At 34.4% G+C, this 72,089-nt stretch overlaps 6 protein-coding genes, 1 non-coding gene and 1 pseudogene across 11 annotated transcripts; 6 read left to right on the top strand and 2 right to left on the bottom strand.

The window, feature by feature from the left end:
• Nucleotides 1-281: 281 nt before the first annotated feature.
• Nucleotides 282-4,050, bottom strand: LOC107425872 (fructokinase-1). The gene is made up of 5 exons (XM_016035914.4): nt 3,519-4,050; nt 2,761-3,011; nt 2,280-2,571; nt 1,086-1,238; nt 282-929 (listed from the first exon to the last, which is right to left on the bottom strand). The coding sequence occupies exons 1-5, from the start codon at nt 3,903-3,905 to the stop codon at nt 543-545; spliced, it is 1,470 nt and encodes a 489-aa protein (XP_015891400.3). The 5' UTR covers nt 3,906-4,050; the 3' UTR covers nt 282-542.
• A 1,070-nt stretch (nt 4,051-5,120) lies between these two features.
• LOC107425897 (iron-sulfur protein required for NADH dehydrogenase, mitochondrial) lies at nt 5,121-8,565 on the bottom strand. The gene is made up of 8 exons (XM_016035950.4): nt 8,385-8,565; nt 8,156-8,276; nt 7,565-7,687; nt 6,801-6,898; nt 6,371-6,497; nt 5,972-6,057; nt 5,575-5,700; nt 5,121-5,468 (listed from the first exon to the last, which is right to left on the bottom strand). The coding sequence occupies exons 1-8, from the start codon at nt 8,409-8,411 to the stop codon at nt 5,298-5,300; spliced, it is 879 nt and encodes a 292-aa protein (XP_015891436.3). The 5' UTR covers nt 8,412-8,565; the 3' UTR covers nt 5,121-5,297.
• A 92-nt stretch (nt 8,566-8,657) lies between these two features.
• On the top strand, nt 8,658-8,818 carry LOC112493004 (U1 spliceosomal RNA). The gene has a single exon (XR_003057420.3). It is a non-coding gene; the product is annotated as a U1 spliceosomal RNA (small nuclear RNA).
• On the top strand, nt 8,716-13,562 carry LOC107425823 (probable myosin-binding protein 4). Of its 5 annotated transcripts, none has more exons than XM_060820421.1 (5): nt 8,716-9,107; nt 10,117-10,274; nt 10,393-11,403; nt 11,583-13,052; nt 13,213-13,562. In XM_060820421.1, the coding sequence occupies exons 2-4, from the start codon at nt 10,232-10,234 to the stop codon at nt 13,031-13,033; spliced, it is 2,505 nt and encodes an 834-aa protein (XP_060676404.1). In that variant the 5' UTR covers nt 8,716-9,107; nt 10,117-10,231; the 3' UTR covers nt 13,034-13,052; nt 13,213-13,562. The 5 variants fall into 5 exon arrangements, with proteins under 5 accessions (XP_060676404.1, XP_060676403.1, XP_060676402.1 ...); XM_060820420.1 differs by lacking the exon at nt 8,716-9,107 and adding an exon at nt 9,115-9,295; XM_060820419.1 differs by lacking the exon at nt 8,716-9,107 and adding an exon at nt 9,115-9,291.
• A 13,184-nt stretch (nt 13,563-26,746) lies between these two features.
• LOC125424037 (cytochrome P450 94A2) lies at nt 26,747-28,584 on the top strand. The gene has a single exon (XM_016035923.4). The coding sequence runs from the start codon at nt 26,862-26,864 to the stop codon at nt 28,389-28,391; it is 1,530 nt and encodes a 509-aa protein (XP_015891409.3). The 5' UTR covers nt 26,747-26,861; the 3' UTR covers nt 28,392-28,584.
• A 5,762-nt stretch (nt 28,585-34,346) lies between these two features.
• On the top strand, nt 34,347-36,558 carry LOC107425844 (cytochrome P450 94A1-like; annotated as a pseudogene).
• Nucleotides 36,559-55,670: 19,112 nt separating this feature from the next.
• On the top strand, nt 55,671-57,672 carry LOC107425885 (cytochrome P450 94A1). The gene has a single exon (XM_048480187.2). The coding sequence runs from the start codon at nt 55,975-55,977 to the stop codon at nt 57,502-57,504; it is 1,530 nt and encodes a 509-aa protein (XP_048336144.2). The 5' UTR covers nt 55,671-55,974; the 3' UTR covers nt 57,505-57,672.
• A 4,318-nt stretch (nt 57,673-61,990) lies between these two features.
• Nucleotides 61,991-62,523, top strand: LOC107425842 (probable myosin-binding protein 4). The gene is made up of 2 exons (XM_016035888.3): nt 61,991-62,282; nt 62,402-62,523. The coding sequence occupies exons 1-2, from the start codon at nt 61,991-61,993 to the stop codon at nt 62,521-62,523; spliced, it is 414 nt and encodes a 137-aa protein (XP_015891374.2).
• The last annotated feature ends 9,566 nt before the right edge of the window (nt 62,524-72,089 follow it).

The following is a 72,089-nucleotide window of genomic DNA, read 5'->3' on the forward strand; positions in this document are numbered from 1 at the left end:
ACCTAGGGCTACTCACTCCTCCTGTTATTCAAAATTCCCATATTGCCCTTCTCTTTTTAGGTTTTCTTTTGGTTTTTGAATTTGCAACTTGCACTTGAAATAAAAGATCTATTTATTTGTGTTTCGCACATCAATTTTTAGAGCAAATTTCAATTCAGCATTTAATTAATTTTTAAATAATGTCAAAAGCAACTCGTAATTTTCTCTTTTTTTTTGGGGCCATTATGGATACAAATAAAAGGTAATAAAGGGAAAGAAATAATATTATGAGGGTACACCTGTTTAATGGAAAAATGAGGGCCAAAAACCTGCAAGGGTAATATCATTATCAAAAAAATAACAGGGGTACTTCCGTAAATCCGTTCTCGTCTAATGTACTTCCTCTTTTCTTTCGGCTTTCCCGATAAAAACTAATTGATATTGCAGACTCACAGTAACTAGCTATTTGATAGTGTGTGTGTGTGTGTGTGTGTGTGTGTGTGTGAGCGAAAAGTGAAATTAAAAATCACAATGAAAATCAATTAACTCAAAGTTACAGTATGTCAGAAAGGCACTGTTCCCTCAATCTGTACTGATTCGAGTTTAGGAAGCAATTCTGAGACCACACTTTGCAAAGAAACATATTTTGGCCTATTTTTGCTTCCCTTTATGACCATCTTTGACAGCATGGTAAATTCTTGAGTGCCCAAGTCTTCACCAAGTAATTCATTCCAAAATACACCATCATCGTTAAGATTTGATGCCTTCATAAGTTTTATAACCTGGTCAAGTGTTGCCACATTCCTACCAGCACCGCAACCCATGGCAGTTGCGGCACCAACAGCGTTTGCAAATGCTAGTGTGCTAACCATTGGCATGCCATGTATAAATCCAAATGCTATAGCAGCTACAAAACTATCTCCACAACCAACTGTGTCTATCACATTAACCTGTTACATTATCAAAATTCCAAATAAAGTAACATATAATTATTGAAGAGTTGAAATAGAAAGGGCTCCAACAATGGTACAACAGCAAGAAACATGCCTAAATTTTTTTCGAAGGAGATTTGTGTATTAGTATAAGACATGTCTAGAAGTGCATACCTTGAATGCAGGTGCACAAGAAACACTTGACTTTGTTACTAGAATTGAACCCTTCACACCCATTTTGACAATGACCCATTTTGCACGCATCCCTTGCCTAAGCAGCTGCTGCCCAGCTAAGATTGGGTTTCTTATGCCAGTCAGTGACTCGGCCTGGAAAAAAAAAAAACATTGATATCAATATGCGCGATTAGAGATAAGAAACTAATTTCAGCGGTGCTATGTTTTGTAATATTTGTTATATCACAGAGAGGATATTGGCAATTAGTCCTCATGCAGGGTAATCATTAATATAAAATTGGGACCCCACCTACAGATGTAAAAATATTTAAAGACGAATAACTTTACAGCATGTCGGTATAGGCTGCCAGTCACAGAAAATTTCATAAAAATTGCAAATAACATGCAACCTATTAAAACCTCACAGCATGTAGGTATAGGCCGCCAGTCACAGAAAATTTCATACAATTTGCAAATAATATGCAAGCTATTGAAACCCTTTTTTGACATGCATGTTGAAACTAGCTTATTGACTTTCTAAAGACCAAAATGAGCCAATCTTTGGTTGAATCCACACCTAAATAGATGCATATGGTATTTCACTTTTTATTGAATTTACAAGAGACTACAGTTCATATTAGTATGACATGTTCCCTGTGCTCTTTTATTCTCCTGACTACCACAGTCAGAAGATATATGCAGCAACATCTAATGAAACTAACCTCTCTAATGCAGGCACAATTAAAGAACATATGGCTAATTGAAGTGAAACTAGTCACCCAATACTGGTTCAACTTTATGATTTCCACTTCCAATGAATATCAGTTTCCCATATGACTCTGAGGCTCTATCACAGAAAGACTTATTTTAAATATATAGAATTTGAGTAGAAAGAATGAAGCAAATAGATAAATATACTCTCTGCCCCAATATAATTAAATCAAAAATGCTAAAAAGAAACCACTGATCACAAGAAGTACTACATCTAAAAGAGAAAGTAACCTGGAAACATGAGAATAACCAAACAGAAACAGGGTGCACTTCAAGGACATGAAGAGACAAAAAATTTAATTAAGTCAGACTGCGAACATGATATGAAATAGAAATTAAAAACCAAACAAGATAAATACAAATAGATACTTTTCCTCACATCAGAAAGAAAATTTCATAACTAGAAACTGTTATAAGCGATACCTCATCAGATGTTAAAAGAAGGACATCACTCATCTTTAAAAAATGATTTAAAGCTCTTTGTTCTTCAGGCGTGCCCGAAGAAAGACTTTTTCCACGTGGCCCAGGATCAAAGAATACTGCTGTTCCAACTTCAACAGCATACTCTACTGCCGATACTATTAAACCAGGGTAGAGCTCATCAAAGCCATAACCATTACAGAATAGGACCTTTGACCGCTTTATACCCATTTTTGCTTCTCCGGACAGTTTCGTCATCCAATTAAAAGCGGGTTCATTACTGAAATCAGCTCGACTGCCAAAGATAGATTCACTCAGATCTTCAAGTTTTTCAAAGGAGATGATGATGAAATGCAATAAATACATATTTATGAAGCATAAGAACAACCACTTGATTAAGGCCAAAGTCATGAGATTTTTAATGAAAGACCAGAAATTTAAAAACACATTGATTTTAACAATAATAAAGGTTGAATTAGTTTACCTACAGAAACCATGTCTATGCAATGGATCCACAAGAACCCAGCACAACAATGTTTCATATGATGCATTAGAATTGTTACCGAGATCAGTATCTTCACTCATCCCAACCACTCCAATTCCTTCATCAAGAAGCACGTCCAAGAGAAACCGTCCATAGATTTCATTACCAACATGACCAATAGTGACGCAGTTAAGTCCCAGTCTTGCCGCTGCTATTGCCATATTACAGTTACCACCAGCTTCCCAGTATTGCTACGCGTAAAGCCGTACAATCAAGTATATCAAACATATACGTTATATATATATATATATATATATATAAATATATATTACTCACAAATAAAAAACAGCATTAACAAATTATGTACAAATATGAAGCAACATAACAACTAGAAAATGCAATTGCTTAAATTAAGAGATCATTTTGTTTTTGTTTTTGTTTTGTTTTGCTTTATTTTATTTTATGTATGACATAGATTTTAAGGTGGTTACCAAGAAGCTGGCGGACCATCATTCTCATATGGACTTAACAATAGAAAGTACCTAAACCCAATACCTATTATTGATAATTTAAATATTTCGAAATGGTATCCTCAGAGAAATCACTTTATCCATATCAATTCTGATATAACAACAAAAACCCAGAAGGGCCAGGACAAAGGCACACATCTATCTCCCCACAAAAAATGAAAAATAATTGAAGAATTGAAATAAGAGGCATAGCCGGAAATGTAAGAGCAATGAGGAAGAACCAAAAACCTTATCGGGTGGAGAAGCAGCTAACCGGTCCATGTAAGCTTTGCGGTCCTCCAACTTGGCAGGAGGCAATTTGGGAACTTTGAGCACGATATCCACACAGAGATTGCCCAGAGTGGCAACGTCAACGTTTTTAAGTACGGGGCTCCTCGACGTCCAGTCTTGGACGGAACCCTTGAAGGAGCTGGAGTTGGAGTTGGAGTTAGGACCGTGTTTGGGGACAGAGATTTCGACACCATTGGCACGGTTGAAGATGGAATGTGCGCGACAAACTGGCGGGAAAAAGGAGAGCTTGAGGCTAGGGTTTTGGTGGGAGATCAGGTGTGGGGATAAGGGTCCATGGTTGGGAATTGGAGATTTGAGATTGAGGGTTATGGTGGCCTGATGCATTCAGGGGAGTGAAAGAGATAGACAAGCGAGGCGGAGAGCTTAGAGCTCAGGACTGAGAGCCAACAATGAAAGGAAAGAGTGACAGACAGAGAGAGGGAAATGTTGGAAGCACAGTCCAATAGAATATCAATTTTTGTTGGGAATAATAGACTACAATGAAACGATTGATTCACCCCAAAAAAAATAAAAATAAAAAAATTTAATCATAATATAAAATCATTCAACATTTAAAGTGACTTGTTATGAAAAGCAATAAAATTGGTAAACTTATATATAAAAAAAAAAAAAAAAAAAAAAAAAAAAAAAAGATTATTCCACTCAACTTGACTTTGCAACTTTCAATTGGATTCCATGTATCTTGCATTCAACTTTGTTGTTGTTGCTTTTTCATTTAAATATATATATATATATATATTTTTTGGATGGTGTATCATTTTAAAATTTGCATCAAAGTTTGATTAAATTAGTGATATTCATTCTATCTGTTTGATTTTTTTTTTTTTTAAGTAAGGAAATTACATATATATATACATGAACAAATAAACTTCTTTTCTTTTTCTTTTTTTTTTCTTTTTTTTTTTTTCATATAGAGTATTTGAGCGAACGTCATCAATTTTCGTTAAATCTTAACAACAGAAATTTTAATAAATAATTTGTTTTACATTATATCATAATTTAAGATAACATTGTTTTAAGAAAAAAAAATAAAAGTTCTGAACAACTAAATATATTATTAAACTACTTTTTTGTGTCCCCTTGGGAATTATATAATTATTTCTAATGATGTTTTAGGGAGGGAAAGGTTTAAATATTTATTTGCTGTTTTTAGAATTTCATGGACAGAGAAAAATGTTAAAATAGTGGTTCACACTGGAGGCTCATGGTTCCCATATAAGATGCTCTTTCTTTTTCAATGGTCATACTCTACCTTTCCTTGCACCATGCTCATCCTGTTTTTTGGTAATTTGAAACTTTGAATCAAGGCCATTAATATTAGTTGGATTTCTATATAGCTTCATCTTCTCCATTCAAATTGAGAATACGTACTTTATTCCATGATGCTACTTTGTTGAATAACCCATTTTACTAAATTGACTAGAGAAGATCTTTTTTTTTTTTTTTTTTTTAATGGTCTGCAATGAGCTCAGCATCCCAAATCCATTTCTCTTGCTATTCATCCAAAAATTATTCCAAAAGCATGATCAAACACTAGTGTCCAACAAAAGGGGTGCTTCATTCCATCAAACGCTAAAAACGTCATGAGAAATTACAAAAGCATGATGAAACACTAGCGTCTAACAAAAAGGGTGCCTCATTCCATCAAAAAAGATTAAGAAGTGATAAGGGTGGTCTGCTCTTCATTGTTCAATCTCAGAAGTAAACCGCACATAATTACAGATGAATTTCTGGTCCAGTTTGCTCTTCTTTAGACAGTTCCTCAAGCTTTTTGACAACTTTTTGTGCCACATCAATGTACGCTTTAGAGACTACAGAATCAGGTGTTGATATTACTATAGGAACACCTTCATCGCTACCTTCTCTAATTGCTGGCTCTATTGGTATCTGAAACATTCAAGATATTTAAACACAGAGTAAAGTATCGAACATAATGGAAAGTTCTTATATCATTTCGAGAAGCCATGACAATAGATGGAAATAATATACATACCTCACCAAGAAACTCTAAATTCATCTCATCAGCTGTTTTACGGGTTCCTTCTTTCCCAAAAATGAATGCAGGCTCACCACAATGTGGACACTTGAACCAGCTCATGTTCTCTATTACTCCCAATATCTGTAAGGCAATCATAGTTAAATATAAAAGATTATTCATAGCAGCTAGTAAATCCATTCAATTCAAGCGTGAAATTTTCAGACTGATGGGAAGCATATGCAGATGAGACATTTAGGCATTTTCGTGCTGTCAATTCCAGCATTTCTGTCATAGACATAGAGCTGCACCATGAATAGGGGCATGATAAAGAACTAGATCAAGCTCATTTTCATTGCAGAAGTACACTGAAGAGAAGGCATTTGTAAAATGATGTGAACAGGAATAAACATACAGGAACTTCAACTTTAGAGAACATATTAATTCCTCTACGAGCATCCATTAAAGCAACATCTTGAGGCGTTGAAACAATCACTGCACCTGCCAGTGAGGCACCAATGGTTGTTAGCAACTGTAGAAAATAGTATAGTTATACTGTAAATTAAATAAAGGATAGAGATTAGGGAAGGGGGCCTTAATATTTGAATGAAACAATTAACTAAGAAAAATGAAAAAAACAACCATTAACAATCTCTAACTTTACCCTTGTAAATTAGAAATGAATGTGCTACAACAAAGAGCAATTTTCCATCTCTATCTAAACTTCGAACATGCCTATTATAGTTTGCAACTTTCATGGACATGGCATAGGCTGTGACACAGAGCATTATTGCCAAAGAAATAGCAGAAAAACCTGATAATTGCAGCCTCTGTGAAACAGTTATCTGAGTATCACCAGTGCCGGGGGGCATATCCACAACAAGAATATCAAGAGTTCCCCACTCAACTCCCCTTGTCATTTTCTCAAGTGCACTCGACACCTGATAAATTAAGATGAAAACAAGTTATTTTACAGAAAGTGAAGAAAACACACTAATCTTGCTACAAGAAATCACGAAGACACAGACAATGTACTGACACTGAGAGACCTACTGATAAATTCCTGTATTGTTTAACATCTAAACAACAAGAGGAGAAGTTTTGGATTATTTGATATCAAACAATGCTTGTATGGGCATATAAGCTAATTCACAAGCATTGTTTGATAGCATAAACATCTGGATCATAAAACTTCAACCAACAAAGAAAATAGATAAGTTAAAATTCAAATGATGAGGATATACCATAGGACCTCTCCAGACAAGTGGTGCATCCTTATCCACTAGAAGTCCTATCGACATACACTTGACTCCGTAGCTCTCAATTGGAACCATTTTCTTATCTGCAAGAGAAAAATATTAGAACACATTATATCCAAACTACCATGAATTTATGTATAATATAGCGCAGAATGATACCCACTTAAGCTAGAGGGATAAAACGAAGTAAGTTAACCGAAAAGTGAATGATCAAAAAAAAATAATAGCCCAACAGATAAATTTTCTCTTATTTGCAGTGGAAATTTGCTTAATGGACGTTAAAGCGTTGGAAATACAATCAGAAGTGCAATAGAAAATACAGAACATCTATCTTCCTATGGTTTGGGGAGGGAAGAGAAATTGTAACTGTAATATTATAGTTCCGTGTGTGTGTAGACAGAGAGAGAGAGTAAACAAGCAATAAAGAAAAATGAAAAAAAAAAAAAATGCTAATTTTAGGCCTCTATCACTTGTGAGTGCAGGATTATGTTTTCCATCTTCCACAAATTGAAGAATACTGACTGGCTAGAAAAAGTGGTAAAAAATGCTTGAAATTTCAAAGTGAAAAGTATTCAGACACTCCGGTAGAAAATTATTCGGAAGTAACTCGATCAACCACTTAGTAGATTTCAAATCAGTTCTATTACACTAATGTCTTTGTTAGGCAGCATACATTTAGAACGAAACTGAAAATTGATCTGATTATTTCTTGAGCACATACGGATGAACTTAAGAGAAAAAAGAAATACCTCCAGTCACTTCTGGCTTTCTATCAAGCTTCATCATGATAGGAACATTTGGCCCATATACATCAGCATCAAGCAAGCCAACCTTCAGTCGGCACTTGCTAGCAAGTGCAGCAGCCAAATTAACTGCACTACCACTATTACGCATAAGTCAAATCGAAATGGTAGAATCACGAAGCAAATGTTAATAGGAGCGTCAACACGTAAGAGTGATAAGGGCTAGGATTTTAGATGATAAACACAATACCACTTTGACAATATGAAATTGGTCTATCCCTTAGATTAACGAAAAATCATATAGATTCCAATTTCAACTTCAGCACAAGACAATAAACCAGAGATATCAAAATCATGAACCAAATATTGCTTCGGGAACTAAATAGTCACCAACTCACCAAAAATGCCAAAGACTACTCACATATAAAGACCCAAATACATATGAATTTAGCACGACCCACAGAGCCAAAAGCCTAAAAGAACACGAAAATAAAGTCCTATATCATTATCAAAGCCAAAAAACAAGAACCATATCGTTCAAATTGACTGAAATTCAGAAGAGGTTTGGGAAGCCATGCAGAAATTAGAAATACATACCAGCGGTGGTGGTTTTGCCGACACCACCTTTAGCAGAAGCAACAGCAATAGCATGCTTAATTCCGGCAATCTTAAGCTCTTTGGTTCTCGTCCCATCATATCCCCTGACACCTCCGAGCCTCTAAATATGCATTGAAACCACACGCAAAATCATTTCTTTCCAGAGAATAAAGGGCAATGGAATGGGGGTTGGAGGGATGGAGCTAAGGCAAACGAGCAGAGAACTTACAGTGAATGACCTCAACAGCCCCTTCATCAATCCGAAGAACACACAAAAAGAACAAAACCCACTAAGAAGTAGAATTGTTTTCAGCGTTTATGTGAACTTTGAGGGAACCAAAAAAAAAAAAAAAAAAGAAAAATAAAAAACAGAGAATTTTACGAAGTTGGAAGTTGTATAGTGTGGTAGTGTTGGGTGTTAGTCGGAGTCCCACATCGAAAGTGGAGTAAGTGACAAGATGCAGGTTGTGTAGAAATACCAGAGCACTAGCACGGTGGCAACATACTTACCTGGACGGGGTCGATGGGCGATCCATAAGGCCCATGGCCTGGGTTGGTGACCTCCATTGCACTCTGGAGGGGTGCCCGCCTATGGTCTCCCCAAAGTGGGAGAGCCAACGTCATAATTTGTGCCAGTGGGGGCCTGCGTTCGCGCGGCTCCTGCCCAAATTACTAAATCCAAGATTTTATTGAATCTAGCCCAATTGCGGGCCGGAGAGTAATAAAGTACGACACTAAAGCGAATCGAGCCCAACAACAATAAAAAAATAATATGCATAAGAAAAGGAAGACTTTGACTTAAAAGTTTTAAGAGGATCTCCTCATTGGTGCTCTGGCTTTTATGTTAAATAAGAAAAGGAAGACTTTGACTTAAAAGTTTTAAGGGGATCTCCTCATTGGTGCTCTGGCTTTTTAATTGAGAACCAAACAAATCAGACGGTTGGTTTCAACGGTCAGTCATTTTCCCATATAGGCGCTTTCTCGTAATTTTGCTTTCTTTTTTTCTTTCTTCTTTTTACATTTTTGTTTTTTATCCTCAACTGGTTTCTTCAATTTTTTCTTTTTGATCTTTTTTTCTATTCCGAATTGCCTTTGCCTCTTTGCTTCTTCTGATTCTCCTTCAGGCTTCGGACCAGGTAGGTACATTTCCCCATATTTTTATATAATCAAATAAGAATTTATCAAAGTTGTTACAATTCATCGGAAATATACAGAAGTGATCGAACTTGTTGGCTGGATTTGATATTGAAATTGCAACATGCATTGCGCTTAAGATTTTTCCATATTCAGTCCTACTCGTTCAGTTTCAGTTTATTATTCTTCTGTAAAAGAATTTTGGAGAAATTTGATGGGAAATTTTTTTTTTCCCCCCATATATTTGCGAATTACAATTTCCTAACGGATGGGTTTCCTTCTTTTGTATATGAATCGCTCAGAATATGCATTTATTTTAATTGAATTTGAGGTTTGGTTTTCGCACATTAATAAGTTAGGTACTTATAGGTTGGTTTTATTTAAAATTATTCGTTGTTAGTTGATTGAGGCATTATATCGCGCAGTTGGATGGTTAGAATTTATTGTGTGGTATTGTTTTAGGGTTGTTCTGTTACCTGTTTCTATCGTGATAATGCACAATTAATTTGGGTCTGCTTTAAATTTAATACATTCCGAAAACTGGGTTTTATCCCATGACCTCATATTTTGTGGATCTTTAAAAATTTTATTCAAATGCTCATCAAGTACTTAGTTTATTATTATTTGTTATGTACCTTTTGTTGCAGGAAGTGTTTCACGTTATTTTAGTTTGTCTTTGCAATTTCTGTTGAATCTAGCAGCAAGCCTGTACTTTTTTCGTTAACGAATTTTCGGTTAATAATATGCTTATAGCTTGCTTAATGGTGCTACTCTAGATTCTTTTAGCCAATTGTGTGTTCCTAAAATGCTTAATCTGTGTCTTTTAGTTTCTTGAAAATGGTACTCTCCACTTTGCGTCGGGAAGACTGGAACTTGTACTGCTTTGTTCAATCAAAGCTTTCCTGGAATTGTGCAACTTGGATCCTCATGATCTGCTAGTCAATGTTTTCTGGAGATGGAAGCAAATGGGAATTCATCTATAGAAGTATACAGGAATTTACAGGGGTTTATAGCCATTTTAACATCTGCAGCATGTGAATGGGTTTTGATATTTCTGCTGCTTATTGATGCTGTGTTATCATACCTGTTGAAAAAATTTGCAGATTATTGCAATTTGCAGAGACCCTGTATTTTGTGCTCCAGGCTTGATCATGTTATCGGCAATGAAAATAACACTGAGCTTTATCAGAATCTGCTTTGCAGCAAGCACATATCAGATCTCTCATCTTTGATTTCTTGTCGTAACCATGGGAAGCTTGCTGATGGCCGTGGAATGTGTGAAGATTGCCTATTTTCATTCACCACAAAGAACAAAGCCAACGCAGAAATGCACAGGGTTTTGGAGGCTAAGTTGGAAGCGGATATTGGTGGTTCTGGTTTCCAAAGCTCATTTCTAAACATGGACTCCCTTCCTGGTTTCATAGTCACAAAACGGTGTTCTTGTTGTAATAAACCTTGGAACACAAGACAAAGTGCCAACAAATTGCTCCAACTAAAATCATCTGAGAGTAAGGCTCCTAAACCTAATATTCCCTTGCCACAATTACCAGGTCATAGTCGTTTACAACGTCGGGATAACTTGAAGAAGATAAGGAATAAATTTCGTGGCTCAGTAACCACTCGTAGACTTGGAAAAAGTGGTTTTGATCCAATGTCTTATGTTGGATACAGAGAGTTGAAGATCAATTCTGATTCTGAAACTGAGATTCCATGGTCTGATGACGACATTGGTAGATGCAATAATCAGGAAGGTAGTGAGCCTGTGGAAGATTTTATAGATCAGTGCACGTCAGATAATATAGCCAAAGAACCCTCCAGTAATTTCAATACAGTAAAACCTACAAATTGTTCATATATTCTCAGGCCTTTCCTTTCTGATCCAACTGTGCAGCATGATATTAGCAAGGCTTATGATGTGAAATCATTGGCTTCTCATGTTTCTCATCATGATTATGATGGTAAACTTGATTGGCAACAAGTCAATCAGAAACCCAACACTACTGCATTTCCTGAAATTATTTCTCTGGATGAGATCTCCCCACCCTCTGAACTGGATGAGCTTTATTCTCAAGATAACAAACCCTCTTTTGTTGTAGCGCCATCTTCAGAGAAGTGTAATCTCTTTCACTTTCTGAGATTGTGTGCTTTTTTTGGATTTGCCCAAAATCTTTGGAATTCATTTATTTCTTTCAGGGCTGGCTTGCTTTGGTTTTGGCGCACGCATTGCATGTGAATTTTTATTTTGTTTTAATTTTTTATGTTGCTAACTCTGTTTTGAAATTATTTCTAGCAGATGTTAGCAGAGTAAGTGATCTTGAACATGCATCTATTGACAAGCACAAGGAAGTCTTGAAATCCACGAGTATATCAGCGGGACCTTCTACTAAAATTGATTGGGTTGTCAACGATACCACTGTTATAAATGCAAAAAATAGTGACATATTTGATGTCTGCGAAAACGAATCATCTTGTGTTATTGAACCTATCATGAAAGAACCTCATGCAGTTGACAAGAAATCAAAACCTTTGTCACTTCGAAACTCCTTAGGACAAGAGTGTAGTTTTTCATCAAAAAATACAAGTCCAGGAAGAGATGCCCAGGATGATGAAGTTCAGATAACAGATGCTTCCAACTCTAATGAAATTCAGATGCTTCGGAAGTCAGTGTCAGTGGAATCTGGTCTTGAATCTCTAGACAGAAGCAATGTCACTGAAATTGAAGGTGAAAATATAGTCGATCGGTTACAACGACAGGTTGAGCATGACAAAAGACGCATGGCTGTTTTGTTTAAGGAACTAGAGGCAGAAAGGAATGCTTCCGAAATTGCCACAAATCAGGCAATGGCCATGATTACAAGGTTGCAAGAAGAAAAAGCAGCACTGCATATGGAGGCTCTTCAATATTTACGTATGATGGAAGAGCAAGCAGAGTATGATGTTGAGGCACTGGAGAAAGCTAATGACCTCCTGGCTGAGAAGGAGAAAGAGATACAAGATATGGAAGCAGAGCTAGAATTTTATAGGTTGAATTTCCCAGATGAAATAAAATCGGAAAATTTTCATGGTGGTTATGATATGAAGAGCAAGAATGATGCAGAGACTCCTACTGTGGTCTGCAGAGATAATATCAGCATTCCTTGTAACTCAATAACTACTGATATAAAAGCTTGTGGCAAAACTTTTGCAGCTAAGACTCCATGTTTAGAGTTCGAAGATGAAAGGTTGTATATCTCACAACATTTGCAGTGCTTGGAGAAGAAGCTCTGTCAAATTTTTCGCAATGGCACTTTCTCCAACATGGCTAATGGTGATCATTCTAAGAAACTTGCAGATGATGGACATAAGGGAATAGGGTCTCGTCAAAAGGAGGAGATTCTGTTAAATAATCATATTGAAGAATATTTACATGATTGTAACGGAAGCACTACCTCTCCAGAAGATGGAAGTGCTTCAGATGATGATGATTGTTATTGTTTATCAAGCAACGGAAATAATCATTTTGATTCCCATAGCCAAACAAATTGTGTGCATCAAAGCAGAATTGATTTAGTTGCTCTTGGAAATGAAATCTCTGACCTTAATGACAGGTTAGAAGCACTTGAGACTGATAATGATTTTCTTGAACATATGCTTAACTCTATCCAGCATGGAAATGAGGGACTACAATTTGTTCAAGAAGTAGCTCATCAACTGCAAGAATTGCGAAAAACTTGGATAGGATTAAGAAGTCAATCTGTTCCTTAATTTCACATCCACTGACATGGTAAGGCATTTTATGTTTAACTGGTAATTTCTTTTGAGCCATGTTGACAAGTCATTGAAGTAACCTACAAATTAGCATCTTGATTAGCAAAAACAGTTTATGCTAGTATTTGTCTGTTTGGTGTATTAAGCCTGCACTTTCATTTATTTTTGTTTCTCAGATGTATAGGGGAATCAGAAGGCAGAAGCTAGACATACCAATTCAAGTTTATAATCAGTCGACGTTTGGACCCAGCATTTGAAGAACACATGAACTTGCATTCCTCAAGTTCCCCTACCAATCATGAAACTTCAGGCATACAATTCCATGTATGGGTCACTTAAAATTCTGGATCTAAGAAGATGATATACATACTAGGAGATAGAGTCATAAACTTAGAAATAAGATGTTCAATTTTTCTTTCATCTACGGGTTTTCAATTTTCACTTTGTTTTGTTAGATTAAAGAGATAGTGAGGTTAAGTTTCAATTTCATGGATGGGAATGTGAATCGGGTATCTTTTTTGGTTCATATTTCTTGCTCTCAAAATTTGGCTCAAAAAAGCCAAACCTCTTCGATGTGAAAAGAAAATTCTGATTTTGATATTTGTAGCGATTGCCAATATTCCATAATATTTCCCAATACAGTGAAGCAAATTGATTTGTAACAAAATGTTTCTTGCATCCCTTGTAACACATGTTCTAACATGTTTTAGTTTCTTTGATTGAAAATGGCTATTGTTTGTTTGCTTTTGCAGTAATGTGTGCATTGCATAGAATATTTTTATTCCGTTTTACGATTCGTGTGAATTTTTAAAGTCTTCTAGTTTTCAGACAGCATGGATGAACATATTAACCTGGTCTTTTATCCCTAAGAAATTACACCTCTATTTGACAAGTAATTATACGTCATGATTTAATATATATATATATATATATACATATATGTATACATATGTATGTATATATTCCATAACCCTTCGCCGCATCTTCTCACATTATATATAACTACGCATGAGCCAAATGCTTTGCACGTGATCATGATATAATAGGGTTAATGTTTAAAGTCGCATTTTTTCCCCACGAGGTGTATGATAAAGAATAATGGATATAGGTGAAAATATTTTGTCATACAAAATTTTGTGTTTACATAGCCAAATTTTTTATTTCCACCTGAGATGATAAATTTTTAAGTAAAATATCAATTTTAAAAAATAAATAAAATCAATTCCATAACTTTTGATTTTTTTAAAATAAAAGGATAAATTTGTTTTATCGACAATATAAAAATAGATTTCTCAAGTTCAAATATTTGTTTTTCACATATTTCAATTTAGAAAATAAACTTATTTTAAAATTTTACAGTAAATATTGGGGAAAAAAAACAGTTTTATTAAAAAATCTTAATATCATAACATCCTTCAATTTTATAAAAAGAATTAATTTATTACAACAACAGATTTTTCGATGTAAATTTATTTTATTTTCTGTACGCTATAAAATATAAGCAAAATACACATGAACTTATATTATGAAAAAAAAAATACATATTAATTTAAACATCCAATACACAATTCCATAATCAACTTTACTATTTTCTTTCACAAATAAATTAATTATTAAACTTGAGATTTTCTAATAATTTGAGAAAATTCATCGTATGGAGACAGATGAAACTTATATCTATAGAATGAAGTGTTTTGGGATGACCTATACTAGTAGATGAGTTAGCAACTTCACATAATTTAATTTCTAAATGAAGTTTTAGACCACTAAAACAACATTATACTGCTTTTGTTTTTCGGTCAAGAACATTTTACTTTCCTACCAAACCAAAAAACAAACAAGGCACCTCCTCATGATTTGCAAAGCTATACAGATTTTTGAAATCTAATTAACACTTGTAGTATTAACAATAATAATTTATTTAACTTAAAAAAATGCAAGGATCTTTCATATAAGGGTCAAAAAAAATCAAGAGCATATTTTACAATACCAAGCAGATCTTTTTTTTTTTCTTTTTTTTTGGTTATTAATACCAAACAACATTTATGCTTACTTAATACACAGCACTAAGAGGGAAAAAATAATAATAATAATAAAATAACAATAAAACAGAAAAAGAGGAAGAAGAAATTATATGGGGAAAAAAAAAGATATATAATAACAAACGGTGAATGAACTTCTCACAACAGTAGTAACACAATTTCAAACGTGTTTCATACTTAAATAAAAATATAAACACAAAGCATAACCAATGGAGTACTTGCCTAGACTTCAGCCAAAAAAAAAAAAAAAAAAAAGCAAATGGAGTACTTGCCTAGCTGTCTTGTCTAGCTTAATTCTCCAATCAGCAACCGAAAAAAAAATAAAAAATGGAGTACTTGCCTAGCTGTCTTGTCTAGCTTAATTCTCCAATAGCGTCTGGGCAAATTTAGCAGGCATCCCCTTTGCTCTGTAATAAAAAATACAACATACGACTAACCATTTTTTTTTTTTTTTTTGTTTCTAAAGGAAAAAAATGTCTAATAGTATTATAAATATGATATCATAATTTTATATGATGCGGTATTGGATCATTCGAAATAATAACAAAATTTATTAAAATTTAAATTTAAATTTTTAAATTTATAGATATTAAAATTGAATAATTTTTTTTTTCCTGTTATGTTATCATTTTCGATAGTCAATAGAAAACTAACAATGATTTACATAAATGATTAGAAGTTTATATTATTATTTTTTTATAAAAAAAATTGTTATTCCTAAAATCTAAATTAAAAGATTTTCGAAATTAGATTTATACGATAGTTTTCAAAAATAGTTAAACTCTTTCTTTTAGATCTAATAAAAATGGTTTGTCACAAAAAATCAGGATCATACAAATTAATATTAAAAATAGGTTTCAAACAAGAACAAAAAAAAAAAAAAATGGAGGGAAAATCAAAAACTTCAACAGAAAAATATACCTGTTTGGTACCTTTAATTGAAGAAGTTGTAGAGATTCATCTTGCTTGATTTTTAAAGCTCCATGATTGATGCAAAAACCAATGGTCATCATCTTTTTCATAGCATTTGGAAGTGACTTTTGGTTGTCCTATTTCGGCAACTCAAACCCCATTTCAACAACTACGATTATCACAAAATCAAAATGCTTAAAAAAAATGCACCAGTCTATCAAACAAATAAATAAATAAAATTACACTTCTCAATACCATTTAGGAATGCGACTATCATCGCCATGCTCCTTACACGGAAGTTCACAAAATCAATCCAAGTTCTCATATTCGCATCCTTGCTGTTTCTGAATGTTTTAATTGCTCTGGGTCACTGCAAAATCAACCTCCGAATGATTTAAACCTCATAATAATTCTATTTGCATTCAATGTACATTTTTTATTTTATTTTGAAACAAAAAAAAAAAGAAAAAGAAAGAAAAAAAAAAAAAGCACCAACCTCGGAATAACAACAATTCCTAGTGTCTCTTGTCTCTTCCCCAACAGAAAAAAAAAAAAAAAAAAAAAAAAAAAAAGAAGAAGAAGAAAAAGAAAAGGGAAAAAAAAAAAAAGTATTCCCTGACCTTATCAATAAATTCAGAGCCCATCATCTTTTCCAAGCCAATATCAATGTGGTAATCCCATGCCCATTACACACATTTTTATTATTACACTTAAGCACAACAATCAATTTCAATATATGTGGGCGCGCGGGTAGAAGTTAAAACAGAGAGTAATTTCCAGAAACTAAGAAGGACTTTAAAATATATATATATATATATATATACATATATCAGACTAAACCATTGAAAGGACAGAAAAATCCCCGAAAATCAGCGCAAGTATGGTCTTCTATGACATGTCTGCTTGTCAGGAAGCCATACCCAAAAAGCAGAAGCTCAAACCATACTGCAGGAACTAAGTCCAATTCTGAGAACTCATGGTAGCAGGTACACCAATCTTAATAGAAGCCAAACCTTGTTCGGCCATCCGTTTCTAACCCGGTCCTTTCTCTTTGCCTTGTGGCTAAAATTACCAATTTCATCCATTCGCAAAATGAAATAAACATTTAAAATGTAATTTCGTTACCCATTCTACATTTTTTTAAACAAGAAGCATTATGTGGAACGCAAAGAAGAAACAAAGCACAAGGGAGAGAACAATATAAAGGTATTTTCCTGGGGACCAAAAGTTGGGCAAGTTTTTTAACATTCTGCCTTTTATATTATATTGTAGTTATAGATATCATCACCCAATTCCAATTGTCCCACCGAGAGGCAAAACAAATTGGAGCTGGTCAATTCAGATAACTAGATTGGTTGATAAAAGGTCAAAATCTTTTATCAACCACATAATGTTAGAAATTTTATGAATCTAAATATACATAATAAATTCTATTAATCATAAATTATTAACCTCCAAACGTAACCATTGATAAATTAAATTTTTAATCCTGCAAAATAGAAAACAATATAAAGTAGTGTCTATAGACACATTACTCTCAAACCACTCTCAGATCTCTGAAAACCCTAATATCAAAATACCGTATGGCATTCTTTGTTTGCTTGCCCTAAACCTTTTATAGTTTCTGCAAGTCACACTTACCCATTAGTTTTTAACACACACAAAATACTAATAATTTAATAATATAATAATACTAAAAAAAATATGGATAAGTCATTAGGCTTTTAAAGAGAGTTGGTCCTCCAGTCTAATGGGCCAACTGGAGTTTTATAGAGAGTGTATGACCAAAGGCCCTACTACAAAATAATAAAATAAGCCAGTTCCATTAATGGCATAAATAGGCCCTGTAAGTGAGTAATTGATTATACCAAGTCCACAAATATTAATTTATTCAACATTCTCCCACTTAGACTGCATAATCATCATCATATAAAATCCAAACTCACTTACTATAGAATCTCCCGAACCATAATGCCATTTCATCCAACTATATAGTATACCGACAGGGCACAACAATATACTAGACTAGGAAGTAGAGATTTTCTCAGTAAATTTCCCAAAACATTATACCATTTCAACTGAGTACTTTGCATGCCACAAACTCAGTCTAGGTAGTAGAGATTTACCTAACCATGTGCAATCCCTCAACACACAAAACCATTTCATTCAAGCACATTGCGTATCGATAGGATACAACAATATACCCAAACTAGGTAGTAGGAATTCACCATGGCACCTGTGGATCAACATACACATATACATAGATTAATAGTCTCAACAGGCCTGTAAATATAAGGAGCAATGATATATGTAATAAATCATCTCATAAATAAATAATGATCCACATACATCAAAGTATTAAAATATTCAAAAAAATAAATAATACTCAATATGGATATTACTACAGAAAACATAACAAACTCCCACTGACCCACAGCAGTCTCAACTGCCTAACAATCCCATACAGGACACATGCTCCTCAAATATGCCTATTGGTAAAGTCTTGGTCAGTGGATCTGCCACCATGCTATAAGTCGGCGTGTGAACAACAGTAATGAGGCCCTCTTCAACTTTCTCCTTTACCACAAAATATTTCACATCAATGTACTTCACACCAGGAGTACCTTTTAAATTATTGGAGAAAGATACCACTGCAGTATTATCACAATACATCATAATAGGCCTTTCAATGGAGTCAACTACTCCTAAATCACGAATAAAATTCTGTAGCCAAACTGCATGACGGGTAGCCTCATAACACGCCACATATTCTGCCTCCATAGTCGAGAATGCTGTCACTGACTGCTTGGCACTCCGCCAAGACACAGCATCTTCTGCCATGATAAATATATAACCAGTGGTAGATTTCTTATTATCCACACAACCTTTATAATCTGCATCACTATAACCCACTACTTCAAGAGAGTTGGTGCGACGATATGTCAACATATGATCTTTAGTACCTTGAAGATACCTAAAGACCTTTTTAACTGCTTGGTAATGAATAGGACCGGGATTGCTCATAAATCTACCAAGGACACCCACAGCAAAAGCTATATCAGGCAGTGTACAAACTTGAGCATACATCAAACTACCCACTGCTGAAGAATAGCGAACATTCTTCATTGCCATCCTTTCTCTATTATTCTTGGGACACTGATCTTTAGAAAACTTTTCACCTGTCGTAACCGGTACATTTCCAGAAGAACAATTATGCATATCAAATCTCTTAAGGATTCTATCAATATAAGCTCTCTGAGACAATTGCAACACATAATTAGTCTATCTTGAACAATCTTGATGCCCAAAACAAAAAAAGCCTCACCAAGATCTTTCATATCGAAATGGTTGCACAACATCTGCTTTGTCTCAGCTAATAGGTCAGTGTCATTAGTAGCTAAAAGTATGTCATCAACATACAATACTAGAAATATAAAACTACTCCCACTGACCTTCATATATATGCATCTATCAACAACATTCTCCTTAAAGCCATTTTCGGTGACAACCTCATTAAACTTAAGATACCATTATCTTGAAGCTTGCTTATGACCATAAATAGATTTTTTAAGCTTACAAATCAAATTACCATTCCCTATTTGTTGGAAACCAACTGGTTGAACCATATATACATCCTCATATAAATCACCATTCAGAAAATCAGTCTTGACATCCATCTGATGCAACTCCAGGTCATAATACGCCACAATCGCCATAATAATTCTAAAAAAATCTTTTGTGGATACAAGAGAGAAAGTCTCTGTATAATCAATTCCTTCCTTCTGGTTAAACCTTTTAGCTACAAGTCTAGCCTTATACCTCTCCACTTGACCATTGGAGTCCTTTTTAGTTTTAAAGACCCATTTGCACCCAATAGGCTTGCCACCCTCTGGTAACTCAACTAAATCCCAAACTCCATTTGATGCCATGGATTTCATTTCATCTTCCATTGCATCCAACCAAAAATTTGAGTTTGAGCTGCTTATGGCCTCCTCATAAGTGACTGGATCTGAATCATCACTTATGTCAAACTCATGCTCCTGCAAGTAAACCTCATAATCATCAGGAATAGCTGATCTCCTAGTCCTTTGTGACCTCCTCAAAGGTACATCAGCATCTGCAATAGCTGGAATATCCTGCTCTTCAACAATGAGTTCGTTCTGACCAACTACTGGTTCATCAACTACTGGATCAACAATATCTCTATCAGGAACAACTATATTGGGAATGAAAACACCTTCTTCTCTAAATTGAGGCACCCTTGTTCCATTATTATCATCAAATCCAAAATCATCTTCAAAATAAATGACCCTGTCTGATTCCACGATCCTGGTGGTGTGAGAAGGACAAAAGAATCTTGAACCTCTAGATCTTATACAATAGCCAACAAAATATCCACTAATGGTTTTAGGATCCAACTTCTTAATTTGGGGATTATAAATCCTTACTTCAGCTTTGCAACCCCATATTCGAAAAATGGTGCAAATTAGGTTTTCTTCCTGACCACAACTCAAAAGGTGTCTTAGGAACGGATTTACTTGAAACTTGATTCAAAATATAAGCCGCCATCCTTAAAGCCTCTCCCCACAAATAATCTGGCAACCTAGAATTTGCCAACATAGACCGCACCATATCCAACAAAGTCTTATTCCTTCTCTCAGCTATGCCATTTTGCTGAGGTGTACCAAGCATCGTATATTGCGCATCAATGCCACACTCACTCAAATAAATAGCAAAAGGCCCTGGGTTCCTTCCAATCTCATCATATCTACCATAAAACTCACCACCTCTATCAGATCTTACAGCTTTTATTTTCTTATTCTTTTAAAGCTCCATCTTTACCTTAAACTCTTTAAAAGCAACTAAAGAATCTGACTTCTCACGAATAAGTTCAACATGTCCATAACGAGAGTAATCATCAATGAAGGTAATAAAATATCTATAACCACCCAAAACAGTTGGTGTAAAAGGTCCACATATGTCAGTGTGGATTAACTCCAAAACATCTCCACACCTAGCTAACTTATCCTTTCTTACCTTGGCAATTAACTTCCCTTTCACACATTCAACACAAGTCAACAGATCAGAGAAATCAATATTAGGAAGTATCCTATCCTTTACTAACCTTTCCATTCTGTGCTTAGAAATATGTCCCAAACGTTTATGCCATAACATTGAGGAATTGTCATTAACTCTTGGGCGTTTGGAAGCAACAATAGGAGCAACAATAGAATTAACAGAGAAATTGAGACCATTATTAAATAAATCAAGCTTATATAAATTGTCACATAAAGTTCCAAAACCAACAACTTTACCATTTTTAAATAATTCAACTTTGTTATTTCCAAACAAAAAACTATAACCTTGACTATCCAAAAGTGAAATAGATAACAAATTTCTTCTTATTGAAGGTACATAAGAAACTTCTTGCAACTCCAAAGCATATCCAGTGGCAAGCTTCAACTTGATTATTCCCACAATATTCACCTTCACTCTTGAGCTATCTTCCATATAAACATGCTGCTCAAGATTGGTTGGGCCCCTTCGGCTTATCATCCCCTGCAACGAATTAGTAACATGAATTGTTGCTCCAGTATCTAACCACCAAGAATTCATGGGCACATCAATAATATTGGTCTCAATCATTAAAATATTACCTCTCTTCTCTTGCTTTCCCCTTAAGGTCCAACAGTGTATCTTCTTGTGTCCAACTTTATTGCAGTATCCACACCTTCCATTGAAGTACTCTTTCCTTTTGCTAATCTGAAAAACACCATCCCTCGGCCCTTTAGGCTTCATACCAGAAAATTTCTTCCTATTGGGGTTAAAACCTTGCCCAGGCTTGAAACCTTGTCCTGGCTTGAATCCTTGTCCCTTCTTTTGGAAAAACTTCTTGGACTTATCTACCTGATGTGAAACCATAGCAACAGACCTAGACTTACTTAATCTAATATCATCCTCTTCCTTGACAAGGATAGCAGTCAATTCCTCCAAGCTACAACCTTCTTTCTTAGTATTCAAAATCGACCTTATTATCAAACTGTGATGGAAGACTCCTCATTATAGAATAGGTCAAGAACTCCTCTCCAATGTCCATCGTAAGATCCTTCAGCTTATTATAATAGGAGGAAAGTAGCATAATATGGTCCCTTACTCCTTTAATACCATCATACTTGGTATTATTCAATAGGTCCAAATAATGATGCTTCTCATTCATATCAAACTTGATAAACTTCTTTCCTATCTTCTCAAGAAGTTCCTTTGCAGTATCCACTTTAGGAATACTAGCATATATGGCCTCATCCATGTAATTCTCCATCATCATCATACAGCACTTGTTAGAGTGCTTCCAATCCTCATAAAGTTTCTTAGCTGCTACAGTACTCTCATCAGTCGGTATCTCTGGTGGATCTATCTCCACAGCCAAATTCAATTTCATGAAGGTCAAATTCATAACTAAGGTTTTCTTCCATTTCTGATAATTTATCCCATCCAATTTCATCATGGCAGTCATGGGCGGAAGGTTTGGGGTGCTACTAGCTGTAAAAAATAATAAACAACAAGACATTCAAAAATTTAAGATAATTCAATTACTATTTTCCAGCCCCTCAACACAAAAACACAAATATAAATATCGCTTAGGGTTTTTGTAGCATTAAAGATACCCTTACACAGGCCAGGGACAGTCAACCAAATAACCACAATCAAATGCATTAAACTGAATCACCGACATGGCAACTCAGAACCTGCAATACATGGCATTTAATTAATTTCCACTGCCATTCCAGGCGTCATACAAAGCAACTAAAACTACCGACAGGGTAGCCTAGTTACCCGTATAGACCCTGGTTAATAAGTGGGAGAAAAATAACATATTGGCAATTTCATGAAATAGGCAAATATAAAACATCCCATCCATTATGTCAACATATATTACATTGGTACACATAATGCAGATAAAATAAGTCTCACGACAGGTGAGTACTTAGAATTCCACACTACTATACCAACTAGGCACAAAGCCTCTTTAGGGAAAGCTAACACAATCAAAATTTTCATGCATAGATATTTAAATTTAATTCAATAAAATTGGAATGAAATAAATAAACAAATAAATAAATGAATAACATCCTTTTTTTTTTTTTTGGTTAATAAGAGTGAACAATAGATAAATAAACAACTAACCAAATAAATAAATAAACAAAATAAAAATAAAAAGGAAAAAAAAAGTTTTTTTTTTTTTTGGGCTGCTGACGTCAACAAACGACACGTCGTGCTGACATCAGCACCAAGGCTCCAAACGGCATGCCGTTTCTCTCATCTTCTTCACCCAACCGGGTCACGGGTGATCCAGTTCCAGTCCAAACGGGTCACGCGACCTGCTAATTCAACCCGTCTGGAAAATACAATTCCGGCCACCGTTTTCAACAATACCGGTGCCATTCTTCTCCTTTCGGTATGGGCAACAATTTTAAAGTATCAATTTGACTAAAGGAGAGCTTAAAACAAACACCCAAACTTAAGATTATAATCGGCCAAAACTCAAAAATAAACAACCGTGTAATCATAAGAAATTCCAGAAAATTTTGAGCAAAATAGATACCTTTTGATTCCTCTACTCTTGAGAAAGTTTTTCCCCATATCAATTTGGTTCAAAAACGCAGAAAAATAAACACCCAAGTAATTCCAAAAAAATTGCAGAAATTTTATTTTATTTTATTTTATTTTTTATTATTATTTTTTTTATTAAAGCTTTTCAGGTCCAATTCGAGATTTTAAACAATACAAAACACATCGAAAAACAATTTTCTACCATGCCCAGGTCTTAATTCGAACTAAAACAAGGTTTATATACTTTGCACAAATTTGATTCAAAACCTGATTACCACTAGTTTCGCATCACAATTTCTTTTTTTTTTTTTTTAATTTACAAATAACAATCGGGCATGTATTATGTTTCTTCACACATCAAGATCATAGCTTCACAGATCCATGCACGCAGAAAGAAAAATAAAATAAAGAACATATATTTGAATCCCACATATCATTCAATGGCCACATACAGTTCAATTCGATTATCATAGATACAACGAAGACTAATCACAAAGAAATTTATTATGCATATTGACCATGTGCTCTGATACCAATTGTTAGAAATTTTATGGATCTAAATATACATAATAAATTCTATTAATCATAAATTACTAACCTCCAAACGCAGCCATTGATAAATTAAATCTTTAATTCTGCAAAATAGAAAACAATATAAAGTAGTGCCTATGGACACACTACTCTCAAACTACTCTCAGATCTCTGAAAACCCTAATATCAAAATACCGTATGACATTCTTTGTTTGCTTGCCCTAAACCTTTTATAGTCTCTGCAAGTCATACTTACCCATTAATTTTTAACACACACAAAATACTAATAATTTAATAATATAATAATACTAGAAAAAATATGGATAAGTCATTGGCTTTTAAAGAGAGTTGATCCTCCAGTCTAATGGGCTAACTGGAGTCTTATAGAGAGTGTGTGACCAAGAGCCCTACTACAAAATAATAAAATAAGTCATTCCCATTAATGGCATAAATAGACCCTGTAAGTGAGTAATTGATTATGTTAAGTACACAAATATTAATTTATTCAACACATAAAAGTTTGTATTTTCAACATGGTCTGAATTGAAAATCCAATAATATATGTGAAACTTGCTTAAAATATATAAAGGTTTTACGAATCGACGCAGATAAATCCACCGGAATACACTCACCTTTAAGTTTCCGATCTTTTTTTTATTATCAAAAATAAAAAAAAAGCAAAATAAAATTGGTGCTGGCCACGAAAAGGGAGCATACGATTTAATTATAATTAATTACCACTTTACCATTCACCATGATTATTCGACTCTTTCTAATACAAAACAATTTTCTTTTACTTATTTATTTTTTTATCATTAAGATAATATATACTTTAGACAACTAAAAATGAAAATTCAATATCAAATTAAACAAGGAACAACCAAACCATAGGAATTTATAAATTAGGTGGGGTTTAGTATTTCACCCAAAAAAAAAAAAAAATGTATCCAATCACAAAAGCCAAAACAAGGATTGCAATATTTAATTTAGTTAGTCACTTTTCATTTTAAAATTTAGACCTTAAGCAATTAGCAAGCAACGAATTTGAAATCTGTTTTAGTAACATCCTACAAATTACAAGCTAGCTTCCTAGAAACTGGCACACAATACCATGTCACGGGTGACGATGGAGTGACTTTTTGGCTAGCTTTTGTGACGACTTTTTTTTTTTTTTTTTTTTGGGGGTGAAACTGAGATTCGATTAGAACCCAAAAACAAGGGGCTGGCAAAAAAACCAAGACCCCGATTCAGGGAGCTATACCAACATCACTATCCTGAATCAAAAACAAAGCAATAGAAGATGGCAAGGAGCTGAGGTTGACCTCTCCATAGAACCTCTGTTGCTTTGCCCATTGACCTACTGCATGAGCGGCTCTATTAGCCACTCTATCTGACCAAACAAAAATCACGTTAACAAACAAAGAAATCAAAAGAAAAATAGAGTTTGCAATATGTTCAGCTTTCTAGTGGATGTGTTTTGTATCTTTGATATTCAAACCCTCAATGTGACGACTTTGCTTCCGCAGAAATATATATATATATATATATATAAATAAGGAAATTTCTTTTTTTCCTTTCTTTTTTTTGGCTGAAAATATTTAAATAAACTTCGCAATTGGCAATACAAACACATATTTCCCTTAAAATAATAAAAAACAAAATAAAAAAAATGTAGGCCTGCTTCGCAAAACGTTTCTTGCGGTACATCCGTACACATGAATATTTTTTATGTTTTACTTGATTCACTTTATTCAATTGAAAACAAAAGGCAATAAATTAGTCGATTATTTATAAACTACACAGTTATTGGTAATTTTATAGTGATGATTTTAATTCAGAAAAAGCAAACATTATTCTTCGAGGTTCTTATTGAAAATTTTTCCGCGCAAGTTAAAGGAAATAAAAAGAAAAACCTAAAGAAAGGAAAAAAACAACTTTTCCCTAACTTGGACAATTTAAGCCTTCGAAATCTTATGGATGATGCAAATATATATTTATAAAGTTAAGCAATAACTAATGCAAAAAGTAAAATGAAATGTTCACTAGCCACCAAAAATAAACTTTGTAATTTATTTAAAAACATACTAGAAAACGCAGACCATTCTTCGAGTTATATATACCTCTCCTTGACCAAGCCTCTTACGTACCCAATTCTAATTTCCAACCAAGACGTACACACCAAAAAATTAAGGCAATCCCCCCTACCAGTATTCATTGCCACGCAAGTTATAAAATAAAAAAATAAAATAAATTGAAAAAGAAATAAAAACAAAAAAAAACAATTTTCCAACTTTGCATCTTCCAGGACTTGGTCAATTTAGTCTCCTAAATCTTTTGAATGATACGAAAAAAATATATGTATGTATACACACACACATATATAAATATAATTGACTTTTTTTTTTATAAATATATATATATATATATATATAAAAGTTTGAATCTCTATACATATAAAGGTAATTAGCAATTAATAAGGAAAAAGTAAAACGAAATGTTCACACTAGCTACCAAGCAGAAACTTCATTATAACATATTTTTATCTAGAAACATACTATAAAACGCAGACTAGTATTAACCTTCAGACCTATAAATACCTGTCCTTTAACAAAGTCTCCTCCAATTCATATCCAGTTCTAATTTCCAACCAAGACGTGCGGACACACACACACACACACACACACACAGAGCAAATTAAAGCAATCCCAACCTACCTGCCAGTGATTACCATGAATATTCCTCCTCAACTTTTAGTATCCTCATTCCTTTTCATTCTTCCACTGCTCTTCCTCTTCATCTTCACCAAGAAGAAGAACAAGTCATCTCCCAATTCAACCAAACAACAGCTCCCAAAGTCATATCCATTAGTCGGACATTACTTCTCCATCTCACCCAACCAGCACCGCCGCAACCAATACACCACCGAGGTTCTCCAGAACTCCCCGGCCGCCACCTTCGTCTTCCGCCATTTATTCGGCGCCCGCCGGATCACAACAGCCAACCCCGCCGTGGTCCAGCACATTCTCAAGACCAACTTCTCCATCTACCAAAAGGGCGATTCCTTTAGGATTCCCCTCTCCGACTTCCTGGGCGACGGTATTTTCAACGCTGACGGCGACAACTGGAAGTTTCAGAGACAGGTCGCCAGCCACGAATTCAACACGAAATCGCTCCGGAAATTCATCGAGACGGTTGTGGAAACGGAGCTCTCCGATCGTCTGCTTCCGATTCTCTCGGAAGCCGCGTCTGATAATTCCGTCCTCGATTTCCAAGACATACTCCAGCGGTTCGCTTTCGACAACATATGCAAGATCGCTTTCGGATTCGACCCCGCTTACTTATCTCCATCGCTTCCCGATGCGAAATTCGCTCTGGCTTTCGACGATGCCGTTTCGATTAGCAGCCAAAGGAATATTTCCTCCGTCCCGTGGGTTTGGAAAATCAAGAAGATTTTCGGCATCGGATCCGAAAAGCAGCTTGCTCAATCGATTTCGGAAGTCAGAGACTTCGCCACCCACATTGTCCGAGAAAAGAAAAAGGAACTCGCCGAGAAAAGCTCTGTCGATTCCGTCGATCTGCTGTCTCGGTTCTTGAGCTCTGGCCATTCCGACGAGAAATTCGTCACGGACATAGTCATCAGCTTCATACTGGCAGGGAAGGACACAACCTCGGCGGCTCTCACGTGGTTTTTCTGGCTCGTGGCTGTCAATCCACATGTAGAGAAGCAAATTCTGAAAGAAATCAACGACCAATCAGAGACGTCAGTTTACAGCGAAGTGAAAGAAATGGTATACACTCAGGCCGCATTGTGCGAGAGCATGCGGCTCTATCCTCCGGTTCCTGCGGATGCTAAAGAGGCGGCGGTGGATGACGTATTGCCAGACGGAACGGTGGTGAAGAAGGGGGACAAGGTCGTGTACCATCCGTACGCAATGGGGAGGATGGAGAATGTATGGGGAAAAGATTGGGCGGAGTACAGACCCGAACGGTGGCTGGAATGGAACGAGGAGAGTAAGAAGTGGAGCTTAGTGATGAGGGACTCCTACACTTACCCTGTGTTCCAGGCAGGGCCAAGGATATGTTTGGGGAAAGAAATGGCATTCTTGCAGATGAAAAGGGTGGTAGCTGGGGTTCTGCGCCGGTTCCGGGTGGTGCCGGCGATGGCGGAAGGGACTGAGCCAGTGTTCATTTCTCACTTGACTTCCAAAATGAAAGGTGGGTTTCCGGTCAGGTTTGTGGAAAGGGGTGGAACAGAGTAATGCAAAGAAGAACAAGTTCGTGGCAAAGAAGGTCGAAAGAAGAGTATCTTTTGCTGTAAATATTATGTTTTGTTTATTTGGTTAGGCGTTGGAATTTAAGATAATTGTTTGAGGTTTTGTTTTAAGTAGGATATATTATCTATGTTGTTATATATATTATTTTTTTGATGGGTGTAAAAGATATTTGTTGTTACTTTGTTGTAACTTGTATGTGACTTTGATTTTGATTGTTCAAAAAAATACGAGTAAAGATCCAAGTGAACATGATCATTGTCTTTCTTGCTTCATTAATAAATAATTCATAGCATTGTACCTACTCCCTTCATAGCATTGTACCACTAGGGAGTAGGGATGGGCAAAATCCAATTTAATCCGTTCAACCCGTCTAATCAAATCCATTTTTAACAGTTTCAATTGTATTTTTACATCAATTGGATTGGATTGGATTCACAATATTATAAATGATATGGATTGGATTGGTTATGGGTTGCAAATATAAATCTAATCCAATCCAATCCAAATAATATATTATATAACTAAAAAATTATATATTTTTTATTTTTTTCATTTTTATATATTAATTTTAGAATATTTTTTTCATTTTTATATATTAATTTTTAAATTTTTTTTTCCATTTTTATATATTGATTTTTAATATATATATATATATATATATTTTTTTTTCTTTTACATTCTCATATTCCAAATCTCAAATTAAATTGTAAGTTGTAACCCTAAACTAAACATTTACTTTTATTGCCGCCCACCACTAGTCCATCACTATCACCATAATATATATATTTTTTTTACATCCCCATCATATATATATATATATATATATTGTATTCAATGGTTACACTTATATATATATATATATATATATATGTTTAAATATAATTTATTGCTAATTTTATTGTTTTGATCTTTGTAGAGTTTACAGAATCAACTAAAATTAGTGAACCTGTCAACATTGATTGACTTATGATTTACCAAAGTTTTAAGGTTAAAAAAGAAAAAAAAATTATGCATTGATTCTTGAGCGAATAAATTTTGACGAATATATTATTTTACATTATTTGTTCTAACAATTTTAATTTGATTTTATAAGAGTGAGATGATGACATTAATGTTTGCTATTTAATAAGTGTATGATGAGTATCATTTGCTATATTTTCTTCTTTATTTTCCATTGAAGACTATGTTGTATTATTCTAATTGTATTTTATGTTTGGATAATCATAATTTATTATTTATATTTTTTATTTGAAATTTTTTTTATTTGTATTATATATTTATAAATTAGTAAGTTTCAAACCGATCAACCAATCCAAACCAAACCGATCATAAACGATTTTGTTTGGTTTGGATTTAATGCTTCAATGGTTTGGTTTTGATTGTAAATTAGAAAAACCGATATGTATGGATTGGGTTGTATTTCTGTCCAAAACCGAACCAACCCAATCCATATCCACCCCTACTAGAGAGAGAGAGCCACAAAGAAAAAATAAAAAATGCCACTGTTCGAGAAATCATGGGATTAAAGCTGGTCTAACTTATATTCTTTTATATATGCATATATATATATATATATATATATTGGTTTGTCTAAGTTGATCGAATTTGTTGTGAATACTTTGACCGAATTTTCGCTTTCCCAACCTACAAATCAACTCGTCCTGAGCTTGAAATTTCCCTTTAATTTGTTGGACATGCTCTAACCTGTAAAATAGAGATGTTCACGGGATTTTTCTTATTTTATTTTTTGATCAACCATTCATATATGGTAATGGGGTTTTTTCTAAGTCTGTTTTCTATAAAATCAAACGTGATGATCATTATGGCCAGGATTAAGAAATCAATCTTTTTCTTAATTTCACATGCATTGACATAGATGGTAAGGCTATTTCTATTGACCAGTAATTTCTTTTTGATAAGTCATTCAAGTAACCTACAAATTAGCATCCTGAATAGCTAGCAAAAATAGTTTACGCATTTACTATTTGTCTGTTTGGTGTTTGAAGTCTGCACTTTCTTTCATTTATTGTTTTTCTCAGATATATAGGGGGAATCAGACGACAGAAGCTAAACATACAAATTCAAGTTTATTATCAGCCAACATTTGGATGCAACATTTGAAGAACACATGCCAATCATGAAAGTTCAGGCATACAATTCCATGTATGGGTCACTTAATATTCGGGCTATAAAAAGATGATATATACTAGGAGATAGAGTAGTCATCAATCTTAGAAATACGATGTTGGAATTTTTTTCCCTTTGTTTTATTAGATTGAAGAGATAGTGGGGTGTTAAGTTACAATTTAATGAGAATGTAAAGCGGTTATTTTATCCCTAAGAAGAGATAGTGGGAAGATAAGTATTCTGGTTTTCAGACAGCGTGGTTGAATACATTAGTCTGTTCTTTTATCCTAAGAAATGACACCTCTATTTCACAACTAATTATACATCATGATTTATAAAATATATATACATATATATATATATACAGTTCATTTATAGTGCGGACGGTCCTCATACGGATCACAGTATTGGTGACAGTTTTTCATAGTATTGGTGACAATTTTCTAAAAAATCATCGTTAATACTATTAAAAATCATTACTAATACTGCAGTCTTCATGCAGATCGTTTTCACCATAGAATTTCCATATATATATATATATATATTTCATAGCCCTTCGCTGCATTTTCTCATATTATATAATATCATTATCCAGTTCAAATTTTCCCACCAAGAGGCAAAACAAATTGGAACTGGTCACTAAAAGGGAGCATACCATTTAATTATAATTAATTACCACTTCACCACCCACGATGATTCTTCGGCTCTTTCTAATAGAAAACAAGTTTCTTTTTACTTTACTATTTTGGTTTTATCGTTATAATAATTTATACTCTAAAAGACCTAAAATGAAAATTCAATATCACATTAAACAAGGAACAACCCAACAAGAGGAATTTTATATATTAGATAGGATTTAGTATTTCACCAAAATAAAAATATAAAATTTATTCAATCATAAAAGACGAAACAATGATTGCAATATTTTATTTTTGTTATTCACATTTTATTTTAAATTTTGAATTATTGACAAAATAAACCGCAAGCTAGCAGTAAGCAACCAATTTGAAATCTTTTTTAGAACGCTGCACAAATTAGAAGCTGGCTTCCTAGAGCTGGTTCGTACGACCACGTCACAGGTGACGATGGTCAATGTGACTTTACTGGCTTTTGGTTAAGGAATTCACTTTTTGACTAGCTTTTGTGACGACTTTGCTCACGCAGAAATATATATATATATATAAAAGTAAATTTTTCTCTTTTTTTTTTTGAATATATTTAAGTAAATTTCTCAATTGTTAATACAAACACCATATTTCCCTAAAATGCAAAAAAAATATATCTATAAATGTGGTTCTGCTTAGCAAAACGTTTCTCGTCGTACATCCGTGAACATGAATATTTTGATTTGTTACTTGATTCACCTTATTAAATTGAAAACAAAAGGCAATTAATTAGTCAATTATTTATAAATTACACATTTATTGGTAATTTTGTGGTGATGATTTTCATTGCAAAAAATAAACATTATCTTCGAGGTTCTTGTTGCAAAATTATCGGTGCAAGATATATAAAAAATAATAATAATAATAATAATAACGTTTCTGGACTTGGACAAGTTAAATCTTCATAATTTTATGGATGATGCAAATATATATTTATAGAGCTAACCAATAATTAATGCAAAAACTGAAATCAAATGTTCACACTAGCCACCTAAAGGAAGCTTCTGTTTTTTGGTAAATCACCAAAAAGAAGCTTCGTTATAATTTATTTTTTATTTATAACCATAGTTCAAAACGCAAACCATTAATCTCATGGAAGATGCAGATATATATTTATAGAGCTACGCAATAATTAATGAAAAAATAAAATGAAATGTTCACATTAGCCACCAAAAAGAAACTTTGTGATTTATTTAAATACATGCTCTATAGAAAACGCAGACCATTCTTCGAGTTATATATGCCTCTCCTTGACCAAGCCTCTCTCAGATTCAACTCTAATTTCCAAGCAAGACGTACACACCGAGAAACTAAGGCCAAGACGTACACACAAAGAAATTAAGGCAATCCCCCCTATCCCAGTAATTTATTGCCATGCAAGTTATAAAATAAAAAATAAAAAATAATTTAAAAAAAACAATTTTCCAACTTTGCTTATTCCTAGACTTGGATGAAACAAATATATGTATATATTACATATATAAAACTAATTATATATATATATATGTATAAAAATTAAGGTTTAAAATATCCGAAAACATTTCGAAATTTTTTCAAAATTTTTATTTTTTTAAGGGATCGAAATAAATTTTAGGTTCCAAATGGAAACGGATATAATTTTCATAATATCCATTAATATTTTCAAAATTTCACTAAAATTTTCATGAAAATTTCAGTCAAAATATCTACATCAAATTTTTAATAATTTGGTTAAAAAATTAATAATATCCATCAAAATTTCAAAAATTTCCATATAAATTTTTGAAACTTTCCATGGAAATATTGAAAATATCTATGAAATTTTTTTAATTTTTTTGTAAAAATTCAAAAATATTATTGATATTTAGTAAATATTTTAACATATTAACTTTAGTGATTTTTTTTTAACATTTTAATTGCTTTCTAAGTATTTAATGATATAAATAAAATGAAGTGAATTGAATTTAATAACCTTAACAAGTTCTATTTATTGATAAAATATATATATTTGTTATACATTTTGTATAAGACGGATTTATTAAAATCCCATAATTACAAGTTAATAATTGATTATATAAGAATGAAAAATAATAACATAAAATAATAATAGGAAAATATAATATTATGTAAAATCGATATTGATAGCATTTAAATTTATAATATTAAATAAATAAAAATAAAAAAGATGATAAAATATATTATATTAAACATATTTAATATAAGATTCTTATAATTGACATATTAATAATTATATAAAAAATTATTAAAGAGATAGATCTTTTAATAATTATTTTTTACATTTCACATCTCAAAATGAAAACGATAAAGATATTAATAATTTTCAATTATCTAAGAGTTCGATGAGTATTGAAATGATATTTATGAAATATAATATAATTGTAATAATTATTTTTTCTTAATTAATAAACAACTTATTAAATATATATATATATATATATATTTTTTTTTTTTTTTGCATATTTTCATCAATAATAGTTTATTTATGTTCGTTATCGTTTTCTGTAAATTAACTTGATTAAGTGTCTGTTTGACATAGAGCTTTTTTTTGAACCAAAGCTCTACTTAAATGTCAAAGCTCTTTTGTTAAAAAATAAAAATGTTTGGTAAAAGTTAGTAAGCACTTGTTAATTAAAAAAACAGTTTTTTTAAACTGTTTTAGAGAAATCTAAATTTTGTACTAGTCTAGAAAAGCTCTTTCTTTTTAACTTATATGAAAATTCGATGAGTATTTAATATAATTTTTTTAGTTTATATAGAAACTTAATGAGCATTTAATACAGTTTTTTTTTTATTTGCAACTAAATATTTATTAATTTTCTAGTAAAAGTTCTTTTTCAAAGTATCTATTATAGAAAATTCTACTTTCAGCAGTTCTACCAAACAGATCCTAAGAAAAATATAATATCTATTCAATATTTTTACAATTTTTATAATCAATTTGATAATTAATTGCTTAAGTAAGCTAATAGTAAAATTTGAACAAAAATTTTTATTTTTTAAATAAATTTTCATCAATTTTTAAAAATTTCTATCAATATTCAATATTTTCTAATATTTTTATAAAAAATTTTATATTTTAAACATTTCATATTTCCACCGTATCAAAATTTTGAAGCCTCCATGAAAATAGAAAAAACTAACTTCAGTATAGCTTGTTTTATTGAGAAACATAGTACAAAACACTGACCATTATTAATCTTCAGACTTATAAATACCTGCTTTTTACCAAAGTCACCTCCAACCCATATCCACTTCTAATTTCCAACCAAGACGCACGGACACACACAGCAAATTAAAACAATCCCAACCTGCCTCCCAGTGATTACCATGAATATCCCTCCTCAACTTTTAGTATCCTCATTCCTTTTCATTCTTCCATTGCTCTTCCTCTTCGTCTTCACCAAGAAAAAGAACAAGTCATCTCCCAATTCAACCAAACAACAGCTCCCAAAGTCATACCCATTGGTCGGTCATTACTTCTCCATCTCACCCAACCAGCACCGCCGTAACCAATACACCACCGAGGTTCTCCAGAACTCTCCGGCCGCCACCTTCGTCTTCCGCCTATTATTCGGCGCCAGCCGGATCACAACGGCCAACCCCTCCGTGGTCCAGCACATTCTCAAGACCAACTTCTCCATCTACCAAAAAGGCGATGCCTTTAGAATTCCCCTAACCGACTTCCTCGGCGAAGGCATCTTCAACGCCGACGGCGACAACTGGAAGTTTCAGAGACAGGTCGCCAGCCACGAATTCAACACGAAATCGCTCCGGAAATTCGACGAGACGGTTGTGGAAACCGAGTTCTCCCATCTTCTGCTTCCGATTCTCTCGGAAGCCGCGTCTGATAATTCCGTCCTTGATTTCCAAGATGTACTCCAGAGGTTCGCTTTCGACAACATTTGCAAGATCGCTTTCGGATTCGACCCCGCTTACTTATAACCATCTCTTCCGGATGCGAAATTCGCTCTGGCTTTTGATGATGCCGTTTTGATTAGCAGCCAAAGGAGTTTATCCTTCGTCCCATGGGTTTGGAAAATCAAGAAGATTTTTGGCATCAGATCGGAAAAGCAGCTTGCTCAACCGATTTCAGAAGTGCAAGATTTCGCCACCCACATTGTCCGAGAAAAGAAAAAGGAACTCGCCGATAAAAGCTCTGTCGATTCCGTCGATATGCTGTCTCGTGATGAGACCCTCCGTGTATTTGTGTGTGAAACCTCTGTTTTGGATGGTAAAAAACAGAGTCAAACAGAGTTGGGACCAAGGAGTAGAGAGAGAGAGAGAGAGAGAGAAAAAAAATGGCAAATTAGCTTTTTATTTCTTGCCTTTTTCCAACAGCAGACTACGACTTATATAATGTGCAACACAACAATATTGGCCATTCTTTCCTAAAATTCAGCACCCATATCCCACTACCTACTCAACAGCCTAACCCACTAATAACAACAAAAATAACAAAACATTACCCTGTCAACTTGCAAAAACATAGGAACTTCCGAAGACCAATTCTAAGGACCTTATCATCTCGGTTCTTGAGCTCTGGCCATTCCGACGAGAAATTCGTCACGGACATAATCATCAGCTTCATACTGGCAAGGAAGGACACAACCTCGGCGGCTCTCACGTGGTTTTTCTGGCTCGTGGCTGTCAATCCACATGTAGAGAAGCAAATTATGAAAGAAATCAACGACTAGTCAGAGACTTCAGTTTACAGCGAAGTGAAAGAAATGGTATAGACTTAGGCCGCATTGTGCGAGAGCATGCGATTCTATCCTCTGGTTCCTGCTGATTCTAAAGAGGCGGTGGGGGATGACGTATTGCCAGATGGAACAGTGGTTAAGAAGGGAGACAAGGTGATGTACCATTCATACGCAATGGGGAGGATGGAGAATATATGGGGAAGAGATTGGGCAGAGTACAGACCCGAATGGTGGCTGGAATGGAAGGAGGAGAGTAAGAAGTGGAACTTAGTGATAAGGGACTCCTACACTTACCCTGTGTTCCAAGCAGGGCCAAGGGTATGTTTGGGAAAATAAATGGCATTCTTGCAAATGAAAAGGGCTGTAGCTGGGGTTCTGCGCCGGTTCCGGGTGGTGTCGACGATGGCGGAAGGGACTGAGCCAGTGTTCATTTCTCACTTGACTTCCAAAATGAAAGGTGGGTTTCCGGTGAGGTTTGTGGAAAGGGGTGGAATAGAGTAATGCAAAGAAGAACAAGTTTGTGGCAAAGAAGGTTGAACGAAGAGTATCTTAGGCTGTTAAAGTTAATATTATGTTTTGTTTATTTGGGTAGGCATTAGAATTTAAGATACTTGTTTGAGGTTTTGTTTTAAGTAGGATACATGATATATGTTGTTGTTGTTGTCGTCGTTCCCTTTTTTTTTTTTTTTTTTTTTTTTTCTTTTTTGGTGGGTAAGACATGTATATTGTTATTTTGTTGTAACTTGTATGTGACTTTGATTTTGACTGTTCAAAAAAATATGAGTAAAGATCCAAGCGAACATGATCATTGTCTTCCTGCTCCGTTAATAATTCATAGCATTGTACCACTAGAGAGAGAGAGAGAGAGAGAGCCATTAAGAAAAAATAAAAAATACCACTGTCCAAGAAATCATGGGAAGAAGGTGGATCTAACTTATATTCTTTTACATATGTCCATTAATGTGGGTCGGTAAGATGTAGTAAATATGTAATATAATTTTAAAAATAATTTTTGATAATTAATTTTATTTAAATTAAATTAAATTAATTAATTATATTATTTTTTGTAAGCAAAGATTATATGCGAAAGTTGACCAACTTCTTGATCAATTGTTTTTAATCACCATCAAGCCCCCATATAGCTGAGAAAATTAAACAATTTAAATGTCTTTTTTAATGGGTGTGAATGTACCATTTTAAATTCTAAATTCAATTAGAAAACTTAAAAAAATATAATAATTGAATAATAAAAATTATGCAAAAAATAAATCTGACAAAAATCAGGTCATTTTAATAATTTATTGAGAACAAAACAATTAAAGATTTTTTAAATACATTATAATAAAAAAAATTTTAAATATATATTTAGTCAACTAAGTGAAATAACAATAATATTTTTAGAAAATAAATAAATATTATAACTAAAATTGAGATTAAAAAAAAAATATTATTCAATAGTTATATATTTGATTGATTGGGAGTTTAAAAATAGAATAGTTATCAAATTTAAAAATACAATGTTCGATTTTTCTTTTTCATCCATGGGATTTTGTTTTTTCCTTTGTTTTATTAGATTGAAGAGATAGCTGGGGGTTAAGTTTCAATTTATGAGAATGTGAAGCTGGTATTTTTTTGATTCATATTTCTTGCTCTCAAAAATTGGCTCAGAAAAGTCAAACCTGTCCAATGTAGAAAGAAAATTCTGATTTTGATATTTGTAGCGATTGCCAATATTCCACGATTTTTCCCAATACAGTGAAGCAAATGGGTTTGTAACAAAATATTTCTTGCTTCTCTTATAACACATGTTCTAAAATTTTTTTGTTCTTTAATTGAAAGTAGCTATTGTTTGTTTGCTTGTGTCAAGTTCTGACATCTGTTTTTTTTTTTTTTTAAAGAATATTTTTATTCCCTTTTAACGTGTGAATTTTTTAAGTATTTTGGTTTTGAGACAGCGTGGTTGAACACATTAATCTGTTCTTTTATTCCTAAGAAATTACATCTCTATTTCACAACTAATTATACATCATGATTTATTGAAAAAAAAAAAAAGAAGATATTTCATAACCCCTCGCTGCATTTTCTCATGTTATATAATATCATTATCCAATTCAAATTTTCCCACCAAGAGGCAAAACAAATTCGAAATGGCCACTAAAAGGGAGCAAACCACTTAATTATAATTAAGTACCACTTTACCACCCACCATGATTCCTCCACTCTTTCTAAGAGAAAACAATTTTCTTTTACTTTATTTTATCGTCATAATAATTTATAATCTAAAAGACCTAAAATGAAAATTCAATATCACATTAAACAAGGAACAACCCAACAAGAGGAATTTTATAAATTAGGTAGGATTTAGTATTTCACCAAAAGAAAAATATAAAATTTATCCAATCATAAAAGACAAAACAATGATCGCAATATTTAATTTTTTGTTACTCACATCTTATTTTAAATTTTGAATTATTGACAAAATAAACCGTAAGCTAGCAGTAAGCAACCAATTTGAAACTTTTTTTGGAACATTGCACAAATTAGAAGCTGGCTTCCTGGAAGCTGGTTCATACGAACGACCACGTCACGGGTGACAATGGTCAATGTTTAAGGAAGTGACTTTTTGGCTAGCTTTTGTGCGACTTTGCTCACGCTGAAATATATATATATATATATAAGAAAAAAATTTCTCCTTTTTTTTTTTTTTTCCTGAAAATATTTAAGTAAATTTCTCAAATGTTAATACAAACACCATATTTCCCTTAAATTTTTTTTTTTAAAAAAATGTGGTTCTGCTTAGCAAAACGTTTCTCGTCGTACATCCGTGCACATGAACATTTTGATCTGTTACTTGATTCACCTTATTAAATTGAAAACAAAGGACAATAAATTAGTCAATTATTTATAAATTACACATTTATTGATAATTTTGTGGTGATGATTTTAATTGCAAAAAATAAACATTATCTTCGAGGTTCTTATTGCAAAATTATCTACGCAAGATATATGAAAATAATAATAATAATAATAATAACTTTTCTGGACTTGGACAAGTTAAGTCTTCGTAATTTTATGGATGATGCAAATATATATTTATAGAGCTAACCAATAATTAATGCAAAAACTGAAATGAAATGTTCACCACTAGCCACCGAAAGGAAGCTTCTGTTTTTTTGGTGAATCACCAAAAAAAAGCTTCGTTATAACTTATTTTTATTTATAAACATAGTACAAAACGCAAACCATTAATCTTATGGATGATGCAGATATATATTTATAGAGCTAAGCAATAATTAATGCAAAGAACTTGACCAAGCCTCTCTCATATCCAATTATAATTTCCACCAAGACGTACACACAAAGAAATTAAGGCAATCCCCCCTATGCCAGTAATTTATTGCCATGCAAGTTACAAAATAAAAAAATAGAATAAAAATAAAAATAAAAAAAATAAATTTCTAACTTTGCGTATTCCTAGACTTGGACGAAAAAACATATATGTATATATTATATATATAAAACTAATATTTTATATATATATATATATATATGTATATATGTATGTATAAAGGTAATGTTTTTTTTTTTTTTTTTTTGGGATAAAATATATATAAAGGTAGTTAGCAATAACTAAAGGAAAAAGTAAAACATAAAATAAATCCCTTTATCCAAGTCTCTAGCTTTCCGTTTCTCTCTCTATGAGTTCAGGTTTTCCATAACCAGTCCACACCCTTGTGTTGATTACTCAAATTCCCGTTCTTTCCAAGTACATCCATGATGGAGGAACCCATCCAGAATGCTGCCCCTAGCAAAGTCATATAGTTAGAATTAGAGGTAGATGAAGATAATGCTCATCGCCTCTCGCAACTACGCATGGTTGGAAAGATATTATCGGAGAAAATAATCAAGAAGCATATCGTCCAATCAATTATTCGGCGTGTCTGGTTCACCGATGAAACGGTAAGAGTTGATCAACTACACCCAAATGTGTTCTGTTTTGTTTCAAGTCTGTTGAGGATAGAAATAGAATCTGGAGGAAGAGGCCGTGGTCAATTAATGGAGCACATTTAATCCTGAGAGAATGGAGGCCAGATTCTTCCTTCAAAGGGATTAACTTCCACCTCTCTACTTTCTGGGTCCAAATTCATGGACTCCCCTTACATTACATGACTAGAGAAAATGCCTTAAAGATTGAGGGTCTCTTCCCAATAGTACTCTAGTGCGAATACACATCACGAACAAATATCATTGGCGTGAAATACATGCGCCTTCAAGTAGAGGTGGACACTTCCCAGCCACTCTTAATGGGTTTCTTTCAAAAGACTGGGAAAGGTAGTTCGTGGATACAGTTTGCTTATGAACGTTTGGCTGATTTTTGCTATAACTATGGCAAACTAGAACACGGAAAAGGAACCTGCACTGACCACCATTATGACTCTCAATCATCAGGAACGAATAACTACGGGCCGTGGTTACGAGCTGAAACTGATGCCTATACGCTGAGTCATGAGGGGAAATATATGAGAAGGGTCAAGTTACCCAGAGGAGAAATGTTTGATACTTTTACCTCAGAAGTTAATCATGATGCCAGGAATGAAGCTGTCGACGTCTCTGCCGGAGACAATCCTCGATCTGAACCAGTAACAGAAGCAATGGTTGAGGATGAGCCGACTCGGACGATTCAGGAAGAGAATGTGTTGCACGAGGAGGCACTGCCAAATTTGAACACTTCCTAAAAGGAACCTATGCGAGGGAAACACGTAGACGGAACACGTGAACCTGCCAATGACTCCTTGTCAAATCTTCATAGCCGTTTGTCAGGAAGTTCTGAGGAAAATTTTGAATTTCAAAAAGAGGAGGAAGCACTCCCCCCACCCCCGGGTTTCAACTAATGGAAACGAAGAGTTTGGGCCTACCCCTGACATTTTGGGCCAAACTCTGAAGTCTAATTCAAGCAGCCGTGAATCCTATACGCCTTTTGGGCCTCAACCTTTAACCTTAATTGATAAACGACCTTCAGGGAAAGGGAAGAAACAAACCCAAATCCCCCATTCTAAGTTTCGTGAAGTCAAGAAAAGACCCACTACAGGGCCGAGCACTGCCCAAGATTTCAAAGAACTGCCGCCATCGACTTGTCTTCCCTCTGCCGCAAGTGAGGGAATTTGGTCCAATGCTTTCTTTAGAAAGACTATGATGATATATACCTTTACATGGTGAACTTTTTTGTTTCGCTCTTTAATATCCATTATACTTTTAAAAAAATTTTAAAAGATCTGGATGTTTTTTATTTTAGATCTAATATAAGAAAACCTTCTGTGACTCTTTCGATCCAGCTTCTGGGTTTTCATCCAAAACCAATGTTGAGATTAGAAAGAGGACCAAATCCAAGGACAACAAGTTCAAGTTCAATAAAAGCAATGCTCAGACCTTCAGGCTAATGCTCGATGATGCCCATCTTCAATCTCGCCTTTATTTCTACAAGTATTGGAATGCTTTTACCTTCTCGCTTGTGGTTATTTTTTCTTTATTGCTTCAGAAATACTTGAATGGTGGATCGGAAGAATCTGGGTCTTTAGCAAATGGCGATTTTGTTCCGATTCTACTAGGATTTGTGGGTGTTTTGAAGTTTTTTATGTTGCTCTCCAAGGTTTCTTTTGAAAAATCTGCATCAAGGAGGTCGGAGAAGCAATTGAATGTTCTCTTTGGGGCTTTGGCAGCCATAGCTGGGAATATGGTTTGCTTCCTAGTTAGTCCTTTGGTTCTGGATTTCAATTTTGGTCCACTTGATGGTTTTGGTAGATCTTCAATTGCTGTTTAAATGGCGAGCAACCTCCTTTGATTCTGGATTACTGTAGGGCCTTCGGTAATTACCGATGAAACCTATGGTAATCAATTTGTAGTTGCTGAAAAAATTACAGTAGGTTTCATTGGTAATTACCAAAATCCGTATGGTTATCACATTTTGCCAATTTTTTGGCCCCCACAAGTCCCCTAATGTGTGTTAAATGCAAAAACATTCAAAATATACATTCTGTAATGATCCTAAAGAGAAAAAACCCCAAAAGTTCTGAAAAAGTTCTCAAATTGGCACAAAAATTTTATTACCATAAGACCTTCGGTAATTACCGATAAAACCTATGGTAATCAATTTATACTTGCTGGAAAAATTACCGAAGGTTTCATCGGTAATTACCGAAGGCCTTACGGCAATAAAATTTTTTTGCCAATTTGAAATTTTTTCCAAAACTTTTGTGGTTTTTTCTCTTTAGGATCATTGAAGAATGTATATTTTGTATGTTTTTGCATTTAACACACATTAGAGGACTTGTGGGGGCCAAAAAATTGGTAAAATATGATTACCACAGGGTTTTCGATAATTACCGATGAAACCTTTGGTAATTTTTCCAGCAAGGATATATTGATTACCGTAGGTTTCATCGGTAATTACCAAAGGCCCTACAGTAATAAAATTTTCGTGCCAATTTGAAAACGTTTTCAGAACTTTTGGAATTTTTTCTCCTTAGGATCATTGAAGAATGTATATTTTGCATGTTGTTGCATTTAACACACATTAGGGGACTTGTGGGGGGCCAAAAAAGTTGTCGAATGTGATTACCATAGGGGTTTTGGTAATTATCAATGATTTCTACGGTAATTTTTCCAGCAAGTATAAATCGATTATCGTAGGTTTCATCGGTAATTACCGAAAGTCCTATGGTAATCAAATTTTTATGCCAATTTGAGAACTTTTTTAGAATTTTTGAGATTTTTTCTCCTTAGGATCATTGAAGAATGTATATTTTGCATGTTTTTGCATTTAACACACATTAGGGGACTTGTGGGGGCCAAAAAAGTTGTCGAATGTGATTACCATAGGGGTTTTGGTAATTATTGATGATTTCTATGATAATTTTTCTAGCAAGTATAAATTGATTACCGTAGGTTTCATCGGTAATTACTGAAGGCCCTACGGTAATCAAATTTTTATGCCAATTTGAGAACTTTTTCAGAACTTTTGGGGTTTTTTCTCCTTAGGATTATTGAAGAATGTATATTTTGCATGTTATTGCATTTAACACACATTAAGGGACTTGTGGGGGCCAAAAAAGTTGTCGAATGTGATTACCATAGGGGTTTCGATAATTACCGATGATTGCTATGGTAATTTTTCCAGCAAGTATAAATTGATTACCGTAAGTTTCATCGGTAATTATCGAAGGCCCTATGGTAATCAATTTTTTGTGCCAATTTGACAACTTTTTCAGAACTTTTGGATTTTTTCTCTTTAGGATCATTGAAGAATGTATATTTTACATGTTTTTGCATTTAACACATATTAGGGAAATTGTGAGGGCCAAAAAATTGAAAAAATATGATTACCAAAAGGGTTTCGGTAATTACCAATGAAACCTACGGTAACCAAATATTTTTGCCAATTTGAGAACTTTTTTCTGAACTTTTGGAGTTTTCTCTGTTTAGGGTCATTGATATTTTATCAACACAATACAACAGATGACTTTTCCAACAAAACAACACATAAAACCAACGTCTATTATGCCAAAACACATGTTACGCGATTGAGCTACTAATTGTATTCCTTACTACATTGCTTAACACACGCATACCACATAACATGCCCTCATTGTCTTAATATAGCATAGAGCGATTTATGGTCCTTTAGTTGAATGGTGCTGTTGGTTGTCAGTGCTATCAAGAGGTATGGCGGCTGAGCATGATCGGCTGTTGTGACCAATCTATTTGCACCTCCCGCATCTATATTGATGATGCTCCTCTCCTTGAGATTAAATCCTCTTCTTTCTTGGTCTTCCTGACTGTTTGCCAATCTTAGTTGGAAGTACAAGCTGGTTTATGACATCGTCTAGAGCATGCCACTGACATTTATCTCCAAATGGATATATGGTTTTCGAATATATGTCACGAAGTGAGTCAACTGAGTAATGCGCTGAGCAAAGGATATATGGAGAAATATGTTGATGCTTACATGTTGCAATTGCATGGATACAAGGAAAGCCAGGTTTCTCTATACGGCATGTGCATTATCTGTCAAATTTAAATGAATAATATACTTCAGTGACTACCAAATAAGGGTGCTTATGAAATGAATGATGCAATCTAGAGAAAATCAACTCTAATAAATTGAAAAGTGTGCAAAGACTTTTAGACAGAAATTTTACCAGCCTAATCAAGTACACTCCTCATTCCCAAAACTATGATAAAGAAAGGTTGTAAACATGTCTCCAAAGAAAAAAAGGTTGTATCCATGTTCCCAAACAAAAATTTATAGTATATAGTTAGACAACATAAAAGAAAAGCTCTTTAGGTAAACAAATCAAACACTGATAACATACAAAACTACATGTTAATAATTTAGAGAATGTCATATAAAAAAATAAAGCAAAAGTTCATCAAGTTATTTTCTCTCATGGACATAATAAAATCCATTTCCTCCAAATCATAGTTAACATAAGAGAGCTGCATTAAGAGGATAAAATGCTTTAAATTATTTTTTTTTTGAAAAAAAAAAGTAAACAACCAAGATATAGTACTATATTTATACTTTAAATATATGAAACAATTTACATAATATATTAAACAATATGTGAACAAAACTATGATGCACATTATATGTGAGTCTACATAAATATGAATTTTGGGGACAAAGATATTGCACACGTGATATACATTATAAGCTAATTCACTTAGAATTTTGCTTTAGCTAGTTGATGGAGAATATGTCAATGTCGCCATTCATATGACCTTGTAATGCAAATAAACAAAATAAAACTTCAAGTTAAATAGAAGATACAATTAAAAAACCAAACAAAACATAGAATTCTTCCAAAACTTCAATTTCTATTCTCTACAATTTAGTCTTCAGTCTCCATACTTCTAGCATACAAAAAAACACAACATATAATTCTTCCAGCATACAAAATCCACATTCCTCAGCATAAAAAATTCACATTCTTCCATACTTCATCAAAAATAAAGACAAAATTAGGGAGAAAAATTTAGGCTATGTACTTTTGAAAATTTATGCCACAGCCCAAATTTAGTCAATCCTTCAATTAACTGGTTCTTCCTTTCTTCATATGAGAGCTTCTTTAAGTTGAACCTGTCAAACAAAGAAAGAGAGCAACTATCGTCAGATTCTTTGTTTATAAAAGGAAAAACAGACAAAGAAAGTCATCCATGTAACTAAGTAACTATCGTAAGGAATGGCTAATGCGGCTATGTATCGGAATTATTATTATCATATAGCAAATACACCTTCCTTTTCCAAATTTGTTTTAGGTATATTATCACCAAGAAATATAACTACTATCAGAATTCTTCTGGTGAATTACCTGCTCTATGTAGAATTTAAATAATCCACTCACAAGAGTTTCCTGCAGTTGATAAAAGACCTTCAATATTCTTCAACTGAGGTGCAAGCATTTTGCAGAATTTGTTAGGAGTCAAATTTCAAATGTACAAAACTAGTATCTCAACCTAACCACAAAAATATTAAATGTTTTGTACAAAACATATGAATATTAATTTGAACAACAAATGGAATCTAATGTCTAACTCTTATCCAATACCACAAGGCAAAGAATATTAACTCCAAAATATATAATCTTTTTGATGATTATTGGAGAAATTTCCAATTGGATCATCAAAATTTGCAAGTGGGATAGTTTAAGTGGGCTTAACGTAGAAAAATGAAATAGACCTTAAAATTTTCTAATATGTGATCATCATATTTTGCCATCGATATGTATTTGCAACAACCCAAGAACTAAAATTATGATTTAATATATACTTTTTTTATATACCTTTTTTCTTGAAAGAATCATGACTAAAAAGTATGTAAATGTGAATAAAATAGAAATATATTTCAAATATTTACATTTTTAATTGATAATAAAGTTGTGTAAAGTTCATTGAAATATACATTTGGTTTAATATTATACCTCCTTTTTTGAGCCACCAATCTCCACAGTAACTTAATTTGCCATGGCAAGATGAAAAATGCAATCCTAAGATAAACCAAGCCCATGAGTTATCTTTTGAAAAAACATTATAACCCATTGTTACAGATGCATGTAATATATATACATATATAGTCTGTGTCAGGACCCGCCCAGAATTCCTCCTCCGGAACCCTAGACAGCCCTGATCCCAGGGAAATACCACCGAACCTTCCAACGGAAAATCCGGCAGCACCTCCCCTAAGGGATTTACTTACCACAAATTTACCTGCACTGAAAACACACTTCAAAAATATCCCCTTATTCCTCCCACAAACTACAAACTGGTTCCACAAATTTCAGCACTTCAAAACAAAAATACAGTAATCCAGTGCAAGATAAATACAACAAGAGTGAAAGAAATAGTACAACTGCAATAAAGAAGAACAGGGTACAGTACGAACTAAAACAGCGAGGAAGATCAAGTCCGCTCCGAGTGAACACCGACAACCTGGTACCTAGAGGAACGGAATTTAAGAGTGTGAGATGCTAATCATCTCAGTGAGCGACCCTACTACTATACCATATAATATCACAGTAATAAGTATAAATAATAATTATTTGGAAATAATAATTTCTCTCAAAACCCTTACAATTCTCTCAGTTGGAAAGGTTCCCCTTTTAAAACATTTTCACAAAACCCTTTATTCATATTTCCCGAAAACCAAGACATCAATTAAATACCAGAAGCGGTAACAATTATATTTTTCATTAACATTTTATTTTTAAAACACAGTTCTGAAAATCATTTGATGCACCCACTATATACCAGTGGCGCCAACAGTACCCAGCGTCCCAAGGTACCGCCAGACAGGAGGTTATAGAAAGAAACCGGCATACGGTCGCGTGGCGTCCCACTGCGCCGCTGCTAACCTGGTGTCCCGGCCAATGGGGGGTGGCCTACCCTCTCCGATGGCATCCACAGGACACCCTCATAATATCAACCGCGCGCTACTCACACCCACCTGCGCGCTAATCACAACCGTGTGCACAATATCCATATCACATATACCATATCACATAATCAGAACACCAGTACGTGCACGGTGCATCTAAAAATTATAAAATCCATAAATTTAAATCATAAAACAATTTTCACATTTTTCATAAGCATAGCGGGCATAATCCATCCGCTTGAACCGGGAAATTCTCCACAATTTCCTTATAATCTATACCATAAATTCCATGATTTTCAAATCCACCAACTCCCAAATCCATCAATTCAAATATCCACATTTTTTTTTTCAAGCATAAATAATTTCTCGAAATATCATAATCAAATCCCATAATATTTTATGGGCATATTTCATAAAAATTGAAATCACCAACATAACCAAATATTTTCCTTGAAATATTTGAAAATCAAATCGTGCCCAATTTACCATTAAAACCACACCAATTTCAAAATCCTCAAAACCATAAAATAATTCCACACGGCATAAATTTGTAGAATTCACATTTTCTTAAATCCAATAAATTCATAAATAATTCTACAATAAATCCAATAAATATTTGGCACATAGAAATTAAATTCCAAATATTTAATTCACACATAATATATTCATCAATTAAATTTCCCAAAATTAATTTGAAGGTGGGTCACTCACCTGGAGCACGCAATTAACCCATGATCCACTACGGGATCAATTCTACGACTCACCGGTGCTCCTAGAACAAAATTCACAGACAGTCAAATAAATTAATATTTTATTCGGGTAAATAATACCCGGTACCCGGGGGGTCAAAACACAAACGATATCTAGAATTTACGAGTTATATACCGAATCGAAGCTCGAGTGATGCTAATCACAGATCCGGTCTTAATTTTCGATGATCGTACCCGACGGGGTTTGAATTTCGTCGGGAAGCTTTTCGGGTTTCGGCTCCGCAATTCTCCCAAACCGTCGCGAATTGGTGGAAACGGAAGTCGGATTTGGGTTCAGGAGGTCGAACACTGCGGACTGGAGCTGGCTGAAATTTTCGGGTACTCGCCGGAACAGTAATTTCCGGCGGGCCGCCACGTCACCGACAACCGTCGCCGGAACAGTAATTTCCGACGGTGGCCGTTTGCTGTGAAATTTTGCAGATTTGTAGATCGTGAGGAGAGCAATCCAACGGGACCGACGGTGAGCAAAACGGAGGTCGGACGGCGGAGAAATCACCGTTTGAAGCTTTTCGACCCCTCGCCGGAAAACGCTCCGATCCCGGCGCGTCGGTGGTCCGATGGCCGTGATTTTTGGTGGGTAGGCCGGACTTGAGGAGAGGATGATGGGTGTATGGCGCGTGTACTGTATATCGGCCGGAATAGTGCCGATTCGCGGTGGCCGGCGGTGGAGGGGAAAAATCGCCGCCAAACTTCGGACGTCCGATCCGGGCGCGTCCGGCGGCCGTTCGCCGTGAAATTTGGAGGTTTTGCCGGAAATGAGGTGGGTAATCTGGCTGGCCGGCGCGTGTACAGTAACTAGGCCGGAAAACGTGAAAATGGCCGGCGGCCGGTGACTCTCTCTCTCTCTCTCCTCTCTCTTTCTCTCTCCTCTCTCTCTTTCTCTCTCTTCTCTCTCTTCCCCGAGTGTTTTAACAAATAAAAACCCTGCATGACACTGTTCATGCCACGTGGACCAATCAGAAGCTGACACGTGGCATTTCACTGTTCACCGACCCAAAAACATTAAAATAATACGGTATCCGGTAAACTTCAAACGTCCATAACTTTTTAACCGGATGTCCGTTTTGAGCGTGCCGCTAGTCTGTGAACTCGTATCGACGAGCACTTCACAACCATGCATGAGTCAAAGCTCAATTCCCCATAAACAAAAAGTCAACTCCGGCACCCCTTGGACAGTTTGGACCGCAACTTGTTTCGTCCATAACTTTCAAACCGTAGCTCCGTTTTCGACGTGCTACCAGTCTACGAACTCGTGGCATCGTGCACTTCGCCATGGTACCCTAGTCAACTCAAAATTCTCACCGAGTCAAAAAGTCAACTTTTAACCCCCTTCGATCAATGGTCAATGGTCAACCTCGGTCAACGTGCACGGATTCCGGTGCGATTTGGGACGGGGTGTTACAGTCTGTGCATGAAAGAAATAAAAAATAGGGGCATAAATTTACTTTTTTACCAATTAAAATACAAGATGAAAGAATAGGTTTATATATCACCTTTAGGCAATCCTATCCATAATTGTTATTGCAATTATTTCATAATATATATGAGACCATTGTATTGTACTAATACATTTCTTCAATGCATCTATGTTAATATTTTTTCTAACGGACTACTAAGATAGCATAAGCAAAATATAAAAGCACATCATCACCAATAGGACTACTAATAACATGTATAGAACATTGCATAGTTGTTATATAGCATGATTAAGTGGATAAACTAAATATACATCCAGCTTAAGATTTAAGCTATAACATACCCCCAGCTAGTAAGATTTAGTACATGTAAACTGTTTTTACTACTAAGATCCTTAGCATATCATGAAATTTCTTTCTGTATGCATATGCTAAAAGTCATGCTGGTGGTCCATGAGGATCTTCTACAACATTTTTCCTTGAAGTCACTCACTCCATAGTTCAGTTTGCCACTTTCAGTAGGTACACTAGTTATCATTATGATCCTTCCGGTAGGTAAGAACATCAAATGGAAGAAAAGTATATCAGAATTAGAATAGATATATCTTGAATTTCAACTAGAAATGTAAAATGATAAATGTTTCTTGCACTTTACTTCATTTAATATGATATATAAGCTGTTCTAACTTCTAACAAAAAAAAGAAAATTGTGATTAAAAAAACAAAACAGCTAGAAAAAGGGAAAGAAAAAATACAAAAAACAAAGGTAAGAATTATTGCTCAAGCCTTGTAATATAATGTTTTCAGCAATCCCAAGATCCTTGAAAGGGTACTCAAGAGAGACGTTGACAACCCTACAGCAAATAAACAAGAACACTATGGTAAACCTCATGCAGGGAATAAGTTTATATTAAAAGGCTTGGAAGGTTGTGTTTGAAGAAAAAAGTAACAAGGACTTGAGATTTGTAATTATATCATGTATCCTGTAATAAATATTATGCAGTACTGCCTCTTACTTTAATATTGAAATTAAATTAAAAAAGCTCAAAGCAAAACAAGCATGCTATCTTATTGCTAGAGTAAGTCGTATTCGAGATGGTAACCAAACAAAATTGTCCCAAGACAAGCAACACCAACATAAATTGTTTGTTTAGTTTTCAATAACTATCAGAGGCAGTTCACGACTTCAAACACATGCAAGTTTTTCTTGTTAAATTCTTCTCAAATAGATAGGGAGCAAGAATATTTATGGTCATTTACATTCATTATCATTTTTTTTTTTGGGTACTCCATTGGTTGTAAATTTAGTTTCCATGTATAGAAGAAAACGACCAAAGATTGTTTTAATTCTTGTATTACAATAATAGAGAATTTATATTTAACTTTAAATTATTGTTTGAGAGACTAAATCCTCTCAGGGCTAGGATATTTTAGGTTCATTAAGTTTGCATAATATTTGAAGCTGGGCATCTTTCCTCAAGGTAACATCCAGCAACATATTAGGACCCATTGATGGTAATGTTTTTATACTTTTCTTTGTTGTATGAACTATAAGATGAACATGCCAAACATTTATGGAAAATAAACAAACCTCAAGCCCGAGTTTTTATCATTATAAATTCTGAAAACAAACTAGCAAGCATTTTGTCTAGAAAGTTGTGTAAAACTTAATATAAATCATTATCAGCATTGTAACTTTTTATTTATTATTAATTTAAGGTATATAATCACAACATGGTCCACATTAACATTTTGCTGTCTTCCATGATCTAGTTAAGAAACTTTTAGAGCCATAGAAATTATGGGTCAAGGACAAAGAAATGTCCTTTTAACTTTCCATTTCCAATTTAGAAACCTTCAAATGGTTGAAACCAGTCTATTCAAATAATCCATAAGAAATGCAAATAAAAGATATATTGCCTAGAGATAAACATCCAAACTCTAAGCACTTTAATTTACAACACAAGAATGATCAATAATTCACTCCATTAGAATTTTTTTTTTTAGTAGTCTAATAAGAAATCTTAAGGAAAATGTTTTCCTTGTATGAATAACACACTAAAATGTTTATTACATTATTTCAATGAGGAATCATTTTCCAGAAATTGATTTTGAAAATTCTTTAGTATTTGGTGCATGGAAAATATAAGAAGGAACAAAAATTTAAAAAATCTAGGATAATGAAACTTGGATTTCTTTTTTTTTCTTTTTTTTTTTTTTTTGGGACAAGTTTGAATTAAAAATACTTCTCTCAACATGTCTCAAATAGCTTCCAAAAAAAAAAAAAGTCATTACAATTTACAAAGTCATATTCCTTTATAAAGTATTTTCCTTAGGAATTATCGGCCTACCAAATAAGGAAGTGAATAATTCAAGCAAAAACCAGATACTACTATTATCTTTTGTCTAATTGTGACAAACTATGAATGAAGGAGTAATTTAGAAGTTCCAAAACGTTGAATCTTGATGTGAAATTAATTATTTTTAGAAAAATAAAATAAAATTAAGAATATAAGTTATATAAACATATTTCACAGCAACTTACCTCTGGAGTTTGATGGTTTGGTTTTGCTAATCCTTTAGCATCCATGCACTCAGCCTAATATTTTGAAACAGCCAAATTTGACTTGTCCAGCGACAAAGCATACATCACCTGCAAATTCCTAAATAGGCTTTCAGTTCCACGCTTTAATCCTTTGCACTTTCATCTTAGATTTGATAAGGAAGAAACCATCTAAACCATGATTATTGACTTCCATCCCTCCTCATGAAGAACTCTTTAGTCATCCCAAGCCGTTTTTCCATTCTTTCTCACTTTTTCTTCCTTTCCTTCTTCGTCATGCTTCGTTTAGGGCTTGATTTTTCCTTTTTGATATTTGAAAAGGGTAATTTGGAAATATATGAAAATGAAAGGTAAAACAAAAAAAATTCAATCAAGGTAGGTAGATTTCATTAACACGTTTCAAATAAGGGTATTAAGCCAAATTCCCCTTTTAATAAATTGCCTACTGCTAGCCGTTCCAATCCTGTGCCTGAAATCAGGTTTGTCTAGACTCAAACTGAAAGATCTAGCTCGAGGGTCAAAAAGCCTGGAAATTTTTCGTAGGAGGTTGGAAAATGAAGAAGGAACTACTCTTCTGTTCAGTCCAATGGCCAAGGAGGTGGGCCTCATCAAGCCCCCCTCATCGTCATGAATATTATCTCCTAGAATTGCCGTGGATTTGGAAGAGTCACGGCAGTGCGAGGTCTAAAAAGCCTCGTTTGAAAATCTTCCCCGGAGGGTTTGTTTCTCATTGAAACAAAAGTTGACGATGCTAGGATGTCTACAATTATATGGAACTTACCTTTCGATAACTCAGTTGTAGTGGAAGCAGTTTAAAGTGCAAGGGGACTAGCTTTCTTATGGAAAAATAATTTAAATTGGAGTGTTTTTTACAAATCGAAATGGATCATAGGGGTTTCCTATCCTTTAAGCAATGGAACTATAGGTAATGGTTGGTTCTGCTATTGTCCTGCTGAGAGGTCGCTAAGGAAAGGATTTTGGTTAGAATTAATGGCAGCAATAAAGATAGGAAGTGACATTTGGGTTTGTATGGGTGATCTTAATGACGTCACGTGCCAAGAAGAGAAAGCATGGGGAAAGAAAGTCAGCAGTAAATCAAATTATTTTTTGAGAAATTTCTTCTCAGACATGGGTGCTTTTGATATGGGTTTTAGCGGGAATATGTTCACTTGGTGTAATCGAAGATGGGGAAAGGCCAACATTAGGGAATGTATTGACAGGGTATTAGCAAGTTTAGAGTGGCGGGTTATCTTCAACCAGGCAGGGGTTTTGCACCTTTCACCACCAGGTTCCGATCACCTTCCAATCCAGTTATCCTTAATCTAGGATCATCCTTTCGTTCATAGATCATTTCGGTTCCTGGAGGCTTGGATAAGAGACCCTCCTGTGAAAAAGTAGTGAAAGAAGCTTGGAGCAGCAGACCTTCAGATAGAAACAGGATTCCTTTATGTGCCAAAATTTCCTTTACATCCAGAGCCTTCATGAGATGGAACAAGGAAAACTTTGGTTTTTGCTATTCAAAAATTAAGGACCTTGAAGATAATCTCGCCTGTATTTATAGTCCTCCGCCTTTCGAAGAGAATATAAGATCACTGCAGAAAGTCCAAGCTGATCTAGATGAATGGAGGCTGCGAGTGGAGTTGGTGTGGCGACAAAAATCGAGAGAAGTTTGGCTTCAAGCAGGAGACAAAAGAAGGAAGAACATCATAGTAGCTTTAAAAGATGATGCAGGAAATTGGGTGGAGTCTCATGTGGAAATTGGGAACTATCTAACAGAGAAATTCACAGAATTATACAAAAAGGAGCTGGTGGACTTTTGTGATTGTCTAGATGCTTTTATAAATGGTGGTATAACGGATGAAGATAACGCCAGAATTGATGCCCCCCCTATAGCAGGAGAAATCTGGAGCATAGTTAAGAGTATGCATCCCATCAAAGCTCCCAGGCCTGATGAGATGCCTGCTCTTTTCTTCCAAAATTTCTGGAGTACGTTGGGACCTAATGTAATAGAGATGATCCAAAATACCTTTCGCTCCGCTTTATTCCTGCTCGATGTCAACAAAACCTTCATTGTGTTAGTCCCTAAAATCCAGTAAGTGTCTACCTTTAATCATCTTAGACCCATAAGTCTCTGTAATACAGTTTATAAGGTATTCTCTAAGCTTCTTGCTGATCGGATATGCCCTGTACTCGACAAAATTATATCTACTATGCAGACTGCTTTTATGCCTAGAAGATGAATTGGAGAATATTCTATTCTAGTAAATGAAGTTTTGCATTGGATGAACAAGAAAAAGAAGGGTAACAAGCTTGTCGGCTTTAAGATCGATATGGTGAAAGCTTATAATCGTGTGGATTAGGGTTTTTTAACTACCATCTTATCGAAGTTTGGGTTTTGTTTCAACGGATTAAGTGGAGTTGTTGTTAAATGGAAGCGTTTTTAGCAAAATAGAAATGAAAAGAGGGCTTAGATAAGGAGATCCCCTCTTTCCTTTCCTCTTCGTTATCTATTCAGAACTTTTATCTAGAATGATATTAAAGTTAGAAAAGGAAGGAAGAATCCACGGCATCAAACCGGGTAGATCAAGCTCGGCGATTACACATTTGATGTTTGCTGATGATATTCTACTCTTTTGCAGAGTAAATCCACACCTTACTAGTGTTAGTAGCCAGATTCCATCCCAATTTACTGAGCAGGGCTTGATTCATGTCTTTGAGTCTTCTAATACCAAGACCTCCAGTAGCTTTAGGCCTACAAATTCGAGACCAAGAGATTGGAAAAAAGCTATTACCTCTGTCTTGGTTGTTCCAAATACAGTTGCTTGCCATTTTCTCAATATCATGACACCAGGTGGCAAGAAGATGATACGTGGACATAGCATAGATAAGGATAGCAGTGACTACATATTTCATCAAAGTATGCTTGTCAGCTTGAGATAGTAATTTTGCCTTCTAACCTTGGAGTTTGGCTTCAACCTTCTTCTTGAGGTCCTCAAAAGCCTGTGAATGGTTTCTATCCATGAACAAAGGGTTGCCAAGATATTTTGATTCTTCACCAACTTATTAATTCCAAAAATTTTCTTTATATAGGTCTTGGTTTTTCCTGGCACATTTTTTGAAAAGAAGCAGCCTGACTTCGATAGATTTACTTTTTGGCCTGTCCATCTGCTGTACGAGTTGAGGCACTTATAAATCATTCTAGATGTTTGCTGCTGTTCTTTCACTGCAGGAATATTGTGGTTGAGAGCCAATATTATGTGCATGGCTGTGGATGCCAAGAAACAAACAACCATTTGTTCTTTCACTGCCAGGTTTCTAAGCCAATCTGGTTTGCCACTCAATAGAGCATTAAGTGGGATATGCTTGAAAACCGTTCCCTAGAAGAGAAATTACTGGTTTTAGTCAATCCGACCGGAGTACTTCCAGTCCATGCAACTGATCATGAAGATTTCTTTCCTATATGCTTCCCTCATTCTGGAACAAATTTGGAAATTAAGGAATCATGTTCTTTTTGAAAACAAAGTTTTTTGTCTGAATGATTTTATGTTAAGGCTGAAACTCATATTTCAAGAAGTGAAACTTGCAGCCAATTGTTGTTCAGGCAACCACAGAATAATCCACAGCAGGCAAACAAGGAGGAAACCACCCTTACAGTGTATCAAAATCAATACAGATGCAGCAATAAGGGACGGGTCAAGCATGACTGCAGTTATAGCAAGAGACCAGCAGGGCAAATTATTAAAAATCAAGGCAGTCAATTGTCAATCAGGTATTCCAGAAGTGGCTGAAGCTTTTAGAGTGCTACAGGGATTAATATTAGCAAAAGAAGAAGGCTGGAATAAAATTTGGTGCAAATCAGATGCAAGGAACATCATTCAAGGCTTAACCAATCCCGATTCTAAGTCACACCACTGGACAACGGCAGGAATCATTTTTGACATTTAATGTTTAAAGAAAGAGTTTCGGGAAGTTCATTTAGTCTGTATCCCTAGGAGGAAAATGACCTAGCTGATTATGTCTGTAGCTGGTGTATAAAGCATAACATTACTGATATTTTGTCTCAAAGCTCCCTCCCTAGCAGTTTTTCTGCCTTTGTAACCCAGGAGGAATGTGGCCGGTAGCCACTTCGCTGCGCTTATCCGTTTTTTGTGGGTTCTTTTGCTTATAAAAACTTTCTTTTAAGCAAAAAAAGAAAAGAAAAAGAAACTTCATTATAGCTTATTTTTATTTAGAAACATCGCACAAAACGCAGACCATTATTAATCTTCAGACTTATAAATACCTGCCTTTTACCAAAGTCACCTCCAACCCATATCCACTTCTAATTTCCAACCAAGACGTACGGACACACACAGAGACCAAATTAAAGCAATCCCAACCTGCCTTCCAGTGATTACCATGAATATGCCTCCTCAACTTTTAGTATCCTCATTCCTTTTCATTCTTCCATTGCTCTTCCTCTTCGTCTTCACCAAGAAAAAGAACAAGTCATCTCCCGATTCAACCAAACAACAGCTCCCAAAGTCATACCCATTAGTCGGTCATTACTTCTCCATCTCACCCAACCAGCACCGCCGCAACCAATACACCACCGAGGTTCTCCAGATCTCTCCGGCCGCCACCTTCGTCTTCCGCCTATTATTCGGCGCCCGCCGGATCATAACGGCCAACCCCTCCGTGGTCCAGCATATTCTCAAGACCAACTTCTCCATCTACCAAAAGGGCGATTCCTTTAGAATTCCCCTAACCGACTTCCTCGGCGAAGGCATCTTCAACGCCGACGGCGACAACTGGAAGTTTCAGAGACAGGTCGCCAGCCACGAATTCAACACGAAATCGCTCCGGAAATTCGTCGAGACGGTTGTGGAAACCGAGCTCTCCGATCGTCTGCTTCCGATTCTTTCGGAAGCCGCGTCTGATAATTCCGTCCTCGATTTCCAAGACATACTACAGCGGTTCGCTTTCGATAACATTTGCAAGCTCGCTTTCGGATTCGACCCCGCTTACTTATCACCATCTCTTCCGGATGCGAAATTCGCTCTGGCTTTCGACGATGCCGTTTCGATTAGCAGCCAAAGGAGTTCATCCTTCGTCCCATGGGTTTGGAAAATCAAGAAGATTTTCGGCATCGGATCGGAAAAGCAGCTTGCTCAATCGATTTCGGAAGTCCGAGATTTCGCCACCCACATTGTCCGAGAAAAGAAAAAGGAACTCGCCGAGAAAAGCTCTGTCGATTCCGTCGATCTGCTGTCTCGGTTCTTGAGCTCTGGCCTTTCCGACGAGAAATTCGTCATGGACATAGTCATCAGCTTCATACTGGCAGGGAAGGACACAACCTCGGCGGCTCTCACGTGGTTTTTCTGGCTCGTGGCTGTCAATCCACATGTAGAGAAGCAAATTCTGAAAGAAATCAACGACCAGTCAGAGACTTCAGTTTACAGCGAAGTGAAAGAAATGGTATACACTCAGGCCGCATTGTGCGAGAGCATGCGGCTCTATCCTCCGGTTCCTGCGGATACTAAAGAGGCGGTGGGGGATGACGTATTGCCAGATGGAACGGTGGTGAAGAAGGGAGACAAGGTGACGTACCATCCGTACGCAATGGGGAGGATGGAGAATATATGGGGAAAAGATTGGGCGGAGTACAGACCCGAACGGTGGCTGGAATGGAACGAGGAGAGTAAGAAGTGGAGCTTAGTGATGAGGGACTCCTACAGTTACCCTGTGTTCCAGGCAGGGCCAAGGATATGTTTGGGAAAAGAAATGGCATTCTTGCAGATGAAAAGGGTGGTAGCCGGGGTTCTGCGCCGGTTCCGGGTCGTGCCGGCGATGGCGGAAGGGACTGAGCCAGTGTTCATTTCTCACTTGACTTCCAAAATGAAAGGTGGGTTTCCGGTGACGTTTGTGGAAAGGGGTGGAACAGAGTAATGCAAAGAAGAACAAGTTTGTGGCAAGAAGGTTGAAAGGAGAGTATCTTTGGCTGTTAAAGTTAATATTATGTTTTGTTTATTTGGTTAGGCGTTGGAATTTAAGATAATTTTTTGAGGTTTTGTTTTAAGTAGGATATATTATATATGTTGTTAGATATATATATATATATATATGTTTTTTTTTTTTGGGGGGGGGAGGAGGGGGAGAAGAGATATGTGTTGTAACTTTGTTGTAACTTGTATGTGACTTTAATTTTCAATGTTACAAAAAATACGAGTAAAGATCCAAGTGAATGAACATGATTATTGTCCTCTCTACTTCATTCATAATTCATAGCATTGTACCAATAGGGAGAGAGCGCCATTAAAAAAAAAAAAAAAAAAAAATACTACTGTCCAATAAATCACGGGAATATATATATATATATATATTGGTCTAAGTTGACCGAATTTGTTGTGATAATTTGACCGAATGTCACTTTCCCAATCGACAAATCAACTCATCCTGAACCTATAATTCCCCTTTAATTTGTTGAACTGTTAAAATTTACAAAGTATTAATATATGCTCGAACTAATAAAGCAGAGATATTCACTGAAGATAAGGAATAAAATTTCTGGCTCAGTAACCACTCGTAGACTTGGAAAAAGTGGTCTTGATCCTATGTCTGATGTAGGGTACAAAGATTTGAAGATCAATTCTGGTTCTGAAACTGAGGTTCCATGGTCTGACGATGACAATGGTAGAAGTAATGATCGGGAAAGTAGAGAGCCTGTGGAAGATTTTATGGATGAGTGTGCGTCAGAAAATATGGCCAAAGAATCCTCCAGCAATTCCAGTACAGAAAAACCTACAAATTGTTCATATACTCCCGGGCCTTTCCTTTCTGATCTGACCTTGCCGTACAATATTAGCAAGGCTTATGATGTGAAATATTTGGCGTCTCATGTTTCTTTTGATGATTATGATGGTGAACTTAATTGGCAACAAGTCAATCAGAAACTCAACTCTTGTGCCTTGCCTCAAATAATTTCGCAACAACCTCTTCAGAGAAGTATAAGCTCTCTCTGAGATTGTCTGCCATTTGCATGCATTGCAGGTGATTTATTTATTTTCTTTTATGTTGCTAACTCCCGTTTGAAATTATTTTTAGCAGATGTTAATAGATTGTGGGAACAATGCTGGATTTGACACCAAGTTCATGAAGAAGAGAGACAATCCAGCAGATTTCAGAGGCAGTGTTAGCAACTGCCCGATACTCAGCTTCAGTGGACGATCTCGAAACAGCCTTTTGCTTCTTTGATGACCATGAAATCGGGTTCTTGCCAAGAAACACGATATAGGCCGTGGTTGACGTGCAATCGTCTTTGTTACCGGCCCAATCAGCGTCGAAGAAAGCATGAAGATTCAGAGGAGAATTTTTGTGAAGTGCTAAGCCATGAGATTGAGTGCCATTGAGATAACGAAGGAGACGTTTAGCAGAAGCCCAATGAACTTGAGTTGGACAGTGCATAAACTGGGAGAGTTTGTTAACACAGTATGCAATGTCCGGCCTTGTTATCAACAAATATTGTAAGGAGCCAATAAGTCTCTGGTACTCAGTTGGAGAATCAAGCGGCTTGCCATCATTAACAGATAAGCTAGTGTTTGCAGCCATAGGAGTCGAATATGGTTTGGAGTCAAGCATGTTCATACTATCCAAGAGATCTGTGATATATTTTTGTTGGGATAAGAGTACACCGGTAGCAGTTGGAAGAACCTGAATCCCAAGAAAGTAATGCAAGGACCCAAGATCTTTGAGAGAGAACTTGTTTGACAAGGCCTTGATAAAATCAGAAAGAAGAGTGGAGTTGTTGCCTGTCAAGATTATGTCATCGACATAAACAAGTAAATAGAGAGTGAGGCCTTGTTTGCTATAAATAAATAGGGAGGTATCTGCATAAGAATTTTTGAAACCAAACTTAATGAGAAACTCCTTGAAGCCCGTATACCACGCACGGGGAGCCTGTTTGAGGCCATAAATAGCTTTGTTTAGTCGGCAAACATGATTCGGCTTGGTTGGATCAATAAACCCAGTGGGTTGAACCATGAACACTTCTTCTTGAAGTACGCCATTGAGGAAGGCGTTATTAACATCAAGTTGCTGTATTGGCCAATTATTGGAGAGTGCAAGGTAGATGACAGTGCGTACTGTAGTGGGCTTTACAACAGGACTGAAAGTGTCGAAATAATTGATGCCCGGCCGTTGATGAAAACCTTTAGCAACGAGACGGGCCTTGTATTGCTGAAGAGAACCATCAGGATTAGACTTAGTGCGAAAAACCCACTTACAGCCAAATAGATTTTGAGTTGAGGCAGGTGGAACAAACGTCCAAGTATTGTTCTTAAGCAAGGCGTGATATTCATTGTGCATGGCATCTCTCCAAGCTGGGATATCCAAAGCCTGTTTTGTTGTCTTCGGCTCACTGCTGTTGGAAATAGAAGCAACATAAAAATCAGGTAGTAATTTTGGCTTAAATATTTGATTTAATGACCTTGTGCGCATGGTATGGATGCGGGTATTTGTTGGAGGTGAGGGGACCGTAGCAGATGGGGAAGCTAGGAGAGATTCCCGAGCAGCAGTGTTGTCTTCTCGCCGTATATCACTTGAGAGAGGAGTAAATGAAGGCACGGATAAGGTTGGAGGACATGTTTTGTTACTGCCAGGAGACAGAGCAGGTGAGGGTGGAGGGAAAGCTGTCAGAGAAGATGGAAAAGAGGTAGGAGAAAAGTTTTGTGGTGAAGGGGATATTAATTTTGGTGGGATACGTGGAGAATGAAGTAATGTATAGGTTGAGGTGGGAACATGTGATTGAATAGTAGTGGGAGTAGGTAAGAATGAATTATTAGCCTTGACTTTTTGCATAAAAGGAAATTCATTTTCTACAAAGGTCACATGATGGGAAGAATAAAGTTTATTTGTCATGACATCTAAACATTTATATCCACTTTGATTAGACAATGGGCCAAGATATACACATGGACGAGAGACAGGGTCAAGTTTGGAGGTTGTGTAGGGTTTGAGCCATGGAAAACATAGACACCCAAATGTCTTGATGGAAATAAAATTTGGTGATTTTTGAAAAAGAATTTCAAAAGGTGATTTATTTCCCAATGTTGGTGTAGTTAATCTGTTAATTAAATAAGTGGCAGTTTGAAAAGCAAATGACCAAAATTATGTAGGAATATTAGCTTGAGATAGTAAGGACATGCCAGTTTCACGAATGTGCCTATGCCTACGTTCTGCATATCCATTTTGTTGTGGAGTGTATGGTGTGGTTAAGAAGTGACTTATGCCATTGATTTCAAAAAAATATTTTAGTTTAATAAATTCTCCACCATTATCTGAATAAAAGGAAATTAATGGTAATTGAAAATATTTTTCTACAATTGCTTTAAATTTAATAAAAACTGAAGACACATCAAATTTATGCATAATAGGAAATAACCATGTGTACCTAGAAAAATGGTCTACAAAAATTACATAAAATCTAAAACCATCAAAAGAGGGAACAGAAGAAGGCCCCAAACATCAGAATAGACTAATTGTAAAGGTTTTGAACTAGAAAGGGAAGACACACCAAAAGGGAGACGATGAGATTTATTGCAAAAACATGAGGAGCAAATAAATTTAGCATTATTGGAGACAGGTAGGGAATACTTGTGAAAAATATGATGGAGAGTTTTGAGAGCAGGATGGCCAAGCCGTTGATGCCATTGTTGAAAACTGGTTTTGACACTTGTATAGGCAGCATGTTTTGGATGAGAGGGAGAAGAGGGACCCGGCCATTCATAAACAAAAACAGAGGCAAAACAGAGAGAATGAAAAGTGTTTTATTATTAACGTGAAACCACTATTAAATACAGGTGTACAAACTAAAGAGTCCTACTAAGCTACAACAGTAGAATAAATATTAAAAAATAACAATATATATCACATAGAGCTGTACATATCATGTATAACAAAACTGATTACGTAACAGAAGTGATCTTGAACATGCATCTATTGACAAGCACAAGGAAGTCTTGAAATCCACTGAGTATATCAGCAGAACCATCTACTAAAATTGATCGGGTTGTCAATGATACCACCGTTACAAAGGCCAAAAAAAAAAAATTTGACATAATTGACGTCTGCGAAAAAGAATCATCTGGTGTTATTGAACCTATCATGAAAGAATCTCGCGCAGTTGATAAGAAATCAAAACCTTTGTCACTTGGAAACTCCTCAGCATATCATCAAAATATATAAGTCCAGGAGGAGATGCCCACGGTGATGAAGTTCAGATAATAGATTCTTCCAACTCTAATGAAATTCAGATGCTTCGGAAGTCAGTGTCAGTGGAATCTGGTCTTGAATCTGTAAATGGAAGCAATGTCACTGAAATTGAAGGTGAAAATATAGTTGATCGGTTACAACGACAGGTTGAGCATGACAGAGACGCATGGCCGTTTTGTTTAAGGAACTAAAGGCAGAAAGGAATGCTTCTGAAATTGCTACAAACCAGGCAATGGCCATGATTACGAGGCTGCAAGAAGAAAAAGCATCACTTCATATGGAGGCTCTTCTATATTTACGTATGATGGAAGAGCAAGCAGAGCACGATGTTGAGGCACTGGAGAAAGCTAATGACCTCCTGGCTGAGAAGGAGAAAGAGATACAAGATATGGAAGCAGAGCTAGAATTTTATAGGTTGAATTTCCCAGATGAAATAAAATCGGAAAATTTTCATGGAGGTTAGGATATGAAGAGCAAGAATGATGCAGAGACTCCTACTGTGGTCCGCAGAGATAATATCAGCCTTCCTTGTCACTCAATAATACCGATATAAAAGCTTGTGGCAAAACTTTTGCAGCTAAGACTCCATGTTTAGAGTCTGAAGATGAAAATTACGTTGTATATCTCACAACATTTGCAGTGCTTGGAGAAGAAGCTTTGTCAAATTTCTCGCAGTGGCACTTTCTGCAACATGCCTAATGGTGATCATTCTAAGAAAATTGCAGATGATGGACATAACGGAACAGGGTCTCATCGAAATAAGGAGATTCTGTTAAATGGTCACATTGAAGAATATTAACATGATTGTAATGGAAGCACTACCTCTCTAGGAGATGCAAGTGCTTCGGATGATGATTGTTGTTGTTTATCAAGCAAAGGAAAAAATCATTTTGATTCCCATCGCCAAACAAATTGTGTGCATCAAAGCAAAATTAATCCAGTTGCTCTCGGAAATGAAATCTCAGAACTTAATGACAGGTTGGAATCACTGAGACTGATAAAGATTTTCTGGAGCATATGCTTAACTCTATTCAACATGGAAATGAGGGATTACAATTCGTTCAAGAAGTAGCTCATACAGTGCAAGAATTGCAAAAAACTTGGATAGGATTAAGAAGTCAATCTGTTCCTTAATTTCACATGCATTGACATAGATGGTAAGGCTATTTCTGTTGACCAGTAATTTCTTTTGCTCCCCGTTTTGATAAGTCATTCAAGTAAATTTCTTCTTCTTTTTTTTTTTTTTTTTTTTTTGGCTACGAAAACAGAAGAAGATATCTCTTGGTAGTATCAGACCGTAATTCTGTGTCACGCGGCATTTACTATAGGTGTGCTTGGTGTTTGAAACCTAATCACCAATTGTAATATTAACAATACACAAATGGTATTTAATTAATATTTATGAAGTAATTAAAAAAATTTTAATTTATTAATTGAAGATTGTTTGTGCATAATTTATTATTCTAATTTTTAATTTGTTAAGAAAATCGTTTTTAAATCTCTAAAATTAATAATATTCGTTTTATGGATGAAAATTTTCAAATTTTAAATGTTAACATACCAATATCATAATTGATATTTTAATTTGATTTTCTTTAATTGTTTATATCAATTACTCCCTGTAATAATATATAAAATTTGAAATTTGAATAGTTTTATATTGAAATTGTCCAATTTAAATTAATGAGTTATTTATTATTAGCAAATAATATTCATAAATAAGTTATGTAAGCTAAATTTTAAAATTTAAAATTTAAAAAGCCTTATATCAAAAGTTTAAAGTTTTAAATTAATGGATTTCCAATATGGACAATTAATTTTATAATTTATGAAAATAAAAAATTTATATTGATCAACATTTTTAAATTTTTAAATTTTTAAATTTTAAATTAACGATCAACTAACTTTGCATATATAATATCAATATGGTGTATAAGGTACTTTATATAGTAAATTGTATGATGTAGTTTAAAATGATATTTTTGTAGTTTTTTTACAATTTATTAATATTTTATTTTCTTATATAAAAAGTGTTTTTCCATAATTTATTATCGTATTGCTTAATTGGTTAAGAAGATATATTTTTAAAAGAAATGAAATGTCTACATAAATAGCAATTAATTAATATTTATGAAATAATTATATATAATATTAGACAAATCAACCTAAAAAAATAAATTAATATTATACTTTTTTTATGCTTTTGGAGAAGAATCAAATAAGTTTAGCGAGGACATACAGAAAAATTTTCTAATGACTATCTTAATTTTATAATATATTTTTTGGTCTGTCTAAGTTGATCGAATTTGTTGTGAATAATTTGATCGAATTTCACTTTCCCAACCTAGAAATCAACCCGTCCTGAGCCTGAAATTCCCCATTAATTTGTTGGACTGTTAAAATTGACAATATATTAATATATGCTCTAAGCAATAAAACAGAGATATTCACGGGATTTTTCTTTTTTTGTTTTTTGATCAACCATTCATATATGGTAATGGAGGGTTTTTCAAATTAAAACAGACAGAAGAAAAACCGTTGGAAAAAGAGTGTTGCGAGCGACAAGGTAAAAGCCGCGTTTTTGTGTGTCACTGATTAAGTGCGCAATGACGCTAATGGATTTTGTGAAGGACCCATGACTTTATTTGGAAATTAATGTGAAATTAAGCTCAACATTATGTTTTAGGTATACATTTTAATCAAAATAAAAATATACGTATACTTGTTCAAGTTTCTGACAATTTGCTTACGCAGTCATACACTAATATATCTACATTTCTTGACAGCAAATATATATTTTGCATAGAATATATATATATATATATATTCACATATATATTGTTAGACAGCATATATATTATATAGTTAACTGGAATTTTAGAAAAAAAAAATTATATATATATATATATAGTTGCCTGGAAAAAAACTATTATATATAGTTGACATTTTTATTTGTTCCTTAATCTCTAAGAAAGGTGGAGATTTATAATGTACGGAATACGTGAAAGCAGTTTAATATGGTTAATTGTGAAACCCAAAGGTTTTAAATTAGTCAAATCACTATGCGAAAAAAACGATTTAGCGACACCAAATATGCGACCTAATACAAAAATGAGAAATAACACGTCGCTAAATAAAACAACAAGCGACACATATTATACGGCGTCCCTAAATAGATAGAAAATTGACGTCTAACAACATAAACTTAGCGACTATATGAAAAGCATAAACCGAAGATTGCTAAAAATAAAAATAAGCGACTCTGATTCTCGGCGTCGCTGCATATAAGAATATAAACTCTTTCTCTATTGTTCTTTAATTAGTTTTTATATTTTTTTTATCTACAAATAAATACTAAAAATATTTCTTAAAATATAAAGGAAACTTATTGGTGTGGTGATTAATATTTTTATTTTTCAAGTACATATTATTTTCTTTTAAAATTTGCAAGTAATTCAAATAGTATTTTTGTTTTATAATTACGAGAACCAGCGACGCAACTATTTACTCATGCGTCGCCTGAAATATGAAATTAATTTTTTTATGTTTCTTAATAATTTACTTTTTTCATTTTCAAATAAACACTGAAATTATATCTTAAACATATGAAGCAATATTGCTTAGGTGATTGTTTATTTTTTTTGTTTTTCCAGTACAGGTTATTATGTTTCAAAAATTTGCTACCTATTTGAGGTTTTCAAATGGACCGGCGATGCAGAAACCTTAGTTTTGAGTCGCCGCTTCAAAAAATAAATTTTGTTTTTTAATTATTTTTTTCTCATCTTCAAATAAGCACTGTAATTATTTCCTAAATATGTGCAGTATATTTCTTAGGTGATTATTTTTGTTTTTCCGGTACAGGTTATTATGTTTAAAATTTGCTATCCCTTTAATTTTTTTTTTGTTGAATGGACCAGGCGACCCAGAAGACTTCCTTTTGCGTTGCCGGTTCCAAAGTTTTTTTTTTTTGTTTTCTCAATAATTTTTTATCTGACCATAAAATAAGCATTGAAATTATTTCTTAAATATCTGAAGCAATACTGCTTAAGTGGTTGTTTAACCTTTTTGTATTTTCAATACAGGTTAGTATGTTTTAAAATTTGCTACCAAGTTAATATATTTTTTGAAACAAACAGGCGACGTGTATCTTTTGCTTTTGTGTCGCTGGTTCAAATTTTTTTTTTGATTTAATAATTTTTTATCTAACCTTCAAATATGCATTGAAATTATTTCGTAAATATGTGAAGTAATATTTCTTAGGTGTTTGTTTAATTTTTTTTGTTTTTCCAGTATAGGTTATTATGTCTTAAACTTTGCTATCAATTTAATTTATTTTTTTAAACAAACAGGCGACTCATAAACATTCGTTATGCATCGCCGATGATAAATAATTTTTTCTTTTGATTTTTTATAATTTTTTACCTCACCATCAAATAAACACTGAAATTATTTCTTAAATATGTGAAGTAATATTTCTTAGGTGTTTGTTTAAATTTTTTTTTTTTCATTCCGGCGACGCATTAGCCTACCCTACGGGTCGCTGGTTCCAATTTTTTTTTTGTTTTTGAATAATTTTTTATCTCATCTTCAAATAAGCATTGAAATTATTTCTTAAATATATGAAGCAATATTTTTTAGGCGGTTGTTTACTGTTTTTGTTTTTCCAGTACAGGTTATTATGTTTTAAACTTAGCTATCACTTTAATATATTTTTTGAAACAAACCACCGACGTATAACTTTTACTTTTGTGTAGCCGGTTATAATTTTTTTTTGATTTAATAATTTTTATCTGACCATCAAATAAGCATTGAAATTATTTCTTAAATATGTGAAGAAATATTTTTAAGGTGTTTGTTTAATTTTTTTCCTTTCCAGCAACGCATCATCCAACCGTACACGTCACTGGTTCAAATATTTTATTTTTGTTTTTGAATAATTTTTTATCTCATCTTCAAATAAGCATTGAAATTATTTCTCAAATATATGAAGCAATATTGCTTAGGTGGTTGTTTAATGTTTTTCATTCTCCAGTACAGGTTATTATGGTTGTCTAATTTTTTCTTTTTGAATGGATCGGCGACGAAGAATCCTTCCTTATTTGTCGTCGGTTCCAATTTTTTTTGTTTTTTTTGTCTTTTAATAACTTTTTATCTCATCATCAAATAAGCATTGAAATTGTTTTTTAAAAATGTGGAGGAATAATGTTTAGGTTTAACAGGCGACACATACGTCTTTACTATGCGTCGCTGGTGACTTTTTTTTTTTTTTTTTGGGGAATTTGTTTTACCTTACCATCTAAGCCGCATTGAAATTATTTGTTAAATATGTGAAGCAATATTTCTTAGGTGGTTGTTTAATTTTTTTGTTTTTCCAGTACACGTTATTATGTTTGAAAATTTGGTATCACTAAAAATTTTTCTTTTGGGAATGGAACCGGCGACGCATAATCCTTCCTTATGCATCGCCGTCGATATTTTTTTTTTTTTGTATTCTTATAATTTTCTTCTCATCTTTAAATAAGCACTGATTATGGTTGTTTAATTTTTTATTTTTTTTGTTTTCAAATTTTTTTTTTTGTTTTTTTGAATGGAACCAGCGACTCAGAATCCTTACTTATTCGTCATTTGTTCCCTTTTTTTTTTTTTTTGGTCTTTTAATAACTTTTTACTTCATCATCAAATAAGCATTGAAATTGTTTCTAAAAATGTGGAGGAATAATGTTTATGTCCAACAGGCGACGCATACATCTTTACTATGCGTCGCTGGTGACTTTTTTTTTTTTTTTGGGGAATTTGTTTTACCTTACCATCTAAGCCGCATTAAAATTATTTCTTAAATATGTGAAGCAATATTTCTTGGGTGGTTGTTTAATTTTTTTGTTTTTCTAGTACACGTTATTATGTTTGAAAATTTGGTATCATTTTTTTTTTTTTTTTGGGAAATGGAGCAGGCAATGGATAATCCTTCCTAATGCGTCGTCGTTGACATTTTTTTTTTTTTTTTGTATTTTAATAATTTTTTTTCTCATCTTTAAATAAGCACTGAATATTTGCAAAACAAATTCACCATTGAATTAATTAAATATTAACTCATGTGCGATATTTACATATTGGTCAACCATTTTATATGTACAAACAAAAGCTATTACACAACCATGCATAGATATTCATTGTGATGAGATGCTTGAGATCATCTGTGTTGCCCATTCTTATCTAAACTGGTTGACCTGATCAGCTTGTAGCCAAGTGACACCTTCATACTGAACATTATAAAGTTATATAATCATACATATACAAACAATTATAAAGATTAATTATTATGAATAGAAATATGAAATCATTAAATAATTTACCATTGTTCTTATATTTTGTCGACAAGGATTTGTCCTGACAATATCTCTCATTATCATCATAATATAATAACCGCATTTAGTGCTTCCAGGCTGCATAGGAGTCTGAATTTACAAAGAACATGTAATGTTAGATAAGAATACATGTGTAAGACAACAAATATGTAACTTTATTAACAACTAATAATGCTCACTTTATATATAATAATTACCTTAGCATTTTGCCACCGAAGCTTCTGTTCGGGTGTCTTCCCCTTGTTCCATGCGACGAATGAACTATATAAAAATATAAATATTGTATAATATTATAGTGTAGCTTAAATAGTGTATTCAATATAAGAACAATTAATTAAATAAAATTAAGAGTTTTTAACTTACTCATCGAGTAAAGCTTTTAGATTCCCATCAATTCTATTCTTATGAGACTTCAAGAAATCAAAAAACCATGCTACTACTTTGTATACATCAACAACACAAAGCATCCAATGATTGCTAAAAATGTCAATAAATATATTAGTTAATATGAGGTTTTATTAAAGTAATATTGTAACAACATAATTCAATTAAAACTAAAACAATATACCTTGCACAGTAAAGAAAAAACCATAGCTGATCTGGCGATGCATATTGCCATTTACTTACTATATGTATCATCTGTTCATGATGGTTTGTATGACCAACCGGCGCAATAATAGCCGGATGAACAAAGCAAAATTTCCATTCAGATGGTGTGCCCGTCAATCCATCACATAAAAACCTGCGTAATCCAATTACAAGTAAATATAGTTTTTAAAACCAAATTTATAAATAATTGAATGAAATTATTAATTATAAACACATCCAAATTTAGGTTACCTTATATAGAAAAAGATACACTCGGCAGACAATTCTTGCATGTAGCAAAAATCGGATATGTCACTTCTAGCTATGCACAACATTTCTTCTTCCCCAAAAATCTCTTTTTTTCATTTGAAATGTATATAAATTATCGCTCTTGACATTTTTGATCCAACGCAGCAACTCGCAGATCGGTGGGGTAATGATAACGGGATCAACATCATCATCTTTATCATCCACAACATGTGAACTCGTTGGACTCCCCTACAAATATCAACAAACAAAATTTGAAGTATAACAAAAAAAAAATTAGTCAAAACATACAAATATCAACAAACAAAATATGACGTATAACAAAAACAAAATTAGTTAAAACATATACAAAATTAATTATTATATATAGCTCAATCAAACAATACCTCATCGGATGGGAAAATAACAAGATGTCTCGGCCATGCAACAAAGGCACCTTCAGCATCACCGACACATGTAAGGTCAAATGACGGAACATGCAAAGGTGCAAATGCATCAATCACCTCATTGACAGTGACCTTATAATTTTGTGCACCTAGCTTCGTACCATGACACATATTAGTTGGCATAGAAGGTACCAAAGTGCCACGTGCTACAATATGGCCGACATTGCCTTATGCAAGATTGCATTTTATGCCCTATAAAGTTAAAAACAAATTAATATATATTCACATGACAATATTCCGTCACTCAAAAGACTCGATCCCATGATCTCATGGACATAGATAGGGTACTCAACCACGGGAGCTACCCACTTGGACAACATGACATTCACTTAAACATATATGTAACCGCATAACATACATATTAATGCGCAAAATACGGTTTTTTTTTTTTTGGCAAAATACCTCTGCAGACGTCATGGGAGGAGGATCTACCGTAGCTGTAGATGGGTTCTCCTGAGCAGCATCATCGGATATAGCAGAAAGCGATAGGAGGGTAAAACCACATGACGATAGGAGATTGTGTACTTTCTCTTTGTTGCTTTCAGTTTCGAGGATGCCCACAAGACCAACAATCAGCTTCTCCATATTCTTATATTTTTCATTATCCGGGGCCTTAGTCTTTTTCTATGGATGTTGCTTAGGGGTATGGAAGAAGTTTGCCACCGTGTATCCTTTGCCTCGACCCCTAAGCCTACCTCCTTATTCATCATTCCCCAACGCTTGTGTGAGGATATCAACCGGAGGTGAATGCTCAATTTCTTCTTCTGCTGCTTTGTTCTTTAGGACATTCTACAATATATTTATGAAATGATTAAATGTCTCGATCGATATAAGATTTAACAAAATCATAATATATGCAACAAATAATCATAAAAAAAGTGTACTCACAATTTTTTCCACCATATTTTCAGTTTCTTCCTTGGCATATTTTCTATCCTTCCCCATACGTGCCCGTATCCATAAGTCATCTCGGTCGATAGACTCTTGGGTGCCTCTTTCTTTTTGCTTCAAAAGTTACAAATAAATTTTAATAATGCAAGTTATTAACAATGGCCAAATTACATGTAGTTAAATGTAAATAAAAATAAATTGCATACAATGGTTTGTTCCGATCGGGCATATCCCATTGTACCCATTCGATGCGGATACTTATTTAATTTCCGTTTTTCTAAATATTGGCGACTTATTGCCTACAAAAATTATAAACACATGTACATATTAGAAAACCCAAATAATGTAAGTCACCATAACACATTTTATACAAGTAACATTAACGTGAATTAAATAAAACTATACCTTGAATTCATCCGTTGACTTTTGTTTCACAAATTCATTCCACACCTCTGGGGTTATGAATGTATACATTTTGGGTCGATGTTCAAACACTTTGGATGTGTTGATATATGGTTTAAGAAACTGTACATATAATTTATTCTTGAATTTTCTCCATTTTTCAGCACAATCACTTAAAGTTCTCTGCTTTGAACTCTCGTCTTTTTTCGTATATTGCTGTAAATTTAAAACATATATATTTATTAATATTGGTTTACAAGTAAATGTGGTAAGTTAGAAATACAAGTAAAATGCATAAAGTTACTAATGCAAAAAACATATAAAATATGCATCAAATAAATATGACCAATAATAAACAATTAACAATAATGTATTACCTTTATCGAACCCCATAGGTTATCTTTTAACCCCTTTGGCACGTCTCTCCATTTTTTAATAGTAATTGGAATTGTACTCCTAACCAACGATCCCTCTAAATTGGTAATTTGGACAGCCACATGGTTAATAGCAATGCCAACCTTATTATATTGAGGTTCCAAACTTTTTCTGCCCCCCAAATCCATCCTAAGGCCTTTCATCAGTGTAGCTCCTCCTCTTCTACGCTCTATGGATGACGTAGTCGGTCTAGCCATATCACTTGATGGCGATCCATCGTCATCCTTATCCGAGAGGGCACGATCATTAAAAGGATCCATAATTCTACATACATGCACATTTAAAACAAAATATTAACTATAATTACTGATTAATATTAATAACAAAAATAAACATCCATAGGTCACGTAATTTATTTAACTTGTATCTCCCCTAACAGTCATTTAACATTTTCAACCATAAAAGGCAACAAGATCACTAATTGTTTATGAGGCATATTTCTCACTAAAACGACTTCGTTTTTTTATTTCCCTCGTATTTTATAACGGCTATATCTTGAATGTAAAATATCAACATATAATATAACTGTTTTTCAACAAGAAGCTAAACATACACCACCAAACCCCATACATCATAAAAAAAAAACAGCAAACCTTTAATAATCCATCAAGCAAGAGGAACAACAAGCCACCAAAGTAGTTGACGATGATGGCAAGGTAAAACCCCAGCAACCACTGTAGGCGCTGGCGATGGGGAAAACCCAGTCACCCAACCCCTACGACGGTGACGGCAAGAAACCCAGCCACCCAATCCCGCGACAGCGACGGCGATACCCACGATCCGGCCACCCATCCCATGGCCAAAACTTGAAGTGCTCACAATCCAACCAATGGCAAGTAGAAGAATATGAAAAAGGAAAATTTTTCAGGAA

Source organism: Ziziphus jujuba, chromosome 9 (genome assembly GCF_031755915.1).
Source record: "Ziziphus jujuba cultivar Dongzao chromosome 9, ASM3175591v1".
In the NCBI taxonomy this organism is placed as follows: domain Eukaryota; kingdom Viridiplantae; phylum Streptophyta; class Magnoliopsida; order Rosales; family Rhamnaceae; genus Ziziphus; species Ziziphus jujuba.

Bases quoted from the DNA above. Each gene is read 5' to 3' on its own strand.
- LOC107425872 (XM_016035914.4), bottom strand. From the start codon at position 3,905: ATGCATCAGGCCACCATAACCCTCAATCTCAAATCTCCAATTCCCAAC. The intron at 2,572-2,760 runs GTAAACTAATTC...TATCTTTGGCAG, and splicing joins CATAGACATGGTTTCTGTAG to TCGAGCTGATTTCAGTAATG. The intron at 930-1,085 runs GTATGCACTTCT...ATAATGTAACAG, and splicing joins CTTGTGCACCTGCATTCAAG to GTTAATGTGATAGACACAGT.
- LOC107425897 (XM_016035950.4), bottom strand. From the start codon at position 8,411: ATGAAGGGGCTGTTGAGGTCATTCACT. The intron at 6,899-7,564 runs GTATTTCTTTTT...TTTCTCTTGCAG, and splicing joins AAAGCCAGAAGTGACTGGAG to ATAAGAAAATGGTTCCAATT. The intron at 5,701-5,971 runs GTATGTTTATTC...ATTGCCTTACAG, and splicing joins TCTCTAAAGTTGAAGTTCCT to ATATTGGGAGTAATAGAGAA.
- LOC107425823 (XM_016035870.4), top strand. From the start codon at position 10,245: ATGGAAGCAAATGGGAATTCATCTATAGAAGTATACAGGAATTTACAG. The intron at 11,404-11,582 runs GTAATCTCTTTC...TATTTCTAGCAG, and splicing joins AGCGCCATCTTCAGAGAAGT to ATGTTAGCAGAGTAAGTGAT.
- LOC125424037 (XM_016035923.4), top strand. From the start codon at position 26,862: ATGAATATTCCTCCTCAACTTTTAGTATCCTCATTCCTTTTCATTCTT.
- LOC107425885 (XM_048480187.2), top strand. From the start codon at position 55,975: ATGAATATGCCTCCTCAACTTTTAGTATCCTCATTCCTTTTCATTCTT.
- LOC107425842 (XM_016035888.3), top strand. From the start codon at position 61,991: ATGGCCGTTTTGTTTAAGGAACTAAAGGCAGAAAGGAATGCTTCTGAA. The intron at 62,283-62,401 runs GTTAGGATATGA...AAACTTTTGCAG, and splicing joins ATCGGAAAATTTTCATGGAG to CTAAGACTCCATGTTTAGAG.